At 43.2% G+C, this 54,274-nt stretch overlaps 2 protein-coding genes and 2 long non-coding RNA genes across 4 annotated transcripts; all 4 read right to left on the reverse strand.

Moving 5' to 3' along the window:
• Positions 1 to 5,156: 5,156 nt before the first annotated feature.
• On the reverse strand, positions 5,157 to 19,614 carry LOC139189998 (uncharacterized). Its single transcript, XR_011573931.1, has 3 exons — positions 19,488 to 19,614; positions 5,593 to 5,657; positions 5,157 to 5,247 (listed from the first exon to the last, which is right to left on the reverse strand). It is a non-coding gene; the product is annotated as an uncharacterized lncRNA (long non-coding RNA).
• A 2,136-nt stretch (positions 19,615 to 21,750) lies between these two features.
• On the reverse strand, positions 21,751 to 24,351 carry LOC139189997 (uncharacterized). The gene is made up of 9 exons (XR_011573930.1): positions 24,211 to 24,351; positions 23,938 to 24,047; positions 23,758 to 23,839; positions 23,455 to 23,537; positions 23,182 to 23,309; positions 22,619 to 22,744; positions 22,290 to 22,352; positions 22,135 to 22,190; positions 21,751 to 21,885 (listed from the first exon to the last, which is right to left on the reverse strand). It is a non-coding gene; the product is annotated as an uncharacterized lncRNA (long non-coding RNA).
• A 2,010-nt stretch (positions 24,352 to 26,361) lies between these two features.
• Positions 26,362 to 39,835, reverse strand: LOC139189996 (disease resistance protein TAO1-like). Its single transcript, XM_070809569.1, has 9 exons — positions 39,379 to 39,835; positions 38,099 to 39,233; positions 29,518 to 29,586; positions 29,245 to 29,354; positions 29,065 to 29,138; positions 28,746 to 28,876; positions 28,474 to 28,601; positions 26,662 to 26,751; positions 26,362 to 26,551 (listed from the first exon to the last, which is right to left on the reverse strand). The coding sequence occupies exons 2-4, from the start codon at positions 38,880 to 38,882 to the stop codon at positions 29,287 to 29,289; spliced, it is 921 nt and encodes a 306-aa protein (XP_070665670.1). The 5' UTR covers positions 38,883 to 39,233; positions 39,379 to 39,835; the 3' UTR covers positions 26,362 to 26,551; positions 26,662 to 26,751; positions 28,474 to 28,601; positions 28,746 to 28,876; positions 29,065 to 29,138; positions 29,245 to 29,286.
• Positions 39,493 to 43,362, reverse strand: LOC114820244 (putative disease resistance protein RGA1). Its single transcript, XM_070809570.1, has 2 exons — positions 42,161 to 43,362; positions 39,493 to 41,039 (listed from the first exon to the last, which is right to left on the reverse strand). Exon 1 carries the CDS (start codon positions 43,218 to 43,220, stop codon positions 42,306 to 42,308), a length of 915 nt encoding a protein of 304 aa, XP_070665671.1. The 5' UTR covers positions 43,221 to 43,362; the 3' UTR covers positions 39,493 to 41,039; positions 42,161 to 42,305.
• Positions 43,363 to 54,274: the final 10,912 nt, after the last annotated feature.

Raw genomic sequence — 54,274 nt, forward strand, 5'->3', positions numbered from 1 at the left:
ACAAAAATTTAGAGCTAAGAGAACCACTCCTAAAAGGGATTGTGCCAAAGAGAATAAAAACTTACCCATGGCCTCAAATATGTCTCCAATTAGTCAATTTAGCTCATCCAAGCTCAAGATAAACTCAACCACCGAGACTCTTCAACAAGGAATGACCCCGGCAATTCGAGTTAAACACTTGAATCTCAAACTTGTTCGAAAATGAAATTTGGAATTAGAAAATTTATTTACATATTCTGGACCCAACTCCAAAGTGATCGGCCGGATATGGCGAAAAACCGCCGGAAAACGTTCAAACTTTGGGACTCCGATATCTGAGAATGCTTGGTTTCAACGTGTGGTTATTGGGTCAAATCGAAGAGGGCTTCGATACGAATTCGTAGCCTCCAACCTTACGTTGCCGTATGAGAATGTTTATAACTTTGAAGTGGAAAAGCGTAGAATGAGATGGGAAGAGAGAAGCAGCAGCTTTGCTGCTGGGGCAGGGGAACCTGCCGTTTTAATATTTACTTTTGTTGCAAATTTACTCTTTTGCCCTTAAACTTAAAGCATGCACTTCTTAAAACTCCGATTTACATTCCATTTGCAGTCACGTGTTCGTGACGAGGAGTCCTATAAGAATTTGCTAAAATAATACTTCTTATATGTCACAAGCACAAAGATTAACAAAGTCAACATTCAGCCTCTAAGGACATTTTGGTCATTTCACATGAAAAATTAGGGACGGGATGTGACAAAATTGAATTAAGCTGATAGAAAGATGGGTCTACCTATGATTTTAGATAGTCGAAAGTAACCCGCTACAATACACGGAGTGTCTATAATTTCAGACAGTCGAAAGTGACCCGCTGCAATACACGAACTGACTTAAACGACGATATTGGTATCAAGTATCAGCGCCATACTAAGTTACTAACGTTATATTAACGTATTGATACCAAATATCAAAGATATATTAACATTGTTTAATATCGATGACATATCAACATTCACTAAGTTTGGACACTTTTCGTCATCCATGAACACTTTGCCGATAACGGCAAGAAGTAGCTAACAAGATGAAGACTTCGGTAGAGAACGACATCCCATTCCAGATATGACGTAATTTTTCTGTTTCAAGTCACCCAAAGGTTGTTGGCCGAGTGAAATTTGGGTTACCAATTTTTCAATCATGATATCGATCTACCAGCTTTGATATATAAATATTGTCATTTCACTTGAAGCGTGCCATCATTTTTTCTACATCCACAGAATCCTGGCCAAATAAAAAATTGGTAACCCTGGCCATTCATTAATCAACTGCAGACTGCAGCGCCCCTGCAATTGATACAAGACAAGAATACCATTGTTTACCTTTGAAATTCAGGAAATCCAAAATCTTTGAAAAGCTTTAAGCTCGTTGAAAAACTGCGGAAAATATTGAATGTCTCCAGGATGACATATGCATTGTGACATTGACAATGAAAATCTGAGGCTTGATTCAATCGCTTCCTAGCCCGAATCAAGACGATGCGTGCTGATGCACTTGAAATGAAATAGCTGCCTCAGTTACTACTTCTCATCTGGTGGTTTAGCGGTCACAGTTTGAATGGAGCTGCAGCAGTACAAAAAAAGTAATTGACATAAACCATACTCGAAGATGCTTAAAAATTAGCTAAGACGGATAAGACATACCTTGTGAATGTACAGGATGTTCCTTTTACCACGACCTGCAACTATATATACAATTCCACTTGCTTCCTGTTAAACAAATAATTTCACATGCATATGTAAAGTCTGGCCATTCATAAATCTGGAAGTTATGAACCAAAACAAACTGGCAATGACATGCTCAATCAACTGCAGTGTCCCTGCCAGTATGCCATAGATAGAAGCGACAATTTTCAGCTTGATAGCTTAACCTGAATTTAGTCTGCAATAGAATTAATATAAGAAGAATACCATTGTTTACCTTTACAAAACAGGACATCCAAAATCATTGAAAAGCTTCGAGCTCGTTGGAAAATTGCTGCAATTGAATGTCTACAGGATGACATATGCATTGTGACATAGCAATGAAAATTTGAGACTTGATTAAATCTCTTCCTTGGCCTGAATTAAGACAATGCATACATGCTGGTGCTCTTGAAAGACAATGCATACATGCTGATGCTCTTGAAATAAAATAGCTGCCTCAACTAGTACTTCTCATCTGGAGGTTAGCAGTCACAATTTGAATTCAGATGTTACTATATGAAAAAAGCATTTAACATATACCATACTCGAAATGATTGAAAATTAGCTAAGGCGGATGAGAGACATACCTTTGGTTATTTAGGAAATAAATAATAATGGTTAATGAAGTAAATAAATCAAATAGGAATCATTTCTTTGTTCTCTTGCTAATACGTTCTCAAATTGCTGCAATAATTGTTGACAGGTTGAAGCTCGGATTGTTCTTCTTGCAGTTCTACGAATGATCAAATAGAACTACAGCTCAGGTATGAGAGGATAGGGCTTTCATTTATTCTTTCTGATTTTGGAAAGGGCAAAAAATCAGACTTGAATGAGAAATGGAAGAAGAAACGTAGGATCCAGAGTTCCGAACTTTCAGCACGCTGATGCCAAGACTTATTTATGATTTCCAGGGCATTCAGTAAAAGAAGACATGCTGATTGTTATAGGAGTCCACGATGTTGATGGAGGCTCAACTGCACAGAATTTAGAGGTGAAAGATGCAATAACGAAACTTCTGCAGGATGAATTGGGGCTCAAGGTTCTTGCAACAGGACCTAAAACGGGACAATAGAAGCGGAGACATTACTGATTCAGATCAAGATTAAGGAAGAGTTAGTCTGAGGCTCACCATCAATTCTTAAATCTGGAAGTTGGAAACTAACATTCTGGTAAAAATTTGATATAACAGGACCAAAAGTTAAATATAAATTTGAGGCACCCAAATAAATTGGAAAATGCGATTAATAATCTGATACTTTTCTTTGTTCACTTCCAGCCCAGAATAATTCACTCAAAAGGATATAAATTCACATAGATCAATTGTAACATATATATCATATACCAGAAATCATTTTAATTAATTTCCAGAGACCAATTCCCTTTCTCAGGTTCCAACCAGAAATGTAGTACTTGCATACTCAAAACAAAATATAAAACATTCGTTTCTCACAATCAGCTTCGGGAATACACACACACACTTTTCCACCACCCTGAGCAATAAAAAAATGGCAGAAGCAACCGATAAGGAACTGCTAAACAGATGCCGTATGTTAATCCTAGCCGGCCAGACTTTTTCAACATTTTTCAGTTTGTTAAACATCTTACCTGATGACAACCTTTCTTCCTTTCCTCCATAAAACAAGAGTATTATCCTAACTCTTTATCTTTGTATATAATAACTATTTAGTAAATGATTTTTAAAGCAAAATACTGAAATGTCATTGTACATCTTTGAGATGATGCACGGTTATTTCGTACTCATCTGAACTATATTACATATACATTCTTCAGATAGACTTCCATTGCTAGCAAGTCTTGCATTCAGAATTTCAAAGATGCAATCGATATGCAGATCTTCAAAAGAATACTTAAAAAAATTAAGGAATAACAAAACAGCATTTGAGTTTCCAAGTCCCTTTGGACCAAACATCTAAAGACGTGCTTAATGTAAAAGAGATTTTTCAGACCAACTTACAAATACTTGGATGAAGTAATAATCCCAATTTTGGGAGTAAAGGATATGAATTCACATAGAACAATTGTAACATATATTGCATATACCAGAAATCATTTTAATTAATTTCCAGAGAGGGTTCAGGGTATATAGAAATGGAAACAGTTGTTAACAAATACTGTAGCTTCAACCGGAATACTGAAAAAAAATAAAGGAACAACAAACAGCATTCGCGATACATCACAAATGAAAGTAGCCTCTCACCGTGAGACTTCTTTTTCTCTCAACCAACTCTTCTCTCTTTTGGCCTCACTGAAAATACAAAAAAGATGAGATTTTAGAAATATTTGGAATCCAACGCATACTAAACTTTGATAACAGTATACCTTAGTATGCCTACTACACATACTATGACCGACTTCATTTGTCATTCCTTTCAAACCCCAAATAGTAAATTCGGGAAGACTTACCTTTCACTTCGTCAATGGTGGCCAAACAAAAATCCTAAACTTTGATCTCTTCACACTTCCTTGTCTCTCAACTGTGCACTGGAAGCTCAACACAGGAATTGTAGGACCCCATATGTACTCTCTATACGAAAGCTGGATTGAACAGAGATACACAAATAAGGATAACTCAGTAGGAAAACACAACATTTTGGCTAAAGCGAAGTTGAGCAGATAGAATACAAATCAGAAAATTATGGATTTTAAAACAACAATTATATTTTGTTCAAAATTGACTTCTGTCTCAATTCCTTCCCACCAATCAGGACTCTTCAAGCAGTAGTACATTTCAGCCTAGCCGACAATGATAAAAAGTATCCGTGCATCATTTTCCTTGTGCTTTCACTTTCATGTTATGTACGTAGTAATTGTTTGTACTCTTCTCTTTTGTACACCCTTAACATAATCAAAATTAGAAGATTTTTCGATCATTCAGGGGGCTTATCAAATTTTCTTTCTATATTATATTTCACACAACAGAAAAATGATAAAAGCTATACACTTTATGAAACCAGAAGGTTCCTGAAGCCTTTCCTTCGATGGTCAGCAAGGGACAACGGCAGAGAAATTACTATTATTGGCATTGCCTGGAAACTCTAATGATCCGTATCTTCCAGTACAATAATTCTTTTCAGCATCCTAATTGAATAAATAAGACAGTTTTGACTTATGAGCACGCCAATGGTATTTCTTTCTTTCTTTTCCATAAATTAGAAAGCTTTCCAATGAATTCGAGTTCTATCACAACTGAAACAAACGTTTAGGGCTCGTTCGATAAACATTCAGGCTAAAACTTTATGACATAAAATTGCACTGCATGATATTATTAGTAGATCAAGAGACATAAGGATTTTGTTTAAAATGTGGTTTATACATAACTATCACAAAACCAAGTGAATCCCACAATTTAACTTCAACCATTGCTAATTTTTCCAACATTAATCAACAATGCCAATTTTTCCATAAAATGGAAAGCTTTCCAACGAATTCGAGTTCAATCACGATTGAAACAAACATTTAGGGCCCAATTGATGACCATTTAAGCCAAAACTGAGCACACCTAAACCATTCCTATTTGTACCAAATGTTAAACAGAAAGCAATCACAAACGTGAGTCACTAAAGTACAGATAGGTTATTGAAATTGAGATGGCAGAAACGAATTATGAATGGAAACATTAATGCCTACAAGTCAGAGGACATTTGAAAGAAATGGCAGAAAAGAATTTGTGCCTCCAAATACTAATTCTTCCCCATAACCTAGAATTTAAAATTACCATTTTGTGCCATTAGGATGTGAAAACTCAAGTGGCAGGTGGCAGCAGTGGTAACAAATTACAATTCTAAATCTAGGAACAGAAACTGGGTGATAATTAACCCAGAATATAAAATCCAAATAAGTTAGAGCAAACTTTACCTCAAATCTTCGCTTCTCTTGTACTTCGGTATTGTGGGGTTGAGTTGTAAATGGTAAATGAAGTCCTGAAAACCGAAGAATGAAAAGCGTTCATTCAGCTGAAGAATGAAAAGCGTTCTTTCAGTTAACTAAAAAGCACTCGTAAACGGAGTGAGACATCTAGTAACCACAAAAATGAACCTTGAAAGCAGACATAAATAAACTTCAACCACAATTACGTTAATAAATTTGGATACAAAGGAAAATTAAATTTACTCAATTTCGATATAAGGAAAATTAATTAATGCTGGAAGAACATTTGTGCCTCAATGGCGTGAGAATTTGTTTGGGCCCAAAATAATAGTTTGGGCCGAGGGTAGGATCACTCTCGGCCCAGGAGGCCAGGCGGCAAAAGGACCATGGATCGGTCAACCCGTGGGAGTCCAAACCTAGGGCGGTTAGGACGAATCCTAGTGCAATGGGGAGTCTCGACGGGATCGGATATCCAGGAAACTAATCCAGCTTAGCTAAGGACTAGGTTCATAGTCCTAGTAGGTGTAGGATTGGTCGAGGTGATCCGGAGATGGAAACCTAGTCCGAGTAGGATGTAAACTCGGACTCAAGGTTCAGTACTATAAATAGGGGACGCTGTGCATCAGGAAAAGCCCCTACAAAATCAATACAAAATTGCCCTGCGCAAACTCTCACAACTTGTGATTTTTTCTTTTTCTTTTTCGTTGACACATCTTCCGTTGGCATCAACAGCACTGTGAAAGCAACCGGTGATATCTTAAGTCGGCATAGATAGCTCTGTCACCGTAGAATCAGCCGATCTCGCAGCATCTTCCGTTGGCATCAACAGCACTACGGCGAGGACGACTGGTTACCTATCCAAGTCTCGGTCGAGAAGGGTTTCCGAATCCTTATTGGTCGAGGTCATCTCATCAGCCTTCTCGGCGAAGTGAGGTGTTACCAGGTTATTGTATTCGGCACGTTGAAAGCCGAATTCGATTCGTGAACTTCGCATTTTAGCAGCCTTGTCTTCAGGCTCTAGAACCCAAGAGGCCGAGAATTGTTCCTTCCTCGCCGCAATCGCAAGACACAAAAGTCATCAGCGCGCTCAACGCAACATCAACAAATTTACTCCTCGGCCGAGCTCGGCCGACGAGTTGGCACGCCCCGCAATCACCGAAGGACGTAGTTAGCTTAGAAAATACTCGGCCTGCGCGCCACGTAGGCTCTGTAGTTTCTAGGGTCAACATTTTGGCACGCCCAGTGGGACCCAGTGCTAAACTACGAAGTTCATGCCAATTGAAACACGATCGGTAAAAAAGAAAACAGCTATGGGAAAGTCGACAGCCGATTTGCCGAGTCAGAGCATAGGACAGAGTGTGCCACAGGCGCAGAACCTCCTTAGCGCTGCGACACCTGAGTCCACGAGCGCGACTCGCCGAGAGAGAGAAGTTAATCTCGGCGGTCAGCCCCGTGGTTTAGAGATCCCCAACAGAAACACGTGCGTTCTCAATGAAGGGATAATAGAGGATTGCGACGAGGATGGTGGTGAAGGATCTGACCCACCAACGAGGTCGTTTCTCCGAAAGCGACTAGACGAGCAGTCTCGGTCAGTCGAGCAGACATTTAGTCGAGGCATCGACAAACTGCATGATGCGATAGTCAGTTCTGCTGAGCGACAGAACAGGTTGCTCGAAATGTTGTTTAGTAAAGTCGGTGGCAGCAGGCCTTCCGATCTTCTCCAGCATTGCCCTCCAGGAAACAATCCGTTACCAATTGTACCGGCCGAACCTATTCCTGCTCGCCCCAAACCAATTGAATTGGAAAAAGGTGGAGGGTCGAACAGCGGGTCAGACGGAACCAACCAGAGGAGTGAAGCAGCACCTGTTGATATGACCGAAGTCCAGCGGATGATTGACTCGGCCATGAAAAAGGGGCCGAAGTTTCCTAAGTTTATCCATTCGTACCCAGCTTACGTGGAAACGTTTGGATACCCTAAAGGCTTCAAGATTCCAGATTTTAGCCTCTTTGCCGGTGAATCGTCCTTATCTTCGTTAGAACACGTGGCTCGTTTTACCGCGCAATGCGGAGATGTTAATAGTGACTTTCATAAGTTACGGCTGTTCAACTTCTCATTGACCGGCTCGGCATTCGCTTGGTACATTAATTTACCCCCCAATTCCGTCCAGAACTGGGAAGAGTTGGTCGAGAAATTCCATGAGCAGTTTTATCGGCCAGGAATGGAGATGTCAGTTTCTTCGTTAGCAAGGATGGCTCAGGCATCTGATGAATCACCAATGGATTATCTTACTAGGTTCAAGTCAGCCAGGAATTGGTGCCGAGTACCTTTACCCGAAGTAGAATTCGTCAGGCTTGCTTTGAACGGATTAGACGTCGAATATAAAAAGAAATTCTTGGGGGCAAATTTTCGGGACATGTACGAATTAGCCCAACATGTCGAACAGTATGACTATTTGCTCCGCGAGGAGAAGGTTTCGAAAACGCCATCTCGGGGGACGCTTTACAAGAATCCTACTGTCAACTATGCGTCCACCGAGGATGAATGTGTTAGTGTGGATGCGGCCGAGATAGTAATAGATAAGCCATACGTTTGCAAGGCGTTGACTCAGGTTGATTCTAGAGAAGTCAAAAGTCGCTCGGCTACCGAAGGAGCATTGAAACCGTCGAAGGTTTACACTTTTGATATTACCAAGGCTGCCGCAATTTTTGACCAACTGTTGTCCGCAAGAATTATCAAGCTTCGGCCTGGTCACAACATTCCTAAGGCCGAAGAGCTTAAGGGAAAGGTGTATTGCAAATATCACAATTCGAGCAAACATACGACAAACAATTGTGTCGTATTTCGTGACAACGTCCAAAGCTGGATTGATAATGGTAAACTGAAATTTCCCGAGAAGAAGATGGGTATTGACGCTGATCCGTTCCCCACGGCAACCGTGAATATGGTCGATGCGTGCCTCCCTAAGGACAAAGGGAAAGGGAAGGCCGAAGTCGTTACGACGCAACGTTTTCGGACTCAGAATTCTCGGCCACGCTTCATGGCCGATTTCCGTTCAAACGCACCACCTACGGCTTTAACAGGACCCGCTGTTGTCAAACCTATGATGGATTATACTACCGATGAAGACAGCGGGACGGCGGTTTTGTGCAGGAAATGTAGAACAAAGGTCGAGAGTGAGCCAGAGGAGAAGCCCCCTTTACTTGGGACGGAACGACCCGTGGCCGCAACCCGGCGGAATGTTGCCAAGATAGGCCAACATCAAGGGGTTTTTGACAGGCTTGGTCCTAAAGTACGGATGGAAGAGATACCCCCGGTCCGGAGACGCCTCGATTTTGATGATTCGTTCTATGACGATGATTACTACAAACGCAATTCTAGCAACTCAGAATCATCGCGGAGCCAGAAAACCTTCAAACCTCCTGAACCTAAAGATCAACGGTGGTATACATATCATTCTTCAAGGGGAGTTTACACGGCACTGTCCAAATCCCAGAAACGTAGGCACCAAAGGATGGATTGCATGGCTCGCCGACGGGCAACCCATGAAACTTCGGTCCCTAAATGGCGGCCGAAGGACACAATTGCTCCCGATGATGAGCGACCAAGTCCCTCTATCATGACAGAGTTGGTTCAAGGGAAACGGTTGGTCGACCGAGATGTTGAAACTACGTTCGAGGAGGCTGATAAACGGATCAAACTTCTTCTTCGGCCAGGGGAGATGAAGGCACGACTCGAGTTTTTCAGACAAGAGGCCGAAAGCAAATTCGCACCGCCAGCTATACAAGAACCTTTGATCAAAATTCGACGGAATTTGCATCCACCATTTCTTGGGGAGGCCTTGGAATATATGCGAGAATTTCATAAGAAGCATTCGGCCAACGATCTGTATGGTTTGCCGAAGGCATGCCAGGACACTATTGATCTGATCCTGACTTGTCCGGATGCCGAGCGAGTCATCCAAAAGACCTCAGATCCAGGATTGAAAGCAAGGTTCCAGCATATCCGAGAAGCTCGTGTCTTTGGATTTGAAGTTGACCCGTACACCGATATCGTTGCAGCTGACCTCCCTTTCTCGATGGAGGACCTTCAGTATTTACGATATCACTTCGAGGTATTTTCGGCTGTTTCTCTCTTCGGCCTTACGGCCGATGAAGTTGCACGTGTCGCACGTCTAGATGCTTATCTCGACATCAGGGATGCCCAGCTCCACTATCAAGAGCAGGTTCAGGCTTTGGCCCCAAGAGCACTGTCAATTTTGACCCTGCCTGAAGCGGTCGCACAGGACCAACAACTCGCTGATGCAGCACCGCCGAATGAAGCCATCACAGAGGAAACAGAGGAGTCTTGTTGTCCAACTTTGACAGCAACGGAATCGTTCGTTGCCGACCAACCGAGCAAGGAGGGTATCGACCCAATGGGCCCATCAGTCCTGGAGAATATGGAAATTAGTATGGTCCATGTGTTACCTGCCGATTTTCAATCACGCACGGCTCAACCAAATTTCCTCGATGGAGATGTGGTTGCCGAAGAACCCGGCCATATTGATTTTGTGTCGGTTGCTGAAGGAGAGTCAGAAACAAAAGATGATGGTTTAAAGGCTGCCTTGGCCGAATTGTTCCCTCGTTCATCGTCGGCCAAGCTTCAACATTTAAAGCCATTGTATGTGACGGCCCACATTGAGGGGTATCCAGTTTCTAAAGTTTTTGTCGACTGTGGGGCTACCGTCAATATCATGCCCCTGAACATCATGAAGGCCTTACGCCGTTCGAATGACGAGCTTATTCCGTCAGGAATCACAATGAGTAGTTTCGTCGGCGACAAATCCCAAACCAAAGGGGTACTTCCGTTAACCGTCAATATTGCTGGTCGCACCCACATGACCGCCTTTTTCGTGGTTGATTCCAAAACCGAGTATAATGCATTGCTCGGCCGAGATTGGATCCATCAAACCAGCTGTATTCCTTCTCCGTTGTATCAAGTGCTTGTCTTTTGGGACGGCAAATCGGTCACTGTTCATCCGGCCGATAGCCAACCCTTCGAAGCTAACATGATCCAAGCCCGGTATTATGATGACCACGTAGGCTACATTACATTGCAAGGCTTCAATGAAGACGGACGGCCGACTCGGATTTCGGTTCAGAAAGCTATCGAGGTTGGCGCCGAGACTGTCCACCAGGATTCGGCGAGACTCGGATTGGCCAATTTTCTCCCCGAGTCTGATGTCTGACACAGACCAGGACAAACGTAGGGTCGCGGTTTCATCTACGATGGAACGACTGCTGGCCCATTGGTATACTATATCTCGGCAACCGAATTCAGGCGTTAACCTCGTCGAATTCCTTGCCGAAGAGGATCCTGGTCCTGCCCTATCTTTTGATCAAGTTCGAGCCGCCCCGGCCGAGCTCGAGGATTATCGGCCCCAAGTTAAGGACCCCCTAGAAGAAATTAATGTTGGGACGGCCGGTGACCCACGGCCTGTGTTTGTTAGCGCTTTACTTCCTCAACAAATGAAGGACGAGTTGCAGGCCTTGCTTACGGAATTCAAAGATTGTTTTGCTTGGAGCTATCATGAAATGCCCGGTTTAGATCGTGCTCTGGTCGAGCATGAATTACGTATTAAGCCCGGATTCAAGCCTTTCCGTCAGCCACCTCGTCGATTCTCGACCGAAGTACAACTCAGTATCAAGGTCGAACTAGTTCGGCTTTTGAAAGCCGGATTTATTCGGACAGCTCGATATGTCGAATGGTTGGCGAATATTGTTCCTGTATTAAAGAAAAGTGGTGCACTGCGCATCTGCACCGATTTTCGAAATCTGAATCTGGCAACGCCCAAAGATGAGTATACAATGCCGATTTCAGATTTGTTAATCGATGCCGCGGCGAATCATGTGATCTTGTCCTTTATGGATGGACATGCCGGGTACAACCAAATATTTATTGCCGAAGCCGATGTGCACAAAACTGCTTTCCGTTGCCCGGGGGCACTCGGCACTTACGAATGGGTTGTCATGCCATTCGGCCTCAAGAATGCCGGCGCCACGTACCAACGGGCGATGAACACCATCTTCCATGATTTAATTGGCACCATCGTCGAAGTTTATATCGATGATGTTGTCGTCAAATCTAAACGCCGACAGACACATCTGGACGATCTCAGACAGGCTTTCCTCCGCATGCGTCAGCACAACCTCAAGATGAATCCTGCGAAGTGTGCCTTCGGTGTATCGGCCGGGAATTTTCTTGGTTTTCTCGTACATCATCGTGGGATTGAAGTCGATGAGAATAAGGCTCGCGCAATCATCAATGCTCCACCCCCAACAACGAAGAAGCAATTACAATCCTTACTCGGCCAGATCAATTTTTTACGTCGATTTATTGCTAATTCGGCAGGTAAGATGAAAGCGTTTTCTACACTTTTGAAGCTCAAGGACTCAGATAAGTTCGTGTGGAATGAGGAGCATCAGGCGGCGTTTACACAGATCAAGGTTTCTCTCACAAATCCACCTGTCCTGGTCCCTCCTCGGCGCGGTAAGCCTCTCAAGCTATACATTTCGGCGGCCGAGGAGTCCATTGGTTGCCTTCTCGCGCAAGACAACGATGCCGGACGAGAACAGGCTATCTTCTACCTCAGCCGTAATCTGAGTCATCCGGAGATCAATTATTCCGCCGTTGAGAAGCTCTGTCTCGCCGTATTCTTCGCTGCATCCAAGCTTCGGCATTACATGCTCCCGTCGGTCACCCAAGTCATTGCCCAGACCGACGTTATCCGGTACATGCTTACCCGGCCAATTGTGAAGGGCCGAATTGGGAAATGGACGATGGCGTTGTCCGAGTTCAGTTTGCAATACGTGCCGCAAAAAGCTGTGAAGGGACAGGCATTGGCCGATTTCCTTGCCCAGCACCCTTCGCCTTACGGGTTTGGGAGTGCTGACGTCGAAATCGGCATGGTGGTGACCCGCGACAACTATTGGACGATGTATTTCGATGGTTCTAGTACTTCGTCCTCGGCCGGCGCAGGCATCGTCATTCAATCTCCCCACAACGATCGTTGGTATTTTTCGCTCAAATTGGATTTCGACTGCACCAATAATCAGGCCGAATACGAGGCGCTGGTCATTGGTCTGGGCCTCCTTCTTGACTTACACGCCACTCGTGTCCTCGTCCTCGGGGATTCTGAATTAGTGATTAACCAAATTAATGGATCTTTTCGCTGCATGAGTTGTACTCTGGCGCCTTACCACATGGTCGCCAGCTATTTGGCCGAGTCTTTTGACGGTGTTACATTCGAGCATGTTTCTCGGGTTCATAATACCGACGCAGACGAGTTGGCTCAAATCGCCTCCAGTGCACAACTCCTGGGGGGCAAGCTAGGCCGGGAGATACCAATATTACGACAATTATACCCGGCCTTGGTTGATCAGCAAATCCTCCGTCGAGACAATGTGATACGCACCAGGGTCATGTCCCTGCCTTCGTTGTTAGATCGGCAGGACTCTATAGAAATTTGCGCGGCCGAGGCAGTACCAGATGATTGGAGAAAGCCCATTATGCAGTACCTTGACAATCCTAACGGAAAACATAGTCGCAGGACACGGGTTCACGCCACGAATTATGTCACGTACCAGAACGAGTTGTACCGAAAGGGCGAAGATGGTTTGTTATTGCTATGCCTCGGCCCCCAAGAGAGTGCTCGAGCGATCGCAGAGGTTCATGAAGGGGTATGCGGAGCTCACCAGTCTGGACGAAAAATGCGATGGCTACTCCGACGACACGGTTATTTTTGGCCGAGAATACTGAAAGATTGTATCGAGTTTGCACGAGGATGCGTGCAGTGCCAAATCCACGGGCCTATACAAAGGGTCCCGGCCGAATCACTACATTCGGTCATTAAGCCGTGGCCGTTTAGAGGATGGGCCATGGATGTAATCGGCAAAATCATGCCGACTTCCGGAGCTGCTAAGCATGCATGGATAATGGTCGCAACTGATTACTTCACTAAGTGGGTCGAAGCAAAATCATATGCCGAGTTAACATCTAAAGAAGTTTGCGATTTCGTGGAGGAACACATTGTGACCCGATTCGGTGTTCCAGAAACGATCATAACTGACAATGGAACAATCTTCACAGCCGAAAGGTTCAAAGAATACACGGCCAATTTAAAAATTCGGCTGGAACAGTCCACACCGTATTATCCACAGGCGAATGGGCAGGCCGAAGCAAGTAATAAAGTGTTGATCGGCATCCTCGAAAAAATAATAAAAGAAAGGCCTGGCATGTGGCATTTGAAGTTAAACGAGGCATTATGGGCATACCGAACGTCGCCCCGATCGGCGACTGCAACAACCCCATACGCATTAACCTACGGACACGATGCGGTGCTACCAGTCGAGTTGAGCATAAATTCGTTGCGATTAATTGAACAAAGTAGTTTGTTTAGCGCCGAATATAATCAGTCCATGAGACAGGGACTGGAAGATTTGGAAGAGGCACGACTTGATGCTTATAACTTACTGGTGGTACAAAAACAGATTGCCGAGCGAGCCTATAATCAGAAGGTGCGACAGAAAACGTTCGGCGAGGGTGAATTGGTGTGGCAAACGGTGTTGCCCATAGGATTAAAAGATCCTAGGTTCGGCAAGTGGTCGCCGAATTGGGAAGGGCCGTTCATTGTGCATAAAGTATACGGCAAAGGGGCGTATCATCTTAAAGACCGGACTGGAGTAGTTCACAAATTACCAATTAATGGGAAGTTCTTGAAGAAATACTATCCGGTCACATGGGAAATGCGTGAATAAATAATTGTTGTACCAGTACAAAAAAAATCATTCCATTAAGATTGATAGGTATTACAAAAATGATTAGGTCGAATACATTCAAGGAGACGAGGGAAGAAGAGTGCTGAGCAGAGCCTTCAATTCCAACCACCGCATGTCGGCCATGATGACTTCGGCTTGCCGATTCTTTTTGTCCAGCTTCAGCTGCTCGACCCGTTTTTTGGCCGCCGCATACTCAGTTAGGCGATCCTTCCCACCTGACTCGAAGTCCCTCGCAAGCTCAGAAGCAATGGCCGACCGGCGTTTTGCTAGTTCGGCCATCTGACGGTCGAGCTCGGCCATCTGACGGTCGAGCTCGGCTAACGCTTCTCCTTTTGCCCGTAGATCGTCAATCTTCGGACGGAGGGTGTTTTGAACGGCCGTGGCGGCTTGCAGGTCTTGTTCGGCCTTCAGCGCAGTCTGGAAGATACTAAATGTCTCCCGAACGCGCTCCAAGGCAGACGATGCCCGAACAATGGCATCTCCGCTCAGGCGACCGTCGGCTCCAAGGTCGTTCAGACACACGCCGAGCAGATCAAGACCGTTGCGTTCAAGTACTTGCGAAGATGAGAGCGACAGGACTTCCCGCAACTGGGTTAAGGCGCTTGGATCGACAGCCTCAGTCGGAGCGGCCGAAGGGCCGGACTCTGCAGTCGTGCTGGAAAGGAGGGCTTTGAATTCAACCTCCCATGAAGCCTGCACGAATAGACAAGGTTAAGCTTAGAGGAAGTCATGACAAGAATAGCAAAAAGGCGTCATTTTTTTAACCTGCCGAGAGGAGACCTCGGCCATGTCCCCAGGATCGTTGCTCGAACCTAAAGAACTCAATGGCCGAGCCCAGTGTCTCAGATTGCTTCTCACTTCACGCGGCCTATGGAAGTTATCTACGTTTGATGGCCACTGAGGCGGCCAGGAAATATAGATAACGCCCTTCGGCGCATAGAATTGACGGTGAAAAGAATGTACAGGCACCTGACATTTAGTATTTTCCTTGTTTAGAATTCTAAAGCAGAAAAGCAATCAGGAGGAGACAATTGAAGGTACTTACAAAAGCCGAGGTAACCTCTTGTGGAGGAATGTGGAAGCCTTGGTCTTGAGGATGGACCGGCGATTCCGCCGTGGCCTCGGGTTCCTCGAGCAGCCGTTTGCCACGGTCGGCTGCCGATGGGCCGACTGGCGCAGCTGCTTCAGAGGAGGCAGGGACGTCCTGGTCCTGAGAAGGAACGAGAGGTTCGGCCACCGGGGTTGGTTCCTCGACCGTGCGCTTGCCACGATTAGCCGAGGAGGGGCCGGTTTGAACCGCCATCTCGGATACTGGAGGAGGTTGTCGACGAGTATGAGGACGATGCGCCAGCGGGACCTCGTCGCTCCCCTCACTCTCTTCCAACACGAGGACCGAGGGCGTTGGATTCTTGGGAGAGGTTCCCTCGGTCGTAGAAACCGCCTGTTGTGAGACAGGTGCCTTCTCGATAGAGGGAGGGACAATTGATGCGCCGGCCACAAAGGCAGGCCGCGCTGGGGCCGTCTCTGCGGCCAAAGCCGACTGTTTCTCGACCCCAGAATGACCGGCGGCGGGAGAAGGGGAAGCACTGGGAGTCGTCGTGTGACTGGAGATAACGTGGATCTCCGGTGCACCTTTCTTCGCCATTTGTTTAACCCGCTTAGCAGGCGGGGAAGGCTCGACAGCCGGCTCGGCCTCTTGGCGAGGCCGTTTGATCAGCACGGCCCTACCAGCGGGTTTGTCCTTTTGGGCCACGACCGATTTTTTCCCGGCCGTGGCAGCGGCAACTGCCTCCGTCGTTCTCAAAGGCCGATTACCTAAAAAGATAAAGACAATTCAGTAAGGCAAATCAATATGCAAGGTTGATGGAAAGGAGGAAAGTGGAACAGGTACCTTGAGGATGAGGGGCCGAGGCCTTCTTAGGCCGGTCACCGAAGAGTCTGCTAAGCACCTCTCCGGCCGGCGCACCAAAGAATTCCTGGGTGTATTTCTCCCACCATTCACCAAAGGTGTCGGTGCAATGGGTTTCCGGGGTGGCAGGTCGAAGGCGGAATTTTTGGCAGCGCTCTTGGAACTCCCTCACGGCGGTTCTACACTCCTTCTCAGAGGAACGAGGTTCGCGTCCACGGCTTAGGACCGTTCGGGAGGAGAGAAGGGGGATAGGGCAGCCCTGAAGGTAGCCGAGCTGTCGGGCAAGGAAGTTCGGATGATATACTTCCCAACCTGACCGTTTCCCATCACAACCGAGAGGGAGGTCGCGGGCAAGCACAAACGCCCCCCAGGTCTGACGAAGATCGGCATCTTCCTCTGCGCTCCATGGGGAGGTAGGCAGCCTGATGGAGGAAGGGTAGTCTCGACGACGACATATTAGGAACTCGTCGTTGGAGAAGTCGTCAAGAGCGAAGAGGTACCGAAATACCTCTTCGGCTTGATGGGGAGGTGTCGGTCGAGAGGCCAGTTGAGGCCCAAGCGCCTCTGTTGGTGAGAATTCAGCTATGGCCGGCCGAAGGGAGGCAAAGTATACCTGCAACCAGAGTTGGAAGACCCAGAGAGGACCATTCTGGTGTGGGTCGACCTTGTGGAGGGTCGCCTCGGCCAGGCAGCGGAAAAGTTGGGCGAGAATGTTGGAACTCAGTGCCAAGACGTGACCACTAGCCAGGGCTTCGGCTACCGGCATGTTCTCGACCAAACACTTGTTTGACTTGGTACAACAAATGTATTTGTTGTACCAGTAGAAGAGGAAGGCTTCATGCTCTCCCTCTCGCAGGTCCTCTTCTCCTCGGCCGGCGAAGTGGAGATAGAGGGTGTTGTAATTACAGAAGTTCTTGTGGAGCTTCTGAATATCTTCCTTCGACGGGATATGACCGTCACGGTTCAAGGTCTCGGAGGCCCGACGGTCGAAGAGCGTTTTCAGGTCGATATTCGACGGATGCCCAGAGAGGGTCGCGTCGACAGGGATCCCGGTCGCCGAAGTCCCCAGAATGGCAGTGATATCCAGGATGGTGGGACCAATGGGACCCAGAGGAAGGACCATTGTGTTGGTGGCCGAGCACCAGAAGCACAGAGCGGCTTGGAGAAGCTCCTTGTCGGGGACAATTTCCATAGACGAAAGGAGGATGGCGTCGTAGATGCCAAGGGCCTTCCATTGCTCGCCGAAGAGTCGTTCCATTCGAACGACCCAGGCTGCCCAGGATGTGGTCGTCGAGGGCCAGAAGCCCTGGGGTTTAGCCGCATCCCATCGCGACCATTCAAACCCTTGAAGCAAGGGTGTTAGGCAGTGCTCCTGTAGAAGGCCGATGATAGTCGGCGGTATTGTAGCCTTGAAGAGAGGACCCAGGATTTGGTACTGGGTGCTCATGTCGTTTTCAAACCGGATGGTCTTGATCGAGCTCCGATCAAAAATCTTCTGATGTTGGTCACATTCCCTGGAAAGCTTGGAGATGAAGGACGCCATTGTGAGAAAGAAGCACGGAGTAAAAGGGTTGTCTGGGTTGGGGACTTAAAGACGAAGACTTGGAATAAGGGAAATGCACTAGAAATCAACGGCAGAGGATTTCAGGAGGTTTGAGAGCGTAAAGGTACAAATGAGGGAATTTCGGTATTTATAGAGTTATAGGGGGAAGAGCAATCGTTCGAAATTCAAAACAAAGGGCAAAATCGACCGAAGGAATTGTCGATCATGATGAACATTTGGGAAATGCGGTTGAGAAGACCGAAGGTCAGGGTTTTGGGGGCGCAGGATTGCGTGTGACGGCGAAATTAATAACGAAAGACGGTTCGACGCCCGCACGATGACAAGTGGGCTCACGGACTGAGGTAGTGGCTCGCGGATTGAGATAGTGGTCATGATGGCAAGACGGTTCAGGCTGCCGCACGCCTTAGACGTCATTACGGGGGATTGGCCATGTTAGAAGACGCCACGTGGCGAGTGGGTTAGCAGGTTCAAGATCGTGCGATCGTGCTCAATAAATGCGCCTTGGAACTCGGGTATTAGGATCCTGAGTGGTAGATTCGCTTCTTCAAGGCCGAAACTCGGCCGAAGGTTTCAGGCCGAGGACCTCAGAAGCGAGGGGGCAATGTTTGGGCCCAAAATAATAGTTTGGGCCCAAAATAATAGTTTGGGCCGAGGGTAGGATCACTCTCGGCCCAGGAGGCCAGACGGCAAAAGGACCATGGATCGGTCAACCCGTGGGAGTCCAAACCTAGGGCGGTTAGGACGAATCCTAGTGCAATGGGGAGTCTCGACGGGATCGGATATCCAGGAAACTAATCCAGCTTAGCTAAGGACTAGGTTCATAGTCCTAGTAGGTGTAGGATTGGTCGAGGTGATCCGGAGATGGAAACCTAGTCCGAGTAGGATGTAAACTCGGACTCAAGGTTCAGTACTATAAATAGGGGACGCTGTGCATCAGGAAAAGCCCCTACAAAATCAATACAAAATTGCCCTACGCAAACTCTCACAACTTGTGATTTTTTCTTTTTCTTTTTCGCTGACACATCTTCCGTTGGCATCAACAGCACTGTGAAAGCAACCGGTGATATCTTAAGTCGGCATAGATAGCTCTGTCACCGTAGAATCAGCCAATCTCGCAGCATCTTCCGTTGGCATCAACAGCACTACGGCGAGGACGACTGGTTACCTATCCAAGTCTCGGTCGAGAAGGGTTTCCGAATCCTTATTGGTCGAGGTCATCTCATCAGCCTTCTCGACGAAGTAAGGTGTTACCAGGTTATTGTATTCGGCACGTTGAAAGCCGAATTCGGTTCGTGAACTTCGCATTTTAGCAGCCTTGTCTTCAGGCTCTAGAACCCAAGAGGCCGAGAATTGTTCCTTCCTCGGCCGCAATCGCAAGACACAGAAGTCATCAGCGCGCTCAACGTAACATCAACAAATTTACTCCTCGGCCGAGCTCGGCCGACGAGTTGGCACGCCCCGCAATCACCGAAGGACGTAGTTAGCTTAGAAAATACTCGGCCTGCGCGCTACGTAGGCTCTGTAGTTTCTAGGGTCAACAGAATTACTCAAAACAAACATTGTGATGTGCAAACGGAAAATGACCATGCTCACCAACGTATATTTGGTGACAGAAAACTTATACAGAAAATGACCATGCTCTCCAAGTCCAACCTACGCGTTGGCATTCTCCTTTCCACTTCTCTATATGTGATGTGTAAACCACATTGGTTGTCCGACTAAGACATATAGGGAAAAAAATTCGGTGCTTAATTAAATAATTTTTGCATGAGTTGTTAATTATAGTAGGTCTAATTCTAATTTTAAAAATCTCAACCCCAAGTATAAATAACATCAGTGAAAAATTAGGTACATGGGGAATCGTGTAGTTAAACAGATTATTAATGGCTATAAGTTAGAGGACATTTGAAAGAAATGGTAGAAAAGAATTTGTGCCTCTAAATACTAATGCTTCCCCATAACCTCGAATTTGCACTCACACTCCTCACTCATCACTCAAACAGAAGATTAGATTAGAGTTTATTAGATTTTCAGGCTCTACGTGAGTGACTCTGTGTGAGGTGTGTCATCAGAGCATGCATCCACTCCATTGACATTTTATGCATATATATATATATATTCGAAAATTTGAAGTATCTTATTTGTCAACAAACAGAGGAAGCAAGCATACATAATCCTTAAATACTTGTTGATTGCAGGGCAAGCAAGCATCATATTAGTATAAAAAAAGGTCGTACCCAGTGCACAAGGCTCCCGCTTTACGCAGGGTCTGGGAGAGGTGAATGTCGGCTAGCCTTACCCCCATTTATGGAAAGGCTGCTCCCAAGTCTCGAACCCGAGACCTACCGCCCATGGGCTACATAATATCCTTAATTTAACCCAATTTTAAATGACTCAAACCTTTCCTCCATACATCTTAATAAATTAAGTTTCTATTAATTCTGGTGTATTTTGATTTTCCCTCTCTTTGTTTGATTTCAGCTCTAGTAGAACATGCTTTGTTATATTAGATACGTCTGCTCAAAAGGAGGCGGCTAGAGCCTATAAACGCTTATAAAGAAGATATTCCATAAAGTTTCCATGTTGAGTTATGATCAAGGCAGAGTTAGAGTCATATCAGGATCACTACAGGTTCTGGGAAAGGATTGCCAAAAGAAAGCATGCATAACTTCTCCTACAATTACCTAAGCATCCTATTAATATATGTGACATGTTACAGATACTACAATCTGGGTGCCCGAAAATATGTTATTGCTGCAGAAATAATTTATGTAAGCCAGTTGCAGCTACAATTTGAGGAAATATACAAAGCCTAATAAAAAAGTTCGTAACTTCAAATTATCTTATCATACAATTTGGTGGAGCAAAAACTAAAACTACCAACATCAATATGCAATGTTAGTCAGAAAACAACTATTTCATATTCATAACCATTAACCTCTAATGCTCTGAGCAATCTTAACGTTAGCCTGCAAATTATCCGACCCCTACCCTGCGGAGGTATTATATGATTAATTTGTCAACCAAATAGAGATCACTTCACCTGACATCAACCAATAAGAAATACCACTTGTTAAAAAAAAAAAAAAACCAATACCTGTGCTCTCTTTTTGTGATATCGCATTGCAATTTTGACACCGTAATATCATAAAACGTCGAGCAAATGAATGAATGTGCACTTCCAATCAAACATCCAATCCTTTGTCATATATCTGCATGATAAAAATGTAAACTACCCACTGTAGGGGCGATTGGGAGAAACGAAAAAGCAAAAAAGAAAGAAAAATCACAAGGAATTATTAACTTTTGGATTCACAAGTAAACTTAAATCAACAAACAAAACCAATACCTCTGATATTTTTCGTGTTTGAAAACAAAGCATAAACCCTAAACAATTATTCCCCTCACCATAGCCTTGTTGTTTTGGTATATGTTTACACTGAGAAGGAAAGGAAAGAGCATCATGATAAATTTAGTCCCAATTTAATCCCAATATACTGGGAACGATTATAATAGTACAGATTAAATAAACGCACAATCAAAGAAAATCAAAGGTTATTTTTGGATAGAAAAAATAAAAAATAAAAAATTAACAGGAATTAGAAAAATTAACATACTCTTTACCCTAAACTGGAGTAAAAATCGTCCACCGATAAATGATTTCAATAGTCTATCATCCTTTTCGACCACAAAATTTTCCAGAGCTTCAATTAACTTTGTAGTCTGAATTCATTTTGTTAAATATTTTCATCCTGGAAAGAAAAAATTAAACAGAGCAACATTCCCAAATTAAAGACACAAAAAAAGAACCCAAATTAAAATCTTGGGTTAAAACCCTAGTTCTTGAAATTGGGTACCTGGAGAACATGGCAATGAAGGTGACGGCGGAGGCGGAGAATGGCAGAAACTAAGAACGGCAAAAAAGAGAATCGAAAAGCACAGAAAAAGCGGAGAAGAAGTCGAACTGCAGCGATGATGATGGACGCATGGGCTAGGAGGTATATTTCTAAATGAATGGCATAGTCGTAATCAAAGTGAAATCAACCCAAAATTACTGTAGTTGATAAATTTTAACAACTTTCTGGAAAATATATTCAGGCATCAAAATTTTCAAATTTTCCAAAAAGTTGATAAGATTTATGTTTGGTAGGAAGATAAACCAGAAGCCTATGTGAAACAGTAAAAGTAATAGATACGCATTGAAAAGCCGATTGAATCCAATCAAAAGAGAGAAGCTTACCCGCAATCTGCTTCAATGCAATGTACCGACTCCCAGCCATCACCAGTCTCCAGGAACTTATACAAAATAACAACTTTGGTCAGAGTTCAGAAAAAGTGATAGGAATAAAAAGCTCAGTTCTGTTTTTAAAATGTTTAGAAAGAATAAAAGAGTACCTTTAGAAGAATGACTGATTTGAGTTGAATAATGTAATAATCAGCTACCCCATCACCACCATTCTAAGTAAATTACAGATTTAAACATAATATGTCAGAACTTGCGCATAATTTAAACTAATTGACTACAACAAATGGTACTTTAAAAAAGTTACAAATACGCATGTATGAATATGAAGAACACTTCAAACTTAGAGATGAATTGTCTTCTTTTTTTTCTTTTTGAACTACAAATTAACAAGTAATTCAGTTTAATAAAAAGTAAGAGAGGAAAATAGAATAAATTGTGCGTAATTCATTTAAGAATGGGAAAAAGGGAAAAAACATACCAATATTTGGAATATGAGAAATCTTGTGCCATTCCGGGCCGCTCTCCTCGTTGCATCTCTCTTTTAGAACGGAACAATTACAAATGTCTATTGTTTTTAATTTGGTGAGGCATTTCATAGCTTCAGCTGTAGGAAAATAGTTCAGATTCATGCATCTGTCTATACATAGGGACTGAAGAGATGCAAAGTTCCCCAACCACTCGGGAGATAAGAAAAGGTTTAGCTTCTATCTGATTTCAATTATACAATTGACCGCTGTGGTTGAATATAATCATATTATCATTAAATCCCAATAAAAACAATAACTCTGAGAACTAAAGTTTTGAAGAAAAGGGGTTGTATCACTGTCCATCAAGTTTACAAATCAAGGAAATAAACAATTTACAATTTAACACAATGGGTTTTATTTATTACTGATTAATAGAACTCTACCAAATTCATACTCATATATAATCAGAATTTGGCCTTAAAGAGTCATAAATTCAATAACACATTAATCGAAATTCAGTTCCAAAAATAAAAATAGTTTAGAGAATTGAAGAATAGAAGAAAAGGTGTTGTACTTGTGTTCATGAAACTGGTGTAGGAGAGAGAGATTATCAGTCACTGCCTTCTCTGCAAAACTCAGAAACCTTCCCAGCTGGAGCCATGGCTCTCGAACTTAACCCTCAAGCCTTTGGCCGGTACTGCTCTGCAAAAACAAAAGCAGGAAAATTTAATAATTTCAAATTTGGTCATAACCCACCAAATTAATTTACAATCACAAACAAAAAAACAAAGGAAGAAAATAATGAGTTAAGTGGGACAAACAACAAAGAAGGGAGAATCCACTTTACCAGCGAGGTCCAGGCGTCGGAGATGTTCCTGGGTTTGAAGGTTTGTAGTTCATCTCCTCAGCAATTTCGTACCATTGATACACCTGAGTATTGAGAGAGCTTCAGATAATACTATTCCATTCCACATGTAATTATAAACTACAATCATATAATTTCTCAGAATAAAAATCAATGCGACTAAAAACAAGGGGGCCCCAAAACAAATGGTATATATCAACTTTGATGATTTCTCTTATTTTCCCTCTCTTTCTCAGCAACCAAACAGCAATCGAAAATTACCAAAAACTGAAAAAATTGAAGTACCTGGGCCAGTTGCATTGCCTGGGTTGCCATCTCCACTTGGTGAAAAAAAATTAAGGGCGGGCATTTTCGGGGCACCTAAACCCTTCATCCACAAACCACAATGTAAGTTAAAAATCAACAAAATAATTTGAGATTGCATTAATCCGTTGAAAAAAATATGCTAGAGTGCAGCAGCCCAACCCGCCTGTTTTGCAGATATGAGACGGAGAGAGATGAGAAGAATTAATGCAAAACCCAGCCCAACAAACGTGAGAGCTGATCCCAGGCCCAAATGCAGCAGCCAAACCAGCCTGTTTTGGGTGAAGCACAGCCCACACACACGATGGCACAACCGTAATTAATGCAAATTCGTATCCCAATTTCATAAGCAATATCAATACTTCAGTTTCAATCCCAACTTTAGACTTAAGTAATATGCATCTGGATAAATCTAATCAAAAGAGAGAAGCTTACCATGAATCTGGTCCGATGCAACTTCAAACAATTGGGAATTGCCGTTACTCACCATTAGCCCCAACCCAATATGCCCTCCGAACTCTGAAGGGACAAATAAAAAATAACAACTTTGTTGAATGCCAGAGTTCACAAAAAATGTTAAGAAAGATCAGTTCTTTTCTTAGAAGGTTTAGGAAGAAAAAAAGTGACTAACTTGAGTTGAATAATTTAACAATCAACTCATGTAGAGATAGTTTATAAGATTACTGAATTGGGTTCACATTACTTAGTAAACTATAGATTTAAACATAATATGTCAGCACTTGCTCATAGTTTCTAAAAATTGACTATAACAAACGGTACCTTGAAAAACGTTACAAATACGCATGTCTGAATATGAAGAACACTTCAAAACTTAGACACATCTGCTCAAAAGGAGGCGGCTAGAGCCTATAAACACTTATAAAGAAGATATTCCATAAAGTTTCCATGTTGAGCTATGATCAAGGTAGAGTTAGACTCATATCAGGATCACTACAGGTTCTGGGAAGAAAGCATGCATAACTTCTCCTACAATTACCTAAGCATCCTATTAATATATGTGACATGTTACAGAGACTACAATCTGGGTGCCTGAAAATTTGTTATTGCTGGATTAGGGAGAACCAGAAATAATTTATGTAAGCCAGTTGCAGCTACAATTTGAGGAAATATACAAAGCCTAATAAAAAAGTTCGTAACTTCGAATTATCTTATCATACAATTTGGTGGAGCAAAAACTAAAACTACCAACATTAATATGCAGTGTTAGTCAGAAAACAACAATTTCATATTCATAACCATTAACCTCTAATGCTCTGAGCAATCTTAACGTTAGCATGCAAATTATCCGACCCCTACCCTGCGGAGGTATTAAATCCTTATTTTGTCAACCAAATAGAGATCACTTCACCTGACATCAACCAATAAGAAAGACCACTTCTCAAAACAAAAAAAAAAAAAAAAACCAATGAACCCCAGGTCCCCTCGCCGGGAAACACCACTGAACCCCAGGTCTTCGCCACTCCCCTCGCGCGCCTCGCCGGAAAATAATGGTTCACGAACTTCACGGCGCCCTCTGTTTTTCTGGGCTTTCTGTTCACGAACTTCACAGCTGTCCATTTTCTACTTCCTCGCACAGAGACCAGTCACCAACATCGTCGTCCTTCTTGGTGGTGGTGGCCCTGGTGGGAGAGGATAATGGCTTGGGATAATGGGATGAAGGCTAGTAGTATTTCAGTGAGGGAGAAGACCTGTTTGGATAGCATGATAGCATATGTTTGGAAAACAGGATAAAGGCTGGTCGATATGTTTGGTTCTTAACATAGCGAAAGTGTAACAAAGAATTAAAGGGACAGCTGTGCTGACTTTATTGGCCCATATCATTTGGTCAGTAAATTGAGGGATAAAGATTGTCTGCCCTCAACTTCTGGTACCCTCCTCGTGCCATTCTATTTGTGTAGTCACGGTTAAACCACGTCAATATTTTATATTACAATTCATTTTTGTCTTATTATATCTATAAAAAAAATATAAAATGTTAACGTGGCTTAACTGTGACCACACAAAATAGGAGGGCACGGGAAGGGCACCGGAAGTGGAGGGCAGACAATCCTTGTCCTAAATTGAGTACTTCCCAGTGACTACTCAAGTATTATATTTTCCCCACTATTTTTTTTTCTCTTCTGACCCATCTTTTTTTGTGGTTTGTTAACCCATTTCTCTCTTTTATTTATTTATTATTCTTGTATGTATTTTTTTCCCCTCTTTTTAAGACTCCTAGCTTATTTATTATAAACTTTCACATTATTATAAATATTGTATTAATTTTTTTAAAATAATGTAAATATTGTTCAATGCTTATTTTACGATAAAAGAAATTCATTTAAATCCATCTAGACTTCTGCCTAAATCTTGCCTAGGCGCCTAGCTGCTAGGCTCCAGTCCGCTGCCTAACTAGCGCCTAACGTCTTTAAGAATCTAATCCTAACCAATTTAAGCTTGTTACATGGCTTTGATATTACCGCTTACAACCGCATTGGTAAAGAGACTATTTTCTGTTATGAATATTGATTTAAAACTTTGCACTCTTCAATGTGAAAGCAACCGCTTCGATTGAACATTACACTCTTTTGAATTTCACCCCTCCCCTCGGCAAATCCTAGCTTCGCCACTGCCTGTGCTCCCTTTTTGTGATATCGCATTTGCAATCTTGACACCGTAATACCATAAAATGTCAAGCAAATGAATGAATGTGCACTTCCAATCAAATATACAATCCTTTGTCATATATCTGCATGATAAAAATGTAAACTACCCACTTTAGGGGCGATTGGGAGAAACGCCAAAAAAAAAAAAAAAAATAATCACAAGGAATTATTAACTTTTGGATTCACAAGTAAACTCAAATCAGCAAAAAAAAACCATTACCTCTGATCCTTTACGTGTTTGAAAACAAAGCATAAACCCTAAACAATTATTCCCCTCACCATAGCCTTGTTGTTTTGGTATATGTTTACACTGAGAAGGAAAGGAAAGAGCATTATGATAAATTGGGATTACTGGGAACAATTATAATGGTACAGATTAAATAAACGCACAATCAAAGAAAATCAAAGGTTATTTTTGGATATAAAGAAAAAAAAAAACAGTAATTAGAAAAATTAACATACTCTTACCCTAAACTGGAGTAAAAATCGTCCACCAATAAATGATTTCAATAATCTGTCATCCTTTTTTACCACAAAATTTTCCAGAGCTTCAATTAACTTTGTAGTCCGAATTCATTTTGTTAAATATTTTCATCCTGGAAAGAACAAATTAAACAGAGCAACATTCCCAAATTAAAGACACAAAAAAAGAACCCAAATTAAAATCTTGGGTTAAACCCTAGTTCTTGAAATTGGTAAATTGGAAAATTGGGTACTTGGAGAACATGGCAATGAAGGTGACGGCGGAGGCAGAGAATAGCAGAAACTGAGAATGGCAAGAAAGAGAATCGAAAAGCACAGAAAAAGCGGAGAAGAAGTCGAACTGCAGCGATGATGATGGACGCGTGGGCTAGGAGGTATATTTCTAAATGAATGGCAACGTAGTAATCAAAGTGAAATCAACCCAAAATTACTGTAGTTGATAAATTTTAACAACTTTCTGGAAAATATATTCAGGCATCAAAATTTTCAAATTTTCCAAAAAGTTGATAAGATTTATGTTTGGTAGGAAGATAAACCAGAAGCCTATGTAAAACAGTAAAAGTAATAGATACCCATTGAAAAGCTGATTGAATCCAATCAAAAGAGAGAAGCTTACCCGTCTGCTTCAATGCAAAGTCCCGACTCCCAGCCATCACCAGTCTGCAGGAACTAATACAAAATAACAACTTTGGTCAGAGTTCAGAAAAAGTGATAAGAATAAAAAGCTCAGTTCTGTTCTTAAAATGTTTAGAAAGAATAAAAGAGTACCTTTAGAAGAATGACTGATTTGAGTTGAATAATGTAATAATCAGCTACCCCATCACCACCATTCTTAGTAAACTACAGATTTAAACATAATATGTCAGAACTTGCTCATAATTTAAACTAATTGACTACAACAAATGGTACTTTAAAAAACGTTACAAATACGGATGTATGAATATAAAGAACACTTCAAACTCAGAGATGAATTGTCTTTTTCTTTTTTTCTTTTTGAACTAAAAATTAACAAGTAATTCAGTTTAATAAATAGTAAGAGAGGAAAATAGAATAAATTGTGCGTAATTGATTTCAGAACTGGAAAAAAGGGAAAAACATACCAATATTTGGAATATGAGAAATCTTGTGCCATTCCGGGCCGCTCTCCTCGTTGCATCTCTCTTTTAGAACGGGACAATTACAAATATCTGTTGTTTTTAATTTGGTTTAGCTTCTATCTGATTTCAATTATACAATTGAACGCTGCGGTTGAACATAGTCATATTCTCATTAAGTCCCAATAAAAACAATAACTCCGAGAACTAAAGTCTTGAAGAAAAGGGGTTGTATCACTGTTCATCAAGTTTACAAATCAAGGAAATAAACAATTTACAATTTAACACAATGGGTTTGATTTATTACTGATTAATAGAACTCTACCAAATTCATACTCATATATAATCAGAATTTGGCTTAAAGAGCCATAAATTCAATAACACATTAATCAAAATTCAGTTCCAAAAATAAAAATAGTTTAGAGAATTGAAGAATAGAAGAAAAGGTGTTGTACTTGTGTTCATGAAACTGGTGTAGGAGAGAGGGATTATCAGTCACTGCCTTCTCTGCAAAACTCAGAAACCTTCCCAGCTGGAGCCATGGCTCTCGAACTGAACCCTCAAGCTTTTGGCCGGTACTGCTCTGCAAAAACAAAAGCAGGAAAATTTAATAATTTCAAATTTGGTCATAACCCACCAAATTAATTTACAATCACAAACAAAAAAAAAAGGAAGAAAATAATGAGTTAAGTGGGACAAACAACAAAGAAGGGAGAATCCACTTTACCAGCGAGGTCCAGGCGTCGGAGATGTTCCTGGGTTTGAAGATTTATACGGAAAAGCAACCGCAAATATACAGACAGAGGGAATTTGAGGTTTGTAGTTCATCTGCTCAGCAATTTCGTACCATTGATACATCTGAGTGAGAGAGCTTCAGATAATACTATTCAATTCCACATATAATCATATAATTTCTCACAATAAAAATCAATGTGACTAAAAACAAATGGTATATATCAACTTTGATGATTTCTCTTATTTTCCCTCTCTTTCTCAGCAACCAAACAGTAATCGAAAATTACCAAAAACTGAAAAGATTGAAGTACCTGGGCCAGTTGCATTGCCTGGTTGCCATCTCCACTTGGTGTAAAAAAAATAAGGGCGGGCATTTTCGGAGCACCTAAACCCATCATCCACAAACCACAATGTAAGTAAAAAATCAACAAAATAATTTGTGATTGCATTAATCCGTTGAAAAAAAATATGCTAGAGTGCAGCAGCCCAACCCGCCTGTTTTGCAGATATGAGATGGAGAGAGATGAGAGGAATTAATGCAAAACCCAGCCCAACACACGTGAGAGCTGCTCCCAGGCCCAAATGCAGCAGCCGAACCCGCCTGTTTTGGGTGAAGCACAGCCCACACACACGATGGCACAACCGTAATTAATGCAAATTCGTATCCCAATTTCATAAGCAATATCAATACTTCAGTTTCAATCCCAACTTTAGAATTAAGTAATATGCATCTGGATAAATCTAATCAAAAGAGAGAAGCTTACCATGAATCTGGTCCGATGCAACTTCAGACAATTGGGAATTGCCGTTACTCACCAATCGCCCTCCCAACTCTGAAGGGACATATAAAAAATAACAACTTTGTTGAATGCCAGAGTTCACAAAAAATGTTAAGAAAGATCACTTCTTTTCTTAGAAGGTTTAGGAAGAAAAAAAGTGACTAACTTGAGTTGAATAATTTAACAATCTAACTCATGTAGAGATACTTTATAAGATTACTGAATTGGGTTCACATTACTTAGTAAACTATAGATTTAAACATAATATGTAAGCACTTGCTCATAGTTTCTACTAATTGACTATAACAAACGGTACCTTGAAAAATGTTACAAATACGCATGTCGGAATATGAAGAACACTTCAAAACTTAAACACGAATTTTTTTTTCTTTTTTTTTTTAGAACTAAAAATTATATCATATCTTTATTTCAATAACTAACCACAACAACAACAACAACAACAACAAAGCCTTTTCCCACTAAGTGGGGTCGGCTATATGAATCCTAGAACGCCATTGCGCTCGGTTTTGTGTCATGTCCTCCGTTAGATCCAAGTAATCAAGTCTTTTCTTAGGGTCTCTTCCAAAGTTTTCCTAGGTCTTCCTCTACCCCTTCGGCCCTGAACTTCTGTCCCGTAGTCACATTTTCGAACCGGAACGTCAGTAGGCCTTCTTTGCACATGTCCAAACCACCGGAACCGATTTTCTCTCATATTTCCTTCAATTTTGGCTACTCCTACTTTACCTTGGATATCCTCATTCCCAATCTTATCCTTTCTCGTGTGCCCATACATCCCACGAAGCATCCTCATCTCCGCTACACCCATTTTGTGTACGTGTTGATGCTTCACCGCCCAACATTCTGTGCCATACAACATCGTTGGCCTTATTGCCGTCCTATAAAATTTTCCCTTGAGCTTCAGTGGCCTACGACGATCACACAACACGCCGGATACACTCTTACACTTCATCCATCCAGCTTGTATTCTATGGTTGAGATCTCCATCTAATTCTCCGTTCTCTTGCAAGATAGATCCTAGGTAACGAAAACGGTCACTTTTTGTGATCTTCGCTAGATTGCTCCGGTCATTAGTGTGGATAAGTATATAAATGGATAGAGATAGGAAAGCAAACACAAGATGTACGTGATTCACCCAGATTGGCTACGTCCACGGAATAGAGGAGTTCTCATTAATTGTGAAGGGTTTACACAAGTACATAGGTTCAAGCTCTCCTTTAGGGAGTACAAGTGAATGATTTAGTACAAATGACATTAGGAAATATTGTGGGAGAATGATCTCGTAACCACGAAACTTCTAAGTCCCGGAGTGTGGTATCGGCTTGACTTTCCTTATCTGTCTCATAGGTAGATGTGGAATCTTCTCTGGAAGTACTCTTCCTCCATCCAGGGGTGGTATCTGTAACTGGTGGAGATGCACAAGGTAATGTATCAATGTCACTTGAAGCTTACTTGTAGTTTCAGGCTTGGTCAAGCGCGATACAAACCATGTAGTAGGAGTCCCCCAAGTCGCCGAGCTAGGGGATCTGCTGAAAGAGGTAACAGACAAGGTAAGCAATCAGAGCTCCGGCTGATTGTTCACATTCTCCCTATCTTGCAGGTAGCATGAAGGATAAAGAGAAGAAAAATGAGAAGAGATGATATGGGATACTTTTGCTTTTGAAGAAGTAACTTTCCACAGGCTTATTCTTGAACTGGGCTGGAGGGTTTTCTGGTTTCCTCCAAAGTATAAGGCCGACTGAAGAATTTGAGGGTCAAAACAAGTCCATCAAATCTAGAGTACGTTCGACCCTGCTGATATGGGATACTTTTGCTTTTGACAGAGTAGTGGATGTATCGGCACGTGTGCTGTTACGCTTGTCTCCACATGCTTCCTTGTATCCTTCTCACTTGCCCTATCCTCAGGCAGATGCGGTATCTTCCTTGGAAGCATAAGATGTTGAAGATGAGTACTCGAGAGCAATGCCAGGGTAAGGGGTTCCAGGCAGTCAGTTCCTGGCTGGAAGCTTGATTCCAAGGCCAAAGGAAAAGAAAGGGAAAAAGCATGATATGGGATACTCTTGCTTTTAACCCTGATGATATGAGATATTCTTGCTCTAGTATAGCTTGTTTACAGAGGTATTATCGGGGGGAAAGAAAGCTGAATATTTCGAAAGGCTTCGTTGGGAGTGCCCTCTCAGATAAGAGGAAGGGTTGAGCATTTTTGCAGGTCTGCCTGTCCGTTGGGGATGGAGGTCGACATATATAGGAGTCTCCCTAACATCAAGTAATAATGCTATTCCTTTACCCTGCTTGGTCATAGCACGGTAGTGGAAGCTGCCAGCTTCACAAGTTTTAACTCTGTCAGAGCACTTTGAAAAAGTGGTCTGTGGTATCTGGAAGGCTGATGTTGCGTGTGAAGATTACAGACAAGCTTTATCCAAGGAGATCCGGCTCTTGAAGTTGGGAAAGTGGTGCCTCTTCGGTTTTCGAACAAGCAATCCTGTCGGAGATCTGGCTCTCGAGATTCGGAGAACGATGCCTCTTCGATTTTTGAGAAAGCAATCATGCTGGGGTCTGGCTCTCGAGATTCGGAGAGCGGTGTCTTCGATTTTTGAAAAAGTAATCATGTTGGGAGTTGGGAGTGTTTTCTCGAATATGAGTAAAGGTTGGGCATGTTTGCTAGTCTACCTTGCCACGAAGCACAGAGGTTGACACACAGGGACTTTCCAATTATCCAGCAGTGGTACTGTTCCTTTACCCTCTCTTCGATTTTTGAGAAAGTAATCATGTTAGGAGTCTGGCTCTCGAGATTCGGAGGGCGGTGCCTTTTCGATTTTGGAGCACGCAATCTTGTTGGGGGTGTTTTCTCGAATGTGAGTAAAGGTTGGGCATGTTTGCTAGTCTACCTTGCCACGAAGCACAGAGGATGACACACAGGGACTTTCAAATTATCCAGCAGTGGTACTGTTCCTTTACCCTCTCTTCGATTTTTGAGAAAGTAATCATGTTGGGAGTCTAGCTCTCGAGATTCGGAGGGCGATGCCTCTTCGATTTTGGGGCAAGCAATCTTATTGGGAGTGTTTTCTCGAATGTGAGTAAAGGTTGGGCATGTTTGCTAGTCTACCTTGCCATGAAGCACAGAGGTTGACACACCGGGACTTTCCAATTATCCAGCAGTGGTACTGTTCCTTTACCCTTGTGGGTAATAATATGGTAGCTAGGCCGTCAAAATTTATGTGTCTAAACTTTGTTAGTGTTGTTTCTTTGCTATTCTTTTACCCTTCTTGGTCAGAGCGATGTAGTGAGAGTTGCAAGCTTCACGTGTCTCGACTTTGTCAGAGAACTTTGGCAAAGTTATATGTGGTACCCATGAGCTACTGTTGCGTGTGGGAAGTGGGTGATTGAACAGTACGATTCATGTGCTTTCTACTTCGCCAGAAATCTTCGACAGAATGCCCATAATTTCCGCAAAGCTGAGTGTGCGTGTGACAGGTGCTGACAAGGCTGGAAAAGTAGTCTCAACTTTGTCAGAGAACTTTGGCAAAGTTATATGTGGTACCCATGAGCTACTGTTGCGTGTGGGAAGTGGGTAATTGAACAGTACGATTCATGTGCTTTCTACTTCGCCAGAAATCTTCGACAGAATGCCCATAATTTCCGCAAAGCTGAGTGTGCGTGTGACAGGTGCTGACAAGGCTGGAAAAGTAGGTGCCTCTTCGATTTCTGATATCAACCCTCGTGGTCTCTGAGCAGCCCAGCTTTTGAGAAAGCAAACCTCTTCGATTTCTGAGATCGGCCCTCGTGGTCTCTGAGCAGCCCAGCTTTTGAGAAAGCAAACCTCTTCGATTTCTGAGATCGGCCCTCGTGGTCTCTGAGCAGCCCAGCTTTTGAGAAAGCAAACCTCTTCGATTTCTGAGATCGGCCTTCGTGGTCTTTGAGCAGCCCAGCTTTTGAGAAAGCAAACGCCTCTTCGATTTCTGAGATCGACCCTCGTGGTCTCTGAGCAGCCCAGCTTTTGAGAAAGCAAACGCCTCTTCGATTTCTGAAGCTTCGTCGAGTGCAGATTTTTATAGAGGCTGACATTAAGTTCCAAAGCACACTTGAATATCCACCAGTAGAAGCTCCATTCTTGCACTTCTAAGATCTTGATTTGTCCGACCTCTTCTCTCTTCTACACCTTTGAAAATGTCTGGCCCCTCCGACCGTCGTTTTGACTTGAACCTTGTTGAAGAGGCAGCCCCGCCTTCTCCAGACAACATATGGCGCCCATCCTTCGTCTCCCCTACTGGTCCTCTTACCGTTGGGGATTCCGTGATGAAGAATGATATGACCGCTGCGGTAGTGGCCAGGAACCTTCTCACTCCCAAAGATAACAGACTACTTTCCAAACGGTCTGATGAGTTGGCTGTTAAGGATTCTCTGGCTCTTAGTGTTCAGTGTGCAGGTTCTGTGTCTAATATGGCCCAACGCCTATTTGCTCGAACCCGCCAAGTTGAATCATTGGCGGCTGAAGTGATGAATCTCAAACAGGAGATTAGAGGGCTCAAGCATGAGAATAAACAGTTGCACCGACTCGCACATGACTATGCTACAAACATAAAGAGGAAGCTTGACCAGATGAAGGAATCTGATGGTCAGGTTTTACTTGATCATCAGAGATTTGTGGGTTTGTTCCAAAGGCATTTATTGCCTTCGTCTTCTGGGGCTGTACCGCGTAATGAAGCTCCAAATGATCAACCTCTGATGCCTCCTCCTTCTAGGGTTCTGTCCAGTACTGAGGCTCCGAATGATCCCCCTCCGGTGCCTTCTCTTTCTGGGGCTCTACCGACTGCTGAGACTTCTCCTAAGCAACCTTTGTGAAGGCTCCCTCTTGTTTGTTTATTTTGACTCAAGTATATGTACATATTTGTAATTTATCGGGGATATCAATAAATAAGCTTTCCTTCATTTCAACGTATTGTGTTAAATCACCAAAGCCTTCTTCGCTAAGTTCTTTGAATTTTCTTTTGTTGAAGCTTGTATGTTGGAGCTTTGTGAGTAGAGCATGTAGGTTGAGGTAGTGTTCCCTTAATTTCTCGAGCGAGGACAACTTCTCGGTTGGAGACTTGGAAAATCCAAGTCACTGAGTGGGATCGGCTATATGAATCTTAGAACGCCATTGTGTTCTGTCATGTGTCATGTCCTCCGTTAGATCCAAGTACTCTAAGTCTTTTCTTAGGGTCTCTCTCAAAGTTTTCCTGGGTCTTCCTCTACCCCTTCGGCCCTGAACCTCTGTCCCATAGTCGCATCTTCTAATCGGAGCGTCAGTAGGCCTTCTTTGCACATGTCCAAACCACCGTAACCGATTTTCTCTCATCTTTCCTTCAATTTCGGCTACTCCTACTTTACCCCGGATATCCTCATTCCTAATCTTATCATTTCTCGTGTGCCCACACATCCAACGAAGCATCCTCATCTCCGCTACACCCATTTTGTGTACGTGTTGATGCTTCACCGCCCAACATTCTGTGCCATACAACATCGCCGGCCTTATTGCCGTCCTATAAAATTTTCCCTTGAGCTTCAGTGGCATACGACGGTCACACAACACGCCGGATGCACTCTTCCACTTCATCCATCCAGCTTGTATTCTATGGTTGAGATCTCCATCTAATTCTCCGTTCTTTTGCAAGATAGATCCTAGGTAACGAAAACGGTCGCTCTTTGGTATTTCTTGATCTCTGATCCTCACCCCTAACTCGTTTTGGCCTCCATTTGCACTGAACTTGCACTCCATATATTCTGTCTTTGATCGGCTTAGGCGAAGACCTTTAGATTCCAACACTTCTCTCCAAAGGTTAAGCTTTGCATTTACCCCTTCTTGAGTTTCATCTATCAACACTATATCGTCTGCGAAAAGCATACACCAAGGAATATCATCTTGAATATGTCCTGTTAACTCATCCATTACCAACGCAAAAAGGTAAGGACTTAAGGATGAGCCTTGATGTAATCCTACAGTTATGGGAAAGCTTTCGGTTTGTCCTTCATGAGTTCTTACGGCAGTCTTTGCTCCTTCATACATATCCTGTATAGCTTGGATATATGTTACTCGTACTCCTTTCTTCTCTAAAATCCTCCAAAGAATGTCTCTTGGGACCCTATCATACGCTTTTTCCAAATCTATAAAGACCATGTGTAAATCCTTTTTCCCATCTTTATATCTTTCCATCAATCTTCGTAAGAGATAGATTGCCTCCATGGTTGAGCGCCCTGACATGAACCCGAATTGGTTGTCCGAAACCCGTGTCTCTTGCCTCAATCTATGCTCAATGACTCTCTCCCAGAGCTTCATTGTATGACTCATTAGCTTAATACCCCTATAGTTCATGCAATTTTGTACATCGCCCTTATTCTTGTAGATAGGCACCAAAGTGCTCGTTCGCCACTCATTTGGCATCTTCTTCGTTTTCAAAATCCTATTGAAAAGGTCAGTGAGCCATGTTATACCCGTCTCTCCCAAAACTTTCCACACTTCGATTGGTATATCGTCTGGGCCTACTGCTTTTCTATGCTTCATCTTCTTCAAAGCTACAACCACTTCTTCCTTCCGGATTCTACGATAAAAAGAGTAGTTTCTACACTCTTCTGAGTTACTCAACTCCCCTAAAGAAGCACTCCTTTCATGTCCTTCATTGAAAAGATTATGAAAATAACCTTTCCATCTGTCTTTAACCGCGTTCTCTGTAGCAAGAACCTTTCCATCCTCATCCTTGATGCACCTCACTTGGTTTAGGTCCTTTGTCTTCTTTTCCCTTGCTCTAGCTAGTTTATAGATATCCAACTCTCCTTCTTTGGTATCTAGTCGTTTATACATATCGTCATAAGCCGCTAACTTAGCTTCTCTCACAGCTTTCTTCGCCTCTTGCTTCGCTTTTCTATACCTTTCACCATTTTCATCGGTCCTATCCTTGTATAAGGCTTTACAACATTCCTTCTTAGCCTTCACCTTTGTTTGTACCTCCTCATTTCACCACCACGATTCCTTTTGGTGTGGGGCAAAGCCCTTGGACTCTCCTAATACCTCTTTTGCTACTTTTCGGATACAACTAGCCATGGAATCCCACATTTGGTTAGCTTCCCCCTCTCTATCCCACACACACTGGGTGGTTATTTTCTCTTTGAAAATGGCTTGTTTTTCTTCTTTTAGATTCCACCATCTAGTCCTTGGGCACTTCCAAGTCTTGTTCTTTTTTCTCACTCTTTTGATATGTACATCCATCACCAACAAACGATGTTGATTAGCCACGCTCTCTCCTGGTATAACTTTGCAATCCTTACAAGTTATACGATCCCTTTTCCTCATTAGAAGAAAATCTATTTGTGTTTTTGACGACCCACTCTTGTAGGTGATCACATGTTCTTCCCGCTTCTTAAAGAAGGTGTTGGCTAAGAAGAGATCATATGCCATTGCAAAATCCAAGATAACTTCCCCATCCTCGTTTCTCTCCCCAAAACCATGGCCACCATGAAAACCTCCATAGTTGCCTGTCTCCCTGCCCACGTGTCCATTTAAATCTCCTCCTATAAATAACTTCTCCGTCTGAGCAATTCCTTGCACCAAGTCTCCAAGGTCTTCCCAAAATTTCTCATTCGAACTCGTATCCAACCCTACTTGAGGTGCGTACGCACTAATCACATTGATAAGTTCTTGTCCTATTACAATCTTGATTGCCATGATTCTATCTCCTACCCTCTTGACATCTACAACATCTTGTGTCAAGGTCTTGTCCACAATGATGCCAACACCGTTTCTCGTTCTATTTGTGCCCGAATACCATAGTTTAAACCCTGAGTTTTCTAGATCCTTTGCCTTACGCCCAACCCACTTAGTTTCTTGTAGGCACATAATATTTATCCTTCTCCTCACCATAACTTCTACTACTTCCATAGATTTTCCCGTCAAGGTTCCTATATTCCACGTTCCTAAACGCATTTTGCTCTCTTGAACTCTACCCTTCTGTCCTAGCTTCTTCACCCTTCCCCGTCTAATAGGATCAAAGTACTTCTTTTGTGTGTCCCGTGTAAAGTTGATAGGAGCATATGCTCCCAAACAACTTTGAGTGGAGTCGTTCGAAAAGAAGTTTCTATAGCCCCCTTGCTCATTTAACACTGCATCCGGGTGCCGATGGAGATACAGCGACCCTTGCTCACTTATCACTGTGCTCGGGCCACACAGCGCGCCACTTACGGGTGACGCCCTAGCTTTAGCGCGATTTCGTTCTGGATTCATTTTCATAAGGATTCGACGTGATCATGGAGTGCCGGCTGAGAATAATCAAAAGAGATGTGAGAACATGATTGGAATAGGTAGTTAACTAGATGCATATTATGATGTAAATATATCTTATCACAATTTTGTACTGGGGATTGAAATTTACCATGTACATTAAATTGTAGTTTCAGGAAAATGAAACAGAAACACACATACCACATAACAAGTGATTCACTTTAATGAAAAAGTAAGAGAAGAAAATAGAATACATTGTGCGTAATTGATTTAAGAACCGGAAAAGGAAAAACATACCAATAGTTGGAATATGAGAAATCTTGTGCCATTCCGGGCCGCTCTTCTTGTTGCATCTCTCTTTTAGAACGGGACAATCAGCAATGTATACTTTTTTTAATTTGGTGAGGCATTTCATAGCTTCAGCTGTAGGTAGATACTTCAGATTCTTGCATCTCCATATCCGTAGGGACTGAAGAGATGCAAGGTTCCCCAACCACTCCGGAAGAGACTCCATTCCGTCGAAGTGCCTTATTTCCAAATGAGTTAGAGAAGTCAAGTGTTGAACATTTTCAGGCAGAGACTGAAGCGTAGGCCAACCACGCAACATTAATGATTCAAGTTGTGGAATAACCTCAAAAGGAGGGAATGAATCGAGCTCCTTCCAAAACCCACCAATTTCCAATTCCTTCAAGCTGGTGAGGGTTTTTAATCCACCGGGCAGGTTTTTTAACCCATGACAATCAACTATCTCCAACTTACGGAGGTGTGTGAGGTTTTCTAAACTAGGAATAGATTCTAGACTGTTGCAACCATTTATGCCCAGAGAGTGGAGGGATGGTGGGAGGCCGTGAATCCCAATGGATGATAGCATTTCACAATCAGATATTGTCAAATCCTGAAGAGAAGTACAATATTCTAACCCACTCGGCAGGCTTGATAGTTGAGGACATCTGCGAATATCTAATTTACACAGAGATGGGAGGCCCTGTTCAAATGGAATGGACTCTAGACTCTTGCAACCAGATATGTCCAGAGAGTGGAGGGATGGTGGGAGGCTGTGAATCCCAATGGATGATAGCATTTCACAATAAGATATTGTCAAACGCTGAAGAGAAGTACAATATTCTAACCCACTCGGCAGGCTTGATAGTTGAGGACAACTGTGAATAACTAATCTACAGAGAGATGGGAGGCCCTGTTCAAATGGAATGGACTCTAGACTCTTGCAACCAGATATCTCCAGAGAGTGGAGGGATGGTGGGAGGCCCTGTTCATAACCAGATATTCTCAAATTCTGAAGAGAGGTACAATATTCTAACCCACTCGGCAGGCTTGATAATTCACGACAATTGTCAATAATTAAATCACAAAGAGATGGGAGGCCCTGTTCAAATTGAATGGACGTTAGCTTGGAGCAATATTCTATGGTCAACTCACGAAGAGAAGTGAGACCGTGCATGTCTGGAATGCGCTCTAGACTATTGCAACTCTTTATACTCAACTTGTTAAGAGAGACAAGAGTTTGTAGCCCATCAGGCAGGCACCTAAGATTATGACACGCGGAAATACTCACTGACCGAAGAGAAGTGAGACCGTGCATGTCTGGAATGAGCTCTAGACTATTGCAAATCTGTATACTCAACTCGTTAAGAGAGACAAGAGTTTGTAGCCCATCAGGCAGGCACCTAAGATTATCACACCCGGAAATATGCACTGACCGAAGAGAAGCACAACAACCAAATACATCATCCGTAGTAATACAAGTTAAATCCGGACAATCTGCTATACACAAATATGCAAGATTCTTGTTGTTTTTTAACATCCCTTCTGGCAGACAATCAAGTCCCCTTATACTTCTTATTGTGAGAGAAGTAAGAGTGGTCAGGTTGCTGCTTATATTTGCTATTGGCATGCCATTACCCATGGAAACTATCTTTAACTTTTTCAGAGATGGAAAATGACTGGGAGCACTTCTCAATTGATCGCAGTTGGTCAGAGACAGCTCCTCGAGGCATGGAAAGAGCACAATGTTTTCTGCTGCTTCCACCCATTCAATTAGATTCTTAGGTGAATCGATATGTAATCTTTTTAATGAAGGAATGAGACTCCCCATCATCCAGGATGCAAATTTCTTACCCATAAAGCATTGAATCTCTAGCGATTCCAGTTTAGGGTGTGCTGGTCGAAGGCCTTCTAGTACATCCTCATCATTAATTCTTGACCTTTGCTCATATCCCCATGCAAAGACTAATTCACGCAGATTTGTCTTCTCTGCTAGTTTTGCTTTCTTTGCTTCCTCTCCATCTCTCACAAGCCCTAGATTAAATATGGATAATCGGCCTTTCAATTGCTTTAAGCCAGCCAACTCCTCTATTCCACGACCTCTCTCCTTACCCACCTCGAAATAAGATAAAGATTGGAGATTAGTCAAACGTCCAATCCCAATTGGATATCCCTCACATTCACGACCGAACTCAAAATGTCTCAAGTTGATTAAATTTTGCACTTCGCTTGGAAAACTTTTAAGTGGGACTCGTAATATACTCGGTATGTAAGGCTTGATCTTCAACGTCTGTAGATTATAAAGCTAGCCGATAGATTTGGGGAGCTTTGTGATCCTTGTGTAGGAAACATCAAGATACCTCAAGTATTTCAACTTACCAATTGAAATTGACAACTCACTAATTTCAGCACCGCGTAATTTTAAGACGCGCAAACCTTCAAATGTTGATAAGATGTCACCGAGAATTTCACCATTCAAACCTCCGTTTGGAATTACATGCAGTGCCGATGTAGAGAGCTTTGCCTCCTGTCGAATCTCAGGGAAGTTCTTGCTCTGTGATTTTGACACATGTTCTGCAAGATTGTGCATAAGATCGTGCATCTTGCAATAGTAAACAGTATTTCCCTTCATTTCAACATCTTGAAAAAAGGAGTTCTCCAGTAGAATATTAAAATTTTCATTCCCTACATCCTCCATACTTTCGTTGTGAGAAGGTTGGAGCAATCCTTGAGCCATCCAAAGTTGGATTAATTCCTCCTTATAAATAATATCATCTTGGACGAACATTGAACAATATGCAAAACATTGTTTCAAAGATGGTGATCTCAATTCATCAAAACTCAACTTCAAAACTAAAAATATTCTTTCTTCTCCTTCTGGCAAATCCCATATTGCACTGTCTTGAATTGACTGCCATCCATCACTCAGTTTACGACACATCATATTTCCCAACACCTATTGGAACACGAGTTTGAATGTCTATCAATTGAGAATTCATGGGGTAAAAATTAACGATATGCAATAAGTATTTTAAGCATATTCTGATAAAATAAATAGAAATATCATCAAATGAGGTTTAGGATACGAAGCTATGTTTGGGATATATGTATAGGAGAAGAGGTTACGGCCCATACAACCACGTCTTTGGCCCGTCTTCTCGGGTAAAAAAAAAAAAAGAAACGGTAACTTGATAGGGAATTTCTGATATATAAGTAATATTTGCCTCCTAGTTTCATAAATGTCAATTTTTATAAAATCTATTATATTTTCTCACTCTACTCCAACCTCTATCCTCCCCAATGTTCTGGTAATTCCCTATCCCTCTGCCTTCTCAATTTTTCCTCATGAGTTTTTTTCAAATTCGTATTCTTCGACCATCCAGATCCTCCATACCCCGAATTTGAATCCCAAATGGGGTCTCATAACAACCAAGAACAAGAGCACACAGATCCTAGTCTATTTTGCATCATCCCAAATAAATTCCGTACTACTAGCCTATTTTGCATCATCTTCTTCTTCCTCTATTCCATCTTTTTATTTACCTCCTCCTTCACTAATCTCTTTCAGAGTTATTTTTTCATCTTCATACACTTATCATATTTGTTATCATATGAGTTAATGTTTTTTTTATTTGAAAGTGGGTGGATTAAGGCATTCGAAACTTCAAATTTAAGGAATTTAAATATATTTTTATTTTTTTACTCTAAGAAACAAAACGGGCATAATAAAAAAAAATGAAAATGGACTTAATCTGAAACCAGCTGAATTTTTTGGACATGGAGTAAAATGCCCAAAAAAAAAACAAAGGTTTATTCATATGTTCGTCCTATTAAGAACAAAATCGTAAGGATCTCAGAGAAGAGAAGACCAAAGTTGGAACTCAATTCTGTAGGTACGAACTGGTATCAATTAGGGTTTATTCCTGACTAGATTTTTTTACTAGTGTAGCATGGTTGATTTTATTGGTTTCGATAGTGCTCATATATATTATGCTTTCACTTCATTCATTTTATGAACAAATAAGAATAAGAATAGAAAACATGCAACAACTTCAAAAAACGAATAAACATAAATACCTTTGCCACCAATGGTACACCTGCACATTTTTTGGCGATTTCCCTTCCCATTCGCTCTTGATCTTCGGTCACGGAAGCACTCCCATTCCGAAATGCCCTATCCTTTAATATGCGCCAACATTCGTCGTCCGATAATTTTTCCAAATCACGCCTGGAAAGTGTTTCCACAACTCATCAAATCATTCCATTTATGAGAATCCTCATTCCAGACATCGTCGAGAACGAGAAGATATCGCTTTCCTTTCAAATCTTCTTGGAGATTTTCACATATGATACCTTTAATCCCAGCCTTTTCCGGTTTTATCTTTTCTAAGATCCCGCTTAAAATCTCCGTGACATTGAAAGGAGTAGATATACATATCCATATTTTTGTATCGAACCGTCCTATCTCGGGATGATGATAAACTGATTTAGCCAAAGTTGTCTTGCCCAGGCCTCCCATTCCCAAAATCGCCATAACCGAAATAGAATTCTCCTTATTGTTGCGGGAATTTATCAGGGTTGTAGCTATCTCCGACACAGCCTCCTCCCTTCCAACAATGTACTTCTCATCTCGATGAAAGACAGAGTCGGTTACCCTGTTGTCAGGTACTCTTATACCATCATGAGACGTTGCATCCACTGTTTTCGTGTCAACTAGCCCCAAACCAGTTGCCTCCTTCCTCAGATTCGCCAAAGATGCATTGATTTTCTTGATTTTGCGTCCCATATTGTGTCGAAACGCAATGGGATTGTGGTGTGAAAAGAAGTTGAGCACCTTTTTCTCCATTCGGTTTCCAAGTTCCACCTGACGCCGAAGAACTTCGTATCTGTATTCCTCCAGCACTTCATCAGCATCTTGAGCTACATCTTCAAGATCCTTCACCCACATTTGCACCGATTTGCCCCGTTTCTGCGAATGTTGGGCCGCATCTTGCAGCATAGCTTGAATCTGGGACAATGATCGCTTCAGCTCTGCTACTTCTCCTTTGAATGCCCAGAGGAGACTGAATTCTTGCTTGGCTAGTGAAGCCACCCTAGTCAGTATTCCCTCGGCAGCAAAAGTAACAAGTTCTGCCATATTTCCTAACAAACTGTTGAACTCAAAGAAGACTGAATAATCTCAGTTGAGAAAAACCAACAAGAAGACTGAAGGCGCGGTGTATGGCCCCCGAGTCTTGAAGGTTGTTTACAACATGGAAATATTGAATTGAATAACTGTGGGCGAGTCTTAGCCTACTATGTGAACTCACATGCTTCATCGGCCCCACATGCTTGAGTACCTGGTCCACTGAATTATTACAACATGGAATTATTGCATTGAATAATTGTAGCCACGAGTTTTATTTTTATTAGCTGGTACATATATGACGTGGAGTATCGAGAATCTGGAAAATTTTCTCAGGGGCTGTCGGCAGAGCTGACGTCAGGCAGGTGTGGCTCAGGGCGCGGCTCAGAGGCGCGAGCTGAACCAAAAATAACAAAATAAGTAGAATCTTTAATGTTTTTTATATAAACCCAAGGGCCAATGAATAGTATTTTTTTGATCTCACAAGTTTGACAGAAAAATAATTAAACAAAAATACTCCTTAAACAAAAACATTTCAAAAGCAACTCAAAATAATGCATCAAATGTATGTAATAGGGGTATTTTTGTCTTTTTAATGTTTTTTAATAATTAATTTTTTTGTACCATATTTTTTTAATAATTATTATCTCATAATAAATTAACAATAATATGAGTCAATCAGTTGTTTATTAAATATTATTTTCTCTATTTTTAAACAACATGAACATTAAAGTAATTTTATACAAACAAGTTTTTACTTTCTTTTTTTCTTGAACCTCAGTTATGTCACTTTATCAATACACTCACAACTAGGGGTGGGTTCGATTTAAATCGGTTCGGTTTTTTGCCAAAATCGAAACCAAACCGAAATTTTGGTTCGGTTCGGTTCGGTTCAATTTTTTTTCGGTTCGGTTTTTTCCGTTTCGGTTCGGTTTCGGTTTTTTGTTTTTATTTTTTTTCAAAAAATGAAGAACATTGAAATTTTAAATTTTAACATATCCAACACAATCATAACATAAACATTCTAACTAGAATCAAAGACAATGAAAATAAACATTTAAAGTTGAACTAAAATCATCAATCAAGTCTTTCAAAGTCCAAACTAACAACCTCACAACACAAAAATCACACAAAAACCGTACAAATGACTTAGAAAAGTTAAATTGTATGATGTTGTTCAAAGATCAGTGTTGTTTGCTTGTAACTGCATGTTGACAACTTGATTAGTAAAGGTAATGCGTGGATGGATTTATTTAGTGTGTGTTGGATTCTTTTCCATCACAAATTACCCAAGTAATCTACCCGAAATAAATGTTTATGGATTATGTTACATGTTATATGAGAGTAGATTTGGAAAAAAAAGCTGGCGCAGAAGTAGACAGTGTTATGGAGATGGATGTAGGTACTTCGAGAAGAGGTTTGGTTCCGGAACCTTATATGGGGGAGAAATAATAGGTTAGGGTTTAGAGTTTTTATAGGCATTTTTTTAATATTTTGAGCTTAAAGTTTGGCAACACATTGGGTTAGCACATTTTAACTTACAAATTGGGTTTAGAAAATAATACCCAAAACAAATAATTAAATAAAAAAAATTAATTTAATTAATTCGGTTCGGTTCGGTTTGGTTCGGTTTCTAGATCACTAAAACCGAACCGAACCAAAAGAATTCGGTTCGGTTCGGTTTTTTCAATTCGATTTGGTTTTTTCGTTCAGTTCGGTTTTTTCGGTTTCGGTTCGGTTTCGTTTTCGGTTTTTTTCGGTTTTCGGTTTTTTGAACCCATCCCTACTCACAACAACTCATTCTCTCTCTTTCTTTCTCTTTTCTAACTGCCAACCTCTATTTTTATGGGATGCTTGCCAACCTGCTAAAAACAAATGACTCTTCTCATAAAAAATATAAAAAAACAAATATTTAAAAATATAAAAAAATATATTTCTCAACACACGAAAAATTGATGCACAATACATGTCCACGCGCTGGCAGCCAATGGCCAGAAAGCAACAAAATAAATAGATTGAAAGGGCTGAAAATAGTCCTGTTCAAAAATGTATCCCTGCTAAATATTATTTTAAATTAAGAGTGTCAGATCATACTCATATACTATCTCTAATTAAATGAATTAAACATAGCCCCCTAAATAATTTATTCCTTTTAAGTTTAAATTTTAAATTTATTGGTTAATTTAATTAAATTATTATTGGATGTTTTCAAATCTAACATTTAAATTTGAATCAATTGCTGCAACTGAGGAGATAGACTCCAAAAAAAAAAAAGGTTAAGTGGAAAGCTACACTTGACCAGTCTTATGCTCTATTAGCCAAATAATGGTCTGATAGACTCCATAGAATTATAGCACAGGTTGAAAAAGAATTTTTTGACAAATTAGTTTATTTTTTTACTTTTGAACCTTTAGTCCTCTCCATTAAGGATGGCCTAAGAGGAAACCAACAAGGCTCTACCAAGCCATGCTACACGCCTATTTGTATTTAGTTTGGAATGATTTCATTTTGTATAAAAGATCTTTTAGTGTACATGTATTATATGTCATCATATAAGTGGAGGGACACTTAAAAAAAAAATTATTTACATGTATTATATTATGACGTACTGTCTGGTATTTCAGATACATTGAAAAATCTCTTCATATCCACTTGGACTACACACCCAAAAGTGATAAATATAGGATAACTTTTAATTTATATCAAAAATAAAAACAATTACAGTAATTCTCACTTTATTGTCCTCAAATATCGCGAAATTCGCACTTTATCACTTTTAATTTTTTTCGTCTCGCTTTTATACCTAAAATTATGATGTGCTTTCAAAATCATACTTCCATTAGTCTATCTATTAGGTTCTTTGTTATATAATGACGTGACAAACCTTTACCCCATCAAAAAATTTAAAATTATTCAAATATTATAAATCCTTTTTTTATTACTCAAATTAATCATAAATATTTGAAAAAGTTAATAATCATAAACATTCTCTTGGACTACCTTGAAGATTCCATTCAACACTAGCCTAATCCCTCGAATCTCAAGCCATCTCTAACCGAGGGCTGGCCAGAGGGCTCGTTTTAGCCCTCTGGCCCTCCAAGAAATTAATATTTTAATGAATAATTGTTGACCCTAGAAACTACAGAGCCTACGTGGCGCGCAGGCCGAGTATTTTCTAAGCTAACTACGTCCTTCGGTGATTGCGGGGCGTGCCAACTCGTCGGCCGAGCTCGGCCGAGGAGTAAATTTGTTGATGTTGCGTTGAGCGCGCTGATGACTTCTGTGTCTTGCGATTGCGGCCGAGGAAGGAACAATTCTCGGCCTCTTGGGTTCTAGAGCCTGAAGACAAGGCTGCTAAAATGCGAAGTTCACGAACCGAATTCGGCTTTCAACGTGCCGAATACAATAACCTGGTAACACCTCACTTCGCCGAGAAGGCTGATGAGATGACCTCGACCAATAAGGATTCGGAAATCCTTCTCAACCGAGACTTGGATAGGTAACCAGTCGTCCTCGCCGTAGTGCTGTTGATGCCAACGGAAGATGCTGCGAGATCGGCTGATTCTACGGTGACAGAGCTATCTATGCCGACTTAAGATATCACCGGTTGCTTTCACAGTGCTGTTGATGCCAACGGAAGATGTGTCAGCGAAAAAGAAAAAGAAAAATCACAAGTTGTGAGAGTTTGCGCAGGGCAATTTTGTATTGATTTTGTAGGGGCTTTTTCTGATGCACAGCGTCCCCTATTTATAGTACTGAACCTTGAGTCCGAGTTTACATCCTACTCGGACTAGGTTTCCATCTCCGGATCACCTCGACCAATCCTACACCTACTAGGACTATGAACCTAGTCCTTAGCTAAGCTGGATTAGTTTCCTGGATATCCAATCCCGTCGAGACTCCCCATTGCACTAGGATTCGTCCTAACTGCCCTAGGTTTGGACTCCCACGGGTTGACCGATCCATGGTCCTTTTGCCGCCTGGCCTCCTGGGCCGAGAGTGATCCTACCCTCGGCCCAAACTATTATTTTGGGCCCAAACATTGCCCCCTCGCTTCTGAGGTCCTCGGCCTGAAACCTTCGGCCGAGTTTCGGCCTTGAAGAAGCGAATCTACCACTCAGGATCCTAATACCCGAGTTCCAAGGCCCATTTATTGAGCACGATCGCACGATCTTGAACCTGCTAACCCACTCGCCACGTGGCGTCCTTTAACATGGCCAATCCCCCGTAATGACATCTAAGGCGTGCGGCAGTCTGAACCGTCTTGCCATCATGACCACTATCTCAATCCGCGAGCCACTACCTCAGTCCGTGAGCCCACTTGTCATCGTGCGGGCGTCGAACCGTCTTTCGTTATTAATTTTGCCGTCACACGCAATCCTGCGCCCCCAAAACCCTGACCTTCGGTCTTCTCAACCGCATTTCCCAAATGTTCATCATGATCAACAATTCCTTCGGTCGATTTTGCCCTTTGTTTTGAATTTCGAACGATTGCTCTTCCCCCTATAACTCTATAAATACCGAAATTCCCTCATTTGTACCTTTACGCTCTCAAACCTCCTGAAATCCTCTGCCATTGATTTCTAGTGCATTTCCCCTATTCCAAGTCTTCGTCTTTAAGTCTCCAACCCAGACAATCCTTTTACTCCGTGCTTCTTTCTCACAATGGCGTCCTTCATCTCCAAGCTTTCCAGGGAATGTGACCAACATCAGAAGATTTTTGATCGTAGCTCGATCAAGACCATCCGGTTTGAAAACGACATGAGCACCCAGTACCAAATCCTGGGTCCTCTCTTCAAGGCTACAATACCGCCGACTATCATCGGCCTTCTACAGGAGCACTGCCTAACACCCTTGCTTCAAGGGTTTGAATGGTCGCGATGGGATGCGGCTAAACCCCAGGGCTCCTGGCCCTCGACGACCACATCCTGGGCAGCCTGGGTCGTTCGAATGGAACGACTCTTCGGCGAGCAATGGAAGGCCCTTGGCATCTACGACGCCATCCTCCTTTCGTCTATGGAAATTGTCCCCGACAAGGAGCTTCTCCAAGCCGCTCTGTGCTTCTGGTGCTCGGCCACCAACACAATGGTCCTTCCTCTGGGTCCCATTGGTCCCACCATCCTGGATATCACTGCCATTCTGGGGGCTTCGGCGACCGGGATCCCTGTCGACGCGACCCTCTCTGGGCATCCGTCGAATATCGACCTGAAAACGCTCTTCGACCGTCGGGCCTCCGAGACCTTGAACCGTGACGGTCATATCCCGTCGAAGGAAGATATTCAGAAGCTCCACAAGAACTTCTGTAATTATAACACCCTCTATCTCCACTTCGCCGGCCGAGGAGAAGAGGACCTGCGAGAGGGAGAGCATGAAGCCTTCCTCTTCTACTGGTACAACAAATACATTTGTTGTACCAAGTCAAACAAGTGTTTGGTCGAGAACATGCCGGTAGCCGAAGCCCTGGCTAGTGGTCACGTCTTGGCACTGAGTTCCAACATTCTCGCCCAACTTTTCCGCTGCCTGGCCGAGGCGACCCTCCACAAGGTCGACCCACACCAGAATGGTCTTCTCTGGGTCTTCCAACTCTGGTTGCAGGTATACTTTGCCTCCATTCGGCCGGCCATAGCTGAATTCTCACCAACAGAGGCGCTTGGGCCTCAACTGGCCTCTCGACCGACACCTCCCCATCAAGCCGAAGAGGTATTTCGGTACCTCTTCGCTCTTGACGACTTCTCTAACGACGAGTTCCTAATATGTCGTCGTCGAGACTACCCTTCCTCCATCAGGCTGCCTACCTCCCCATGGAGCGCAGAGGAAGACGCCGATCTTCGTCAGACCTGGGGGTCGTTTGTGCTTGCCCGCGACCTCCCTCTCGGCTGTGATGGGAAACGGTCAGGTTGGGAAGTATATCATCCGAACTTCCTTGCCCGACAGCTCGGCTACCTTCAGGGCTGCCCTATCCCCCTTCTCTCCTCCCGAACGGTCCTAAGCCATGGACGCGAACCTCGTTCCTCTGAGAAGGAGTGTAGAACCGCCGTGAGGGAGTTCCAAGAGCGCTGCCAAAAATTCCGCCTTCGACCAGCCACCCCGGAAACCCATTGCACCGACACCTTTGGTGAGTGGTGGGAGAAATACACCCAGGAATTCTTTGGTGCGCCGGTCGGAAAGGTGCTTAGCAGACTCTTCGGTGACCGGCCTAAGAAGGCCTCGGCCCCTCATCCTCAAGGTACCTGTTCCACTTTCCTCCTTTCCATCAACCTTGCATATTGATTTGCCTTACTGAATTGTCTTTATCTTTTTAGGTAGTCGGCCTTTGAGAAAGACGGAGGCAGTTGCCGCTGCCACGGCCGGGAAAAAATCGGTCGTGGCCCAAAAGGACAAACCCGCTGGTAGGGCCGTGCTGATCAAACGGCCTCGCCAAGAGGCCGAGCCGGCTGTCGAGCCTTCCCCGCCTGCTAAGCGGGTTAAACAAATGGCGAAGAAAGGTGCACGGGAGATCCACGTTATCTTCAGTCACACGACGACTCCCAGTGCTTCCCCTTCTCCCGCCGCCGGTCATTCTAGGGTCGAGAAACAACCGGCTTTGGCCGCAGAGACGGCCCCAGCGCGGCCTGCCTCTGTGGCTGGCGCATCAATTGTCCCTCCCTTTATCGAGAAGGCACCTGTCTCACAACAGGCGGTTTCTACGACCGAGGGAACCTCTCCCAAGAATCCAACGCCCTCGGTCCTCGTGTTGGAAGAGAGTGAGGGGAGCGACGAGGTCCCGCTGGCGCATCGTCCTCATACTCGTCGACAACCTCCTCCAGTATCCGAGATGGCGGTTCAAACCGGCCCCTCCTCGGCTAATCGTGGTAAGCGCACAGTCGAGGAACCAACCCCGGTGGCCGAACCTCTCGTTCCTTCTCAGGACCAGGACGTCCCTGCCTCCTCTGAAGTAGCTGCGCCAGTCGGCCCATCGGCAGCCGACCGTGGCAAACGGCTGCTCGAGGAACCCGAGGCTACGGCGGAATCGCCGGTCCATCCTCAAGACCAAGGCTTCCACATTCCTCCACAAGAGGTTACCTCGGCTTTTGTAAGTACCTTCAATTGTCTCCTCCTGATTGCTTTTCTGCTTTAGAATTCTAAACAAGGAAAATACTAAATGTCAGGTGCCTGTACATTCTTTTCACCGTCAATTCTATGCGCCGAAGGGCGTTATCTATATTTCCTGGCCGCCTCAGTGGCCATCAAACGTAGATAACTTCCATAGGCCGTGTGAAGTGAGAAACAATCTGAGACACTGGGCTTGGCCATTGAGTTCTTTAGGTTCGAGCAACGATCCTGGGGACATGGCCGAGGTCTCCTCTCGGCAGGTTAAAAAAAAAAATGACACCTTCTTGCTATTCTTGTCATGATTTCCTTTAAGCTTAACCTTGTCTATTCGTGCAGGCTTCATGGGAGGTTGAATTCAAAGCCCTCCTTTCCAACACGACTGCAGAGTCCGGCCCTTCGGCCGCTCCGACTGAGGCTGCCGATCCAAGCGCCTTAACCCAGTTGCGGGAAGTCCTGTCGCTCTCATCTTCGCAAGTACTTGAACGTAACAGTCTTAATCTGCTCGGCGTGTGTCTGAACGACCTTGGAGCCGATGGTCGCCTGAGCGGAGATGCCATTGTTCGGGCATCGTCTGCCTTGGAGCGCGTTCGGGAGACATTTAGTATCTTCCAGACTGCGCTGAAGGCCGAACAAGACCTGCAAGCCGCCACGGCCGTTCAAGACACCCTCCGTCCGAAGATTGACGATCTACGGGCAAAAGGAGAAGCGTTAGCCGAGCTCGACCGTCAGATGGCCGAACTAGCAAAACGCCGGTCGGCCATTGCTTCTGAGCTTGCGAGGGACTTCGAGTCAGGTGGGAAGGATCGCCTAACTGAGTATGCGGCTGCCAAAAAACGGGTCGAGCGGCTGAAGCTGGACAAAAAGAATCGGCAAGCCGAAGTCATCATGGCCGACGTGCGGTGGTTGGAATTGAAGGCTCTGCTCAGCACTCTTCTTCCCTCGTCTCCTTGAATGTATTCGACCTAATCATTTTTGTAATACCTATCAATCTTAATGGAATGATTTTTTTTGTACTGGTACAACAATTTTTTATTCACGCATTTCCCATGTGACCGGATAGTATTTCTTCAAGAACTTCCCATTAATCGGTAATTTGTGAACTACTCCAGTCCGGTCCTTAAGATGATACGCCCCTTTGCCGTATACTTTATGCACAATGAACGACCCTTCCCAATTCGGCGACCACTTGCCGAACCTAGGATCTTTTAATCCTATGGGCAACACCGTTTGCCACACCAATTCACCCTCGCCGAACGTTTTCTGTCGCACCTTCTGATTATAGGCTCGCTCGGCAATCTGTTTTTGTACCACCAGTAAGTTATAAGCATCAAGTCGTGCCTCTTCCAAATCTTCCAGTCCCTGTCTCATGGACTGATTATATTCGGCGCTAAACAAACTACTTTGTTCAATTAATCGCAACGAATTTATGCTCAACTCGACTGGCAGCACCGCATCGTGTCCGTAGGTTAATGCGTATGGGGTTGTTGCAGTCGCCGATCGGGGCGACGTTCGGTATGCCCATAATGCCTCGTATAACTTCAAATGCCACATGCCAGGCCTTTCTTTTATTATTTTCTCGAGGATGCCGATCAACACTTTATTACTTGCCTCGGCCTGCCCATTCGCCTGTGGATAATACGGTGTGGACTGTTCCAGCCGAATTTTTAAATTGGCCGTGTATTCTTTGAACCTTTCGGCTGTGAAGATTATTCCATTGTCAGTTATGATCGTTTCTGGAACACCGAATCGGGTCACAATGTGTTCCTCCACGAAATCGCAAACTTCTTTAGATGTTAACTCGGCATATGATTTTGCTTCGACCCACTTAGTGAAGTAATCAGTTGCGACCATTATCCATGCATGCTTAGCAGCTCCGGAAGTCGGCATGATTTTGCCGATTACATCCATGGCCCATCCTCTAAACGGCCACGACTTAATGACCGAATGTAGTGATTCGGCCGGGACCCTTTGTATAGGCCCGTGGATTTGGCACTGCACGCATCCTCGTGCAAACTCGATACAATCTTTCAGTATTCTCGGCCAAAAATAACCGTGTCGTCGGAGTAGCCATCGCATTTTTCGTCCAGACTGGTGAGCTCCGCATACCCCTTCATGAACCTCTGCGATCGCTCGAGCACTCTCTTGGGGGCCGAGGCATAGCAATAACAAACCATCTTCGCCCTTTCGGTACAACTCGTTCTGGTACGTGACATAATTCGTGGCGTGAACCCGTGTCCTGCGACTATGTTTTCCGTTAGGATTGTCAAGGTACTGCATAATGGGCTTTCTCCAATCATCTGGTACTGCCTCGGCCGCGTAAATTTCTATAGAGTCCTGCCGATCTAACAACGAAGGCAGGGACATGACCCTGGTGCGTATCACATTGTCTCGACGGAGGATTTGCTGATCAACCAAGGCCGGGTATAATTGTCGTAATATTGGTATCTCCCGGCCTAGCTTGCCCCCCAGGAGTTGTGCACCGGAGGCGATTTGAGCCAACTCGTCTGCGTCGGTATTATGAACCCGAGAAACATGCTCGAATGTAACACCGTCAAAAGACTCGGCCAAATAGCTGGCGACCATGTGGTAAGGCGCCAGAGTACAACTCATGCAGCGAAAATATCCATTAATTTGGTTAATCACTAATTCAGAATCCCCGAGGACGAGGACACGAGTGGCGTGTAAGTCAAGAAGGAGGCCCAGACCAATGACCAGCGCCTCGTATTCGGCCTGATTATTGGTGCAGTCGAAATCCAATTTGAGCGAAAAATACCAACGATCGTTGTGGGGAGATTGAATGACGATGCCTGCGCCGGCCGAGGACGAAGTACTAGAACCATCGAAATACATCGTCCAATAGTTGTCGCGGGTCACCACCATGCCGATTTCGACGTCAGCACTCCCAAACCCGTAAGGCGAAGGGTGCTGGGCAAGGAAATCAGCCAATGCCTGTCCCTTCACAGCTTTTTGCGGCACGTATTGCAAACTGAACTCGGACAACGCCATCGTCCACTTCCCAATTCGGCCCTTCACAATTGGTCGGGTAAGCATGTACCGGATAACGTCGGTCTGGGCAATGACTTGGGTGACCGACGGGAGCATGTAATGCCGAAGCTTGGATGTAGCGAAGAATACGGCGAGACAGAGCTTCTCAACGGCGGAATAATTGATCTCCGGATGACTCAGATTACGGCTGAGGTAGAAGATAGCCTGTTCCCGTCCGGCATCGTTGTCTTGCGCGAGAAGGCAACCAATGGACTCCTCGGCCGCCGAAATGTATAGCTTGAGAGGCTTACCGCGCCGATGAGGGACCAGGACAGGTGGATTTGTGAGAGAAACCTTGATCTGTGTAAACGCCGCCTGATGCTCCTCATTCCACACGAACTTATCTGAGTCCTTGAGCTTCAAAAGTGTAGAAAACGCTTTCATCTTACCTGCCGAATTAGCAATAAATCGGCGTAAAAAATTGATCTGGCCGAGTAAGGATTGTAATTGCTTCTTCGTTGTTGGGGGTGGAGCTTTGATGATTGCGCGAGCCTTATTCTCATCGACTTCAATCCCACGATGATGTACGAGAAAACCAAGAAAATTCCCGGCCGATACACTAAAGGCACACTTCGCAGGATTCATCTTGAGGTTGTGCTGACGCATGCGGAGGAAAGCCTGTCTGAGATCGTCCAGATGTGTCTGTCGGCGTTTAGATTTGACGACAACATCATCGATATAAACTTCGACGATGGTGCCAATTAAATCATGGAAGATGGTGTTCATCGCCCGTTGGTACGTGGCGCCGGCATTCTTGAGGCCGAATGGCATGACAACCCATTCGTAAGTGCCGAGTGCCCCCGGGCAACGGAAAGCAGTTTTGTGCACATCGGCTTCGGCAATAAATATTTGGTTGTACCCGGCATGTCCATCCATAAAGGACAAGATCACATGATTCGCCGCGGCATCGATTAACAAATCTGAAATCG

The sequence above is a fragment of the Malus domestica genome, chromosome 12 (assembly GCF_042453785.1).
Source record: "Malus domestica chromosome 12, GDT2T_hap1".
NCBI classification, from domain to species: domain Eukaryota; kingdom Viridiplantae; phylum Streptophyta; class Magnoliopsida; order Rosales; family Rosaceae; genus Malus; species Malus domestica.

Coding starts and splice junctions, on each gene's coding strand:
- LOC139189996 (XM_070809569.1), bottom strand. CDS start 38,882: ATGCTATCATCCATTGGGATTCACAGCCTCCCACCATCCCTCCACTCT. Junction 29,587..38,098: donor TTCTCATATTCCAACTATTG/GTATGTTTTTCC, acceptor ATGTCCCTTCAG/AGTTGGGAGGGCGATTGGTG. Junction 29,355..29,517: donor TGCATCGGACCAGATTCATG/GTAAGCTTCTCT, acceptor CACCCAAAACAG/GCGGGTTCGGCTGCTGCATT.
- LOC114820244 (XM_070809570.1), bottom strand. CDS start 43,220: ATGGCAGAACTTGTTACTTTTGCTGCCGAGGGAATACTGACTAGGGTG.